This window comes from Tachypleus tridentatus, chromosome 12 (genome assembly GCF_004210375.1).
Source record: "Tachypleus tridentatus isolate NWPU-2018 chromosome 12, ASM421037v1, whole genome shotgun sequence".
NCBI classification, from domain to species: domain Eukaryota; kingdom Metazoa; phylum Arthropoda; class Merostomata; order Xiphosura; family Limulidae; genus Tachypleus; species Tachypleus tridentatus.
Window position 1 is genome coordinate 93,453,053 of NC_134836.1, and position 60,055 is coordinate 93,513,107.

A 60,055-nucleotide genomic window follows, 5' to 3' on the forward strand; every position below is an offset into this window, starting at 1 on the left:
ATAAGAAGACACACACATACAACACGGCCTGGTATGGCCAGGTGGTTAAGGCACTCGACTCGTAATTCGAGGGTCGCAGATTCGAATTCCCGTCACATCAAACATTCTCGCCCTTTCAGCCGTGGGAGCGTTATAATGTGATGGTCAATCCAACTGTTCGTTGGTAAAAGAGTAGCCCAAGAGTCATTTGAAGGTGGTAATGACTATCTGCCTTCCCTCTAGTCTTACACTGCTAAATTAGAGATGGGTAGCGCAGATAGCCCTTGAGTAACTTTGCGCGAAATTCAAAACAAATCAAACCATATACAACACAGAACATTAAATAGGAACTATTAATCTACTCTGAGAAGTTAAAGTCGATTGAACTGAACACCAGAGTTTCATATATGGAGTTTACAATTTTTTCGGCGCGCTTTGTATGCCACAGAAGCGTGTGTTTTTATTGTAAGGGCAGTAAAGGCTCTATTTTGCATACCCTTATCTAAATGAACTGATCTGCATTACGTCACGTCCACAACTGACAACAAAAGGACGTGTAAGGCGTATGACAAGTCGAGGGCACTAAGCGATGCTAAATATTTCTAAGTGGAATTTTTCGATAATTCAAGTATATTAAAAGGAATTGGTATATATTTAATATGATAATATTTATTACAAACTGTTTTGAAAAGACCCGCACTAACGACACCACTGGCACAGCGACACGTCTTCGGACGTACAAAGGTAAAAATGGGTTTCAATACCCATGAGAAAAGCATAGCTGATTGAATTGTGTTTTAATTTTATGAAACCAGATTAAATACTTTAGATTTTCGTGATGTAACGCTTGACTTATTTGGTTTGGTCAACATCATAATGTTTCGATACCTGTGGTGAGAAAAGCACAGATAGTCCATTGTATAGCTTTGTTCTTAATTGTGAACAAACTTACTAACATTTAATATTAAGATTTTAGGAATAAAGAAACTAAAGTTCACTCCTTACATTGGAAGAACTCTGAAAAAAGTAAAGTATTTGTGAAATCGGTTACAGAAAACTTACCGTGTAACTGTGGGCTTGTAAGTGGAACAGCTTTATTGTTTTAAAACTCTAAAACAGCAAGCAGTACGAAAATACATTCTGACCTGTTTTGTAATATTTGTTTGAACTTATCAATACAAATTATAAAAGAAGAATTTCAGTTACAGTATTCAGTGAAACAAGAGGAAATCCTCAATAGTCACACCTGTAATTAGATCTGCAATCACTCAAGAGATGAAGCTCTGTTTGTTTTGAATTTCACGTAAAGCTACATTAAGGCTATCTGCGCTAGCCGTCAATATTTTTTTTTAATTGTGAAATACTAGAGGGAAGGCAGATAGTAATCACAATCCACATTTGGCCTACTCTTTTACCAAAAATAATGGGATTTACCACCACATTATAACGCCTCCACGGCTTAAAGAGCGAGTATGGTTGGTGGGATGCGGATTCGAGCTCACGATCCTCATATTATAAGTCGAGCTCCTCTAACTCTTTGGCCATGTCGGGCCGAGATGGCGCTACGAGAAAAAAGTTTATACTTGAAAAAAATAAACTCGGAGTCATTACGTGAGCCACTACGCTGCGGCTAAAATCAAGACACTGAATGAGATTAGCCATCTGGTGGTTCAGTGTTAAGTGTTAAAGCTGATAACGTTAAAATCAGGTTTCGATATTTGCAGTAGGCAGAACAAAGATAGCTTACTTTGTGCTTAACAAGAAAAATAAAGGAACAATAAATAAGATTAATATAGATACATTGAAATACCTATCTCGGCAGTAAAAACGAAGGGGCGTATTATAATTTCATACAACGATCGTTATAATGTGTATAATTTACAGGACCGTAAGTAAAATGTTTCAAAGAAGGTTTCTAATTTGTGAGATCAAAAGCCATATATATACATATTGTATAAAGTACATTTAGCACACAAAACTTGTTAATGTTATGGGTAGCTGAGGGCATGTGACTATTTGAAGCTAAACATTTCTAATGCTTCATTGGAAGAATTTACACTATGTATAAAACGTTAAACACAGTAAACAGCTGAGCCATAACTCTATAATCACAATTAATTAACATTACCAAAAAAGGGGGCTCATCGAACCTCCTTAAAACCCTCAAGATACGTGAGTAATATAATTATGCAGATAGTTTATTGTACGTGGTCTAACACGAACAACTAAGTTCCTCGATGCGACAGCGGTAAATTTGCAGACTCACAATACTAAAATCTGGAGTTCGATTCTCTCGACGGGCAATACAGATAAGCCAATGGGGCTGTGAAACAAATGAACTATCAAATGTTATCCCTGATTCCTCTGACAAATTAGAAAATGTTATGGCGGGTTGGATATTTCATGAATCACATTTATGACCCCCCTCAGTGGCACATCGACATGTCTCCGGACTTACAACGTTAAAAACCTGGTTTCGATACCCGTGGTGGGCAGAGGACAGACAGCCCACTGTGTAGCTTTGTGCCTAATTCAAAACAACAACACATTTCTGGGAACTATATTTTAAAATGAAGCTTCAAGAAACTTCAAACAAGCCTAATGTTTCATATTCCTGTCTATACTATACATGTGAGTTCATAAATAAATCAATAGTCAACATGTAATTTTATATAGCGTTTTACAAGCTTGTCTTGATAATCTTCAAAAAATGTGTTTTCAGTGAAAAGGGAAATTTAAAGAGCAACATTTTACATATGTAGTTATTTCATCAAGAGACTGCAAACAAATATTAGATAATTATAGGCCTTTAACCACATGTAGACGTAAGACGGTTCAGACCAAGCAAAACAGCGAATGCAATAATAATGTTCTTAACCACCACAGCTAAAACAATAACAAACGACCGAAATCATTATTATTGAGGAAATGATAGAGAACAGATATCGCGAGTTTGGCTCAAGCTCGAAAAGTTCTGGCTTACCTCCGTAATTGACTGTGTTACACAATTTCTTTGGACGATGAAAAAATTCAGGGGAATTAGTAATCTGTGAGGATAGAAATTTTTTCAAAATAATTCAAAACTGAAAATGGGAAGAACTTGCGATTCTGTTTGATAATTAAACGATTTAACCTATTAAGCTGTCGTTTATCAAGCACCCGTGACTTCGACTTTTCACTCAGACACCAATGACGGAACTTGATATATCTTTTGAAATACGCTAATTGGCTTTCAAACTCAGAATTCGATTAATCTCTTGTAACTGCAAAATGCCGACATTAATTGTTTTGGACATTGCAAAGTTAAAAATGGCAGATCTTCGATTGCAACGTGTAACTAGAAGTGCAATTAGTAAAGCACGCGACGTTGATCATATTCGATCCTCAAAATGTGTCCATATGTCCGTCGTTATTAATGGATACGGACTATTTTTGGAAGGGCAATGAGAAATAATAATCTACATGTGCGATCAAGTTTCTTCGGAAATAGATCATTTTAAACTGAGCTTAAGAGCAAAAAGAGTGTAAAAAATCGGTCCCCAGTGTTAACAGACAGCTGTGACCATGACTTTGACCCTCCAAAAACTAATTACTTTTAAGTTGGACAATAGTCCAAGTGGATACCTACTTACGCCAAAACCAATTCAGTCTTTTTCGATAAATCTTGCTGCCAAACACACACACACACACACGGTGATGAACGTAACAAGACTATATTTTCAGATGGGAGAGTATTTTTTATAGTTTGTCATTTCTTTGAAAGAGCATTGGCGCTTCATACTATATAAAAGTATTAATTTAATTAATTGTAAATGGTGCAAAGCTCAGTTCCAATACGAGGTTTCCTATTATTGTTCATTTGTTAATCATTCTTCTCTACTTGCTGTGAAGAATTTATCTCGAACTTATAAACACCGACCGTACTGATAAAAGAGTTACCTGATAGAAAAATGGCTGTATAGTTATTCCTTGAGAAGAGATGTTTGATAAACAAAAAACTCACCATCTTCTCTTCCTGATGAAACACCTTCCAAAAATAACAGAGAAATATTTGGACTCATTACTGTATGTACATTATTTTGTAAACTTTCTAATTTAAACAATCTAATAAACGTACGTCATATGTTTTATATTAAAGATAAATCATACATTACTTGCCTGTTTGAATCGAAAATACTAAATCTTTGTTGTTGTCTTTTAAGAAGGCTCGGCATGGCCAAATGAAGTACTGAACTACGAAAATATGCACCTTAAGCACTGAATTCATTAATGTGTTCTAAGTGTATCACAATACTGAGAAGTAAGTACTAAACCCATTTGACCTCGCATGACGAGGTGGCCATGGCGCTCGACTCGTAATCTGATGGTCGCAAGTTCGAATTTCCGTCACACCAAACATGCTCGCCCTTCCAGCCGTAGGGGCGTTATAAAGTGACAGTCAATCCCACTATTCGTTGATAAAAAGAGTAGTGCTAGAGTTGGCGGAAGGTGGTGATTACTAGCTGTCTTCCTTCTAGTCTTTCCTTGTTAAATTATGGACGGCTAACGTAGGTAGCCCTCCTATAACTTTGCGCGAAATTGAAAAACAAACAAACAATCATTAAAAAAAAGAAAAACTTCGAGGACATCAAGAATTGCCCCCCGCTAGTACAGCTGTAAGTCTGTCTACGTATTTACAACACTAAAATCAGGGGTTCGATTCCCCTCGGTGGACTCAGTAGATGGCCCGATGTGGCTTTGTTATAAAAACACACACACACATATCAGGAATTAATTATTAAATTATCTTAAGCCGCTAACAAAAAATACTTAAAATTTCTTAGTTTGTATGCGACAGTTACAACCAGCAAATAAAATCTTAGCTAAGTTTGGTTTGAATTTCGCGCAAAGCTACTCGAGGGCTATCTGCGCTAGCCGTCCCTAATTTAGCAGTGTAAGACAGGAGAAAAGGCAGCTAGTCATCACCATCCACCGCCAACTCTTGGGCTACTCTTTTACCAACGAATAGTGGGATTGACCGTCACATTATAATGCATCCACGGCTAAAAGGGCGAGCATGTTTGGTGTGACAGGGATTCGAACCCGCGACCCTCGTATCTCCAAATAGTACAAGAGCTAATTTGTTTTCCTTTTGCATCTTATCTGAAACCTAAAGGTTTAAAGTTGGTAGGGAAACAGCTGGTGAAGTACCCCGCTGGTATAGCAACAAGTCTACAGATTTACAACACTAAAATCATTGGTTCTATTCCCCTCGGTGAACTCCGCATTAGCACGATATGGCTTTACTGTAAGAAAACACATATTTTTTGAATAAAAAAAATCTGTTTTCTTCGTTAGTGTATGAAGGCAAATTCAATATAGCTAATTTATGTAACGAGAAATCGCTAATATTTTTTCGAATATTTATTAAATATGATTTATGCAATTCAAATAATATTTTCCCAATTATATATTTTCCTACCATAACCGTGTTAATTATTTTAAGAAGCTGCCTCTACTGCATTCTTCTCTTGGACTCTAAATAACTAAACATAAGTCAAAGTAAGTCCAAATAACTAAACATAAGTCTAAGTCCTTCTTATTTAAAAAGAAAATTCTTTAAACATTTAATACTTTTGTGATGAAAAGGGCCAATAAACATTTTTTGAGTAATTATAAAAAATTGTTGCTGTAATTATTAAAAATCAATATTTTAGTGCTTAAAACAAAAAAGAGCATTATAATTATTTGACTAATTATATTTCAAAAACGTTTTGACAGCTTGAAGAAATACGGTTTAGGTTGTTAGCAAATATTTACTATCCGTTCCTATACCATTAGTGCAATAACTAAATGAAGTAGAAAAAGAGAAGGTGTAATAATGTTTACTACTAAGAAACTGGATTCACAATGGAATTAGGAAAACTGGATATATTTTGAATATCTGGACAAACATGCGTATTTTAAGCAAAGTAACACAAAATTCATCCATTGTTATCATCAATCAATACAAAGACAAATACTCAATAATATTTATGATCTATTATAATAATGATACAGAGAGTATTCAAGACAAAATATGGGAAAAAGGAAAAAGAAATTTCCTTAGATTATTAAATTATAAGCGTGAGAAATAATGCACGACTGCGTTAATTGGATAAAGAATAGTTAATAACTGCTTATGTTTTCCTTCATTGTGTTGCAAAAAAAAAAATGTGCTAAAAACTTTGGTTTTATTTACTTTCTGGCGTCTTGATGAAACTTTTGTTGCTGGCTAACTTTAATAAGAAACGTTTTCGACAGTAACCTAAGTTTATTGTGTCACTTCTTTTTAGAATCGTCTTTAATCTGTACACAGTGTTTTCTGATGGATTACCAAATGGCTGTGATAAACGACCAAAGAGAAGTGCGATATTGGTTATCTGTCCAACTGACCCAAATTGTGGAAAATAAATACACTGTTTTGTAGTAAGTTATATGGATCTGTTTTTGAATGAATATGTCAAGATCGCATTTTTTTATTCTAAAGAAAGCAGTAACTTACTTTCACGTGTTGAGTTAGTGAAATAAATAAATTTTACTGGTTAGAAATCTTTTGACTAAACAACATATAAACTCATTAAGATTGATTAATAGAACATCCTAAAATTATCCTTAAATATACGACTAAACGTCTTCCTGTCCTTAACTACCAGAGAAAAAACAAACTGCAAATACTTTAATATACAAATAAGATAATATGGAAGTTGATTGTTTGTTTTGGAATTTCGCACAAAGTTACTCGAGGGCTATCTGCGCTAGCCGTCCCGAATTTAGCAGTGTAAGACTAGAGGCAGCCAGTCTTGGACTACTCTTTTATCAACGACTAGTGGAATAGATTTAACATTATAACGTCCCCACGGCTAAAAGGGCGAGCATGTTTAGCGCGACGCGGGCGCGAATCCTCGACCCTCGGATTACGAGTCGCACGCCTTACGCACTCGGCCATGCCAGGCCTTGAAGGTGATACTTTCATAACATAAATTAACTTACGCTATGGTGTGTACTTATAATGTCATATTCGTAGGTTAAAAAACCAACTATTCTGTTCTATGCTCCTGTTTCCTGCAAAATAAGACTTTATGGTCAGTTCTTTTAAAAAAGAGTTATTCCTAGCATAAAAAACAACTCAGAAGTATGAATGATTAACTACCTTGCATTATTATCTCTCTGGATTGAAAAAAAAGCAAATTCTTCCAGACTTGTTCATGCCAATGACAGGTAGAGGGCATTTCAAGGCATCTATAGAAAAGTTAATTGAGTTTTTTTTTTTTTCTGTTTTGAACACAAAAATGCAATTGTCTGCCTGTCGATAGAAAGAAGAGTATTTAACTCACTTAATGATGAAAAAGTTACAGAACTTTGGAACTTTTTTAAAGTAAAATATCAAAAATCTACATCTTTTAAATTTTATTTAAATATATATAATAGCTTATCAATTCGTAACTGAAATGTAATGAGTTCAATATTCAGTGGTTGTATTAACCATGAATCCTTAAATAAAATGTTGACTCACATTCGTTCTTCCATGTTGAATACTCTTACTCGTTAAATAAAATTTAAAATACTCAAAACTGAATCGAATAAAAAGAGTATATGAGAAATGTAAAGGAATATCAAATTAACTTTTGAGAAGTACAACCATTATAGTTTTACAAGAGGAACGGAGTTAACTATAAGTTTTGGAGTTATTTGTTTTTTGTGATTTCGCAAAGACGTTAGTAAGTGTTATAGGTATAAGTTATAAGTTTTTAAACAACTAAGCTAGGTTGAGTTTTTATTGGTATCGGAATAGAATGATGATAAATAATAGTCTTTATATCTCGTCACTACAGCAACGCATGCATAATATTCGTCAAGCAGACTTGAAGTTTAGTTTGTTTTGAATTTCGCGCAAAGCTACACGAGGACTATCTGCGCTAGCCGTCCCTAATTTAGCAGTGTAAGACTAGAGGGAAGGCAGCTACTCATTACCACCCAGCGCCAACTCTTGGGTTACTCTTTTACCAACGACTAGTGGAATTAGCCAGGACATTATATCGCCCCCACGGCTGAAAGGGAGAGTATGTTTAGTGTGATGGGAATTCGAACCCACGACCTTTAGATTACGAGTCGAGTGCCTTCACAACCTGACCATATCGGGCCATATGTCTGTACACTCTTCGTAATGTTTGTGATACATTTATACAAAAAATAATAAAATAAACAGAGCTTTTTAACTTATGGAAGCGAACATGTAGTTTAAGGATATAATAGTCAGGTTTCTCCGGTAATTTATTTCGCAAATTCTAGCATCGTTTGTGACACAAAGCTTTAAAGGTAAGAATATGTGACGATCGCCGTATTGAAGGATCCGAGTTTCATTTACTTGAAAATGAAATTAAAAGTGCCACTTCTAAATAGTGACTGTGGCATACCAACCATATTCACAACACCTTTATATCTACTTATGCTGATAAATAGCGCATGCTCGCTATTAAAGAACATTCAGCGCGTTTTATTTTTTATTGACAAGACTAGCTTATCACTTAGTCATCTGTATATTTATAATTGTTTACTTAATGGCGTGTTATCTTCAGAGATGTGTATTTATATGTTGACCAATAGTGTTTTGAAACATGTTTAGGTATATGTCGTAACTCTCACGTATCATTTAGAATGTACAAAGTGAACCATTTAAAAAATCTGAAAATGCCATCGTCAAATATATCACTTACCAATTTTCACAAACAAATATTGCAGAAAGAAAAATATTTACAAGATGAATTTTCAAATTCGCGATCATTCGTAACTTCATAAGAAAAGCAAAAGAAATATATGACTTATTCCTTGTTAATCATGTTCTTTGTTTCTACAGTGAATGGCTTACTCACACATATGACATATTTTTACACAACGCAACTGTTGGAGTTATAACTAGCATTTAGTAAAGTGTATACAACTTCCCAGCTTGAAACTTGAAGGATACAGTATATATTTAATCCACAACCAAACTGATCTTCGAACTGAGATTTGGGAATTTCCTGTTCCTGAAAGAGAAACATTTGTCATTCTTCTCTTTGGCTTTCTCTCAAATTTACCAACTTTAAGAAAAATTCGAATGTAAGGAAATACGTTGCACTAAACTCTGAGTAGTATAAATTAAAGTCAACATCGTAATAAAACGGAAAGTGGAAATTATCTTCCGAGCCACATCTCTAAGAAAAAAAATATCCTTCGATTACAAGGAATTTTCCGCTTCAAGAAGTTTCCGAAAAACTATCACCGTTATGTGGGTATAACAACTAATTCTAGTGTATTGTTGAAGTATTAATAAGTTCCAGTGTTTTATTGCTTAGTGTGTCACAACGGTGAAATATAAATTTGTACTCATATCCTTTATTGAAGGAATCCTTATGCAAAATATTTCAAAATAGAAAGTCGTTTTCATACGACTTATCTAAAGCAAAACTTATATATGCTAGAAATGTTCACAATTATTTATAAGACGTATTTTAGGGAAGCGAAATTTATAGATTTAGATATAAATATTCCGTTTATTTATACTTCAGCTTTAGTCAATTATAAGTCGTTTATTAGTTTAAAGGCAGCCCGTTTAAGACACTATATAAGTGACAAATGCAAAGTAATTTTATGCACAAAGCATTAAGGTGGGGCAAAAGTTTGAATACAGTTGGTATAGTATGGTTTAAACCAATAAAATTGTTTTTGTTTGTTTTTGAATTTCGCGCAAAGCTACTCAAGAACAATCTGCGCTAGCCGTCATTAATTTAGCAGTGTAAAACTATAGGGAAGGTAGCTAGTCATAACCATCCTACGCCAACTCTTTGGCTACTCTTTTACCAACGAATAGTGGAATTGACCGTAACCTTATAACGCCCCTACGGCTGAAAGGACAAGCCATTTAATAGGTAGGGCTTAGCATGGCCAGGTGGTTAAAGTACTCGACTCGTAATCTGAGGATCGCAGGTTCGAATCCCCATCACACTAAACATACTCTTCCTTCCAGCCATGGGGTCGTTATAATGTGACGCTCAATACCACTATTCATTGGTAAAAGAGTAGTCCAAGAGTTGGTGGTGGGTGGTGATGACTAGCTGCCTTCCTTCTAGTCTTACACTGCAAAATTAGAGACGGCTAGTGCAGGTAGCTCTCAAGTAGCTTTGCGCGAAATTGAAAAACAAACCAAACCAATTAACTATTTGAAAAATGAAACACCCGTATGGTCAACTGTACCTTATCCAATACATCTGAAAAAAATATCTGAAAACGTATAGGGCAATGCATAAGGATATAAAATTATGAAATAAGAGAACTATAAAGAACAATAAGGTTCATTAAAATAAACTACAAATAATGAGATTAGCGCATTTTGTAATTGTTTACGTCTGGAGCAAATGAAACGTTCACTCCTTATATTAAGGGGCACACATGCTTACTCTACATTTAAAAATATGGGGAGCTATAATTTTATTTCTAATCTTCCCTTATCTCAAGGCTTGTAGAGTTTTATATAATGCTTTATGTAAAGAGTTTAGTATTTCAAATCATCACGTCTATAAATACATACTTTGTGGTTAGAAGTACATTAACTTCAACGTGGGTTTAAACGTATTTTATTTGTTGACATTCACGAACAGTAGTTATAACCTTACAAGTGTCATAACTGATAGCACTGAATGTAAGTACTATCACAGATTTAGATCTAGCTGTGATAACCGATGACAGTGAACCTTATTTATCATAACTGATCAACTGCCTAAAAGGCCCAGCATGACAAGGTGTTAAAGGCGCTCGACTCGTAATCTGAGAGCAGCGAGTTCGAATCCCCGTCACGCCAAACATGCTTACTTTTTCATCCGTCGGGGCATTATAATGTTACAGTCAATCCCACTATTTGTTGATAAAACAGTTGACGGTAGATGGTGATGACTAACTGCCTCCTCTAGTCTGTCACTGCTAAATTAGGGACGGCTAGCACAGATAGCTCTCGTGTAGCTTTACGTGAAATTCAAACCAAACCCAATGTGTGGCTTCGTTCCAAGACAAACTAATTTGTTGATTCAAATAAGTTTAAAAATAAAACTAAACCTGAGCTAAATATCATTTAAAGCGCACTATTATTTTCATATACCAGCTGCAGCAGATAATTCTGGACTACCTTATATTACTTACACACTCAAGTGGACTTTCAAATAAACTTTAAAGTTATATATATATGTATGCATATGTTTAATATCATAATTTCATATAAAATGTGGCCCGGCATGGCCAGGTGGTTATGGCACTCGACTCGTAATCCGAGGATTGTGGGTTTGAATCCCCGTCACACCAAACATGTTCGCTTTTGCAGCCGTAGGGGCATTATAATGTGTTGGTCAATTCCACTATTCGTTGGTAAAAGAGTAGTCCAAAAGTTGACAGTGGGTGGTGATGACTAGCTGCCTTCCCTCTAGTCTCACTGCTAAATTAGGAATGGCTAGCGCAGATAGCTCTCGTGTAGCTTTGCGCGAAAACCAACAAACAATCCTACAAAAAGGTGAATGATAAACATTTAAATATTTTGTTTTGATATAACTATATTCGAGCTAAGAATACCATTACGTCGAAATATGAAGTAGAAGTACTTTCTTAGTACTTCCCTGAAACTATTTTGTTTCAAGAGTAAATAAAAACAAAATTAAGCGTAACAGATATTTCCAGTTCTTGCTTTGGTAGTTCCTATGTCATGCTGTGTTGAAGCCTACATAGTGCATAATTCTTCTCATGATTCATGGTATGCACACATTTTACTGATATAACAACAATACAAAGTGTAACGTTAAATGACCCTTAAGTGATGCCATTTTAGTGTCTTCTGACTGACTGACAAATAACACACTATAGTATAATGGTGAGAATGGTTAAAACAGGTAACCTCACAGACAGCCGTTGGTTTCCTTTCGGGAAAATGACAAAATAAGTAGTTAATGGAAACAGAATAATTCGTTCGTTTCAATGTTTATAGTGTATAATAACTTGTTTGTTGATTTTAACGAAAATTTACTCGAGGACCTATCTGAGCTAGCCGTTCATAGTTTTTAAGTGATAGTCTAGAGGGAAGACAGCAGTTGACATCTCCCGTCGTCTGCCTGTCATGACATGATGGTTAAGACGCTTGTCTCGCAATCTATAAATTGCGGGTTTAAACTCCTGGCACTGAACATACTCGTCTTTTGAGCCGTGAGGGTATTATTATGTTACTATGAATCCTATTAAGTGTAATTCAACAGTTGGAGGTGTGCGGTATTGACTAGTCGCCCTTCTTCTAATCTATGACTACTAAATTAAGGACGGCTAGCGCTGATAGCCATTAAACAGCTTTTCGAGACATTCAGTACAAACCAATCCCCAGTTAATGTGTCAACCAGCTGCGTTGTGTGTAGAAGAGCAAGTGTAATTACATATTTACAATTGGATATTCCTTATGGATACGTAAATTATTTATATGTTATTTAAATTGGTGGGCTTCCTCTGTAATTACAGTAACGACAAGTGATGTATAGGAATGAATTAATTTAACGTTGGAACAATAAATTTCTCACACGACATTAGTTAACTCATTGAGCACGTAAATAAATGTCAGTAACTCCTATTCTAAAAAAACAAAAACTTATCAAACCTAACCGCCAACTTGTTTTTTGCTTGTTTAATCGTTAAGCTATAGCATGGGCTATCTGCATTGTGCCCATCAGGGTTATCGAGCACTGATTTTGAGGTAAGTTCCTTAGTGTATTGCTGAATTGTTTTACCTTTAAAATCAAGCTTGTATAGGTTTCCTTTTATAACCTTAAGAAATGCACACACTCACAGACAAACGGTTCCAGTGGTATTAAATATTTATTTCTTCAAAGAAAACAAAATCATTTGTAATTGGTGTAATTCTAACATTCAACATATCCGACTACATCCTCACTACCTGTACGAATCAGTTTTCACGAACTTTGACATATGTAAATACCATATGATACAAGATCCAGGGAGAAGTTTTTAATCACACGTCTCATCCACTTATGTAAGACTCGTTTGATGTCAACATTTTCTAAAGGTTAACCGATTACTGAATATGTGTACAATTTGTTTAGTTCTTTGAAGTTAAGCACAAAACTACACAATGGTCTTTCTGTGCTCTGCCCACACCAAGTATCGAAACCAGGTTTCTAGCGTAAGTCCGCAGACATGTCGTTGTGCCACACACACATGTATATATATATATATGAAGAAGTGTTTGAGAGAAGGGAGGAAAATGCTATAATTCTGAATCATTTATTCCGATTATGTTCTAAAGTATTAATTATGTCAAGAATAGCTACGAAATTTCAACTTTAACGTAATTCACTGTTTTAGAATATTTTCAACACTCTATTCTAATACTGAACTTATGTTTTCTTAAAGCTTTAGGACTTGCAGATGTTTTTAACTCGTGTTTGACTCATCATGTATGTTACTGATTCTACTTTTCTTGCCACTTTGATCAATGTACCCTATTACTTTGAAACTGCCTTTTGTCCTTCTACAAATAACATTCAAAACACGTACATAAAAGAAATTGGTAGGATTTGCTCCGTAATGTTTTTTTTTTTTTTTCCTTTAGGTCTATATTTTCACTCTTTAAGTTACTCAATACTTGCGATGCCATGGAAACTATATTTTAGAAACGAACAGTTAAACCACTGGAATCATCTCTGTGACAATCTTTCTTTGTTTTTATGAAATATGGTGTCTTAGAATAACTATTTTCGAAAAGAAATGTTGAATGTTATGGCTTGGTTTATGCACAAAACGAGAAACTGTTTATTTTCTGATACAGTCATGTAAGGCCTAGAAGAAGATCAAATTTTTACGGAATGGCTACAATTCTTTTCTCCTCACATCCAATCTCCTAACGTGTAATCCTATCGATTTATAAGGCGCGAAATATATTGCTAAAATTCATCGAATACGATCTTGTGGTTTTGCTATCTTTTTTAAGCCACTTGAAAATTCTTAAAACAGTGCGAACATATAATGCTTCAAAGAAAGACACCAACTTTTCGTCCTATTGATCGATTTTTTGGTCAGAGTTAAAAGTAAAAACTAGCAGTCTGTTTAAATAGATAACAATAACAGAAAACTCGTTTGGTTTACTTAAATCACCGAAGCCTGTGCTTAATTGGAGAAGAACCGTTGTGTTCAAGATCTTTGATACTCAGTTACTTATTACTAATTGAAATAAATTGGTTTTCTTGTGACTCACTTCTAGTTTACTCAAAACCGTTTCTAGGTTTTTACTGAGGGCTGGTTTTTGTTAACGTGTGATGCAACTTTTTATATTTTTAAATTTGTCAGTTCCTTATGCGTTAAATTGTTCGATGCGTTTTTAATCAGTGTTCTGTCCAGTGTCGTCAGTGTTTTCTACTTGGGTAATAAAAATAACAATGTGTTTAATAAGAATAGTAAAAAAAATTTCCCTATCCGTTAATAAATGGAAACCAAATCACTTGTGTTGGTGAACAATGTTCATGGTCTTCTCTCTTACATATGAAGCTAATCGTTTACAAATATAGCATAGATTACGGTGTCACCAATGACTTAGTAGAAAACGTAACTGCTTTAATGGAAAAAAGTACTTGAGATAAATACATGCGTAAGCTAGAATAACCAACCAAAGTAGGTAACTTATCAGTATGTAAAGCCTCAGTCATAATCAATTATACAGTTATGTATAAAATTAGATTTGTTTGTCTGGTTTTACACACAGTTATACGAGGAATATCTAGGCTAAAGGTTCGTAATTTTAATTGTTTGTTTCGAATTTCGCGCAAAGCTACATGAGGGCTATCTGCGCTAGTCGTCCCTAATTGAGCAATGTAAGACTAGATGGAAAGGAGCTAGTCAAAACCAACCATCGCTAACTCTTGGGCTACTCTTTCACTAACGAATAGTGGAAATAAGTAATAGTATAACTCCCTCACGCCTGAAAGGGAGAACATGCTTGGTGTGACGGGGATTTTACCCCACGATCCTCAGATTGCGAGTTAAGCGCTCTAACAACTTGGTTATGCAGGGCCCTCATAATTTTAAACTGACGGACAATAAGAAGAGAAGTTAACTAACACCATATTTCACCAACTCTTTAGCTATTCTTGTCTGACAGAACAATGGGACTTGAACGTTATTCTTGTAATGCACCAAAGTGCAGAATGTTAATTTTGTGGTGGTAACAGGGTGCGAACCAGAAACATCAACTCGTCAGTTCAGCACGATAATCGTTCCATAAAATTAATGGTAATACATACACCTATATTTGCTTCTCATAGAAACAGAAACAAACACTTGGAAACAGTAAGTTGCTTATGAAATACGATAAGAGAGAGAAGTAGTTATATTCTACTGAAGGACAGAAAATAAAATAAACAAATACTAATAACCAGAAATATTTTTTAAAAAAGCTATATTGTATATTTTTTAACAGTCAATGGTAGAACGTAAGTTTCTGTTTGTAGATGGTGTGGTTTTTCACCATATTCGAAACTCCTAAAGCGCAAGAATAAGGTACTTGGCTGTGTAGGACATGATTTAACCTACATCAGTACACCTAGATCCATATGGACCCCGACGATGAATACTTTTTATTGACCAGTTATATTTTTATGTAATTGTCACATTATTATCCTCTGATACAAAAATAGTAAAACTTTCAATAGCATAGTTTTTGTGAAGTTGCATGTAATATACAGATTTGGAGCTCTGTGTGTTCATCAAGCATTACAGTTTATCTGCATAATGTTATGAGAAGCCAGTATTCTAACTTATCAACATCTAAATCATAGCTTCAATATTATGATAATTAAATATAGTTTAACGTGTTCTGATGAAGGTTAAGGATCAGTTTACCACTAACCACCGTCACGCTGTGGTCATGCTATTTACTTTAATATTCCTTTTTTTTTCCTCTTATCCTTGTAATAATATCTTTGGACTTCATTTCGTTCCTTAACTGTCATTGGGCCTGACATAGCCAGATGGTTATGGCACTCGACGCGTAATAAGAGATTCTCGGCCTTGAATCTCTGTCATTTCAGACATGCTCACCCTTTCAGAAGTGGAGGCATTACGATGTGACAGTCATTCCCACTATTTGTTGGTAAAAGAGTAATCCAAGACTTGGCGGTGGGTAGTGATGACTAATTGCATTCCCTCTGGTTTTACACTGCTAAATTAGAGGCAGCTAGCGCAGATATCCCTCATGTAGCTTTACGTGAGATCCAGAAACAAATGAACTTGGACTTAACTGATATCCAATAATTATATATTTTTTTCGATCGTCGATATTTACACTACGCCAAATAGTCTACGCTTTCACCCTCATCTGACGGGGCAAGACGTCGAATATCTTCATAAATTTACCTTTCCTGTACGCAAATGTACATTCCTTTGGGTGCTTGATAGCACCTTCTCCTCAGAAGTGTCTCTTAATACTAATTTTTTGAGCAAATGATGCGTCATCATGATCAAACTCACATCTGCTACATTTATAACCCATCGGATTTTGTACTTTAATTTTACAAATTAAAGGTTAGAGATACCTAAAGAAAGACTTTTCTCAAAATACTGTATGAACAGCAATATATCTTAATATATATGTGTGTGTGTATGATTAACAAATTTTTATCTTCGTCGCTTTAATGCCTACAACACACTTCTCTGTTTCTATCTCGACAAAAAAAAAATATTCAGAGATTCTGGCTCTTTTTTTCCAGCTGTTCCTCTTATATTTTACCAAATGTCTGAGAATGGTGACTGTTCCATAGATGACACATACCTGCACGTGTAAGAACAGTTACCGTTAGATGATGATTAATTAACTGGCATATGTTATTATTAATGCTGATGGTTGTTGTTTGGTTGTTGTTAAACGCAAAGCTTCACAGTAAGCTATCTGTGCTTTGCCCACCAGATATTCATTGTTGTAAGCCTGCAGACATACCGCTGAGCCTCTGATAGAGGGCTCAAATCCTAAGAAATAGTAAACTGAGGCAATATCAAATCCCACGTTAAAACACAAAGGACTGGGACCTTTTATTCAGTGTTTAACATTCACCTTTAGTATGCCTTGAACAGTATGTTTATTACTTTAGAGTTAACGGGCTGGAAGCAAATGTTGTTTTTTTTCTTAGGACAGTTGCTAACTTCCTACATGATTCCTCACATGGCATAATTTCATTTTCTTTGGTAATCGCACACTAAATGGGTTTTAAAATGGAGTATTTTGATACTCTTGGAAGTAAAAACCGAAACACACCTTATTTACAGTGTAACAGATTTCGTAATTTAAGACTTGTGATGCTATAACGTCCAGGAAAACAGTTTAGAAAAATATATATGTAAAAACGGCTTGGTTGGGTTGAGAACATTTTTATGTAGAGGAGCAAACATACGTATTTTTCTCCACAAGTGAGTTTTCTCGTCATCACTGACTATTATTTCATCAGGAAAGCAGTTTATTTGAGTTTATGCCGACTGGGAACTGAGAATCCTGGACTGTGTAAGACAGTAACATTTTCATCATCTAATGTTATGTTAGTTTTCTCTTAGAGGTGCTCTTTACTGAAAATTTACTTGTGGTACTCTACAACTATAGTTTTATTGATGGTTATCTCCTGGTACTCTACAACTATAGTTTTATTGATGGTTATCTCCTGGTACTCTACAACTATAATTTTATTGATGGTACCTCCACGTTCAACACAACTATTATTTCACTGATAGTTACATCCTGGTACTACGCAGCAATTGTTTTAATGAGGGTTACTTTCAGATTCCACACAACTATTGTTTTATTGATGGTTACCTCCCGATAGTGTAAACGTTATTGTTTTTCGCTTATTTGATAGAAGAAATGGTTCGTCTTTGGATACCAAGTCTTTCTCACTATCTTATCTTTGTCTGTAACGTTAGGACAAATCTCTAAGTTTGAAAGACTTTTTAATATTTATGGATGAAAGAGCAGAATAAGCGCCTGAATTGGACCAATTGATTATTCCAACACAACAGTTTCGAAATTATACCTTGTAAGATAACGATTTAAAATTTCTACATCATGTATTTTGGGACCATGAAACGAAACATATTTTAAAATATGTAGAGTGAAATACACGAGATTATAAATAAAAGAAACAAGAGTGAACTCTGAATAATTTGTAGAAGTTTAAGTACTTAATGTTTGTCTTTACGTCTACATTAAGAACACAATTTTTACAACAAACTAATTAATATCACTCACTTCAAGACTGCTGTATTTAACAAAATGAAGTTAAGAGATAGAAACAGTAAAGTATATAGAAGTTATGGTGTTTCCGTATAGATAATGATGTTTGATATTGTTACAGTATACATATTGATGTTGGATACTGTTACTCTACATATATCGACGTTGAATACTGTTACAATGTAGATATTGATGTTGGATACTGTTACACTACATATATTGATGTTGGATTCTGTTACAGTGTAGATATTGATGTTGGATACTGTTACAAAATAGATATTGACATTTGATACTGTTACAGTATAGATATTGATGCTGGATACTGTTAAGTATATATATTGATGCTGGATACTGTTACAGTATAGATATTGATGCTGGATACTGTTACAGTATAGATATCGATGCTGGATACTGTTACAGTGTAGATATTGACGTTGATACCGTTACACTATAGACATTCATGTTTGATATCGTTACTGTATAGATATTTATGTCGGATGCTGTTACAGTACACATATCGACGTTTCATAGTGTTACAGTTTAGATATTAATGTTGGATACTGTTACAAAATAGATATTAACATTTGATACTGTTACAAAATAGATATTGACATTTGATACTGTTACAGTATAGATATTGATGCTGGATACTGTTAAGTATAGATATTGATGCTGGATACTGTTACAGTATAGATATTGATGCTGGATACTGTTACAGTGTAGATATTGACGTTGATACCGTTACACTATAGATATTCATATTTGATATCGTTACTGTATAGATATTGATGTTGGATGCTGTTAGAATACAGATATTTATGTCGGATGCTGTTACAGTACACATATCGACGTTTCACAGTGTTACAGTTTAGATATTAATGTTGGATACTGTTACAAAATAGATATTAACATTTGATACTGTTACAAAATAGATATTGACATTTGATACTGTTACAGTATAGATATTGATGCTGGATACTGTTAAGTATAGATATTGATGCTGGATACTGTTACAGCATAGATATTGATGCTGGATACTGTTACAGTATAGATATTGATGCTGGATACTGTTACAGTGTAGATATTGACGTTGATACCGTTACACTATAGATATTCATGTTTGATATCGTTACTGTATAGATATTGATGTTGGATGCTGTTAGAATATAGATATTTATGTCGGATGCTGTTACAGTACACATATCGACGTTTCACAGTGTTACAGTTTAGATATTAATGTTGGATACTGTTACAAAATAGATATTAACATTTGATACTGTTACACTATAGATATTGATGTTGGATACCGTTACACTATAGATATTCACGTTTGATACTGTTACAGTATAGATATTAATGTCGGAGACTGTTAGAATAGAGATATTGATGTTTGATGCTGTTATAGCATAGATACTGAGGTTTGATACTGTTACAGTATGGATATTGATGTTTGATACTCTTACAGTATAGATAATAATGTTGGATACTGTTACAGTATCATTATTGATTTTCATTCTGTTACAGTATAGTTATTGATGATGGATACTGTTACAGTATAGATATTGACGTTGGATAATGTAACAGTACAGATATTGATGTTTGATACTGTAATAGTGCAGATTTAGATTTTTGATACTGTTACAGTATAGATATTGATGTTTAATACTGTTACTGTATACATATTGACATTGATACTGTGACACTGTAGATATTCATTTTGGATACTGTTACAGTACAGATATGACGTTTCTTTCTGTTACACTATATATATATAGTAATGTTTGATACAGTTACTGTATAGATATTGATGTTGGATACTGTTTCAGTATAGCTATTGCTGTTTGACACTGTTACCTATAGATATTGTTATTTTATACTGTTAGAGTAAAAATATTGGTGTTCGATACTCTTACAGTATAGGTATTTATTTTGGATACTGTTACAGTAATGATATTAATGGTTGATATAGTTACAGCAAAGATATTAAGGTTTGATACTGTTAGAGTTTAGATATTAACCATTGATACCTGTACGGTATACCTATTCATGTTGGAAACTGTAACAGTATAGATGTTGATGTTTGACACTGATAATGTATAGGTATTGATATTGGATACTGCTACACTTGAGATATTGATGTTTGATACGATTACAGTATAGACATTGATGTTGGATACTGTTTCAGTATAGCTATTGATATTTGATACTGCTAAAGCATAGATATTAATGTTGGATACTGTTACAGGATAGGTTTTACATTTCATACTATTACTGTACATATATTGATGTTGGATACTGTTACAGTATAGATATCGACGTTTCATAGTGTTAGAGTTTAGATATTAATGTTGGATACTGTCATAGTAAAAGTGTTGATGTTGTATACTGTTACAAAATAGATATTGACATTTAATACTGTTAAAGTATAGATAATGACTTTGATACTGTTACACTATAAATATTGATGTTGGATACCGTTACACTATAAATATTCATGTTTGATGTTGTCACAGAATAGATATTAATGTCGGATACTGTTAAAATATAGATATTGATGTTTGATACTGTTACAGCATAGTTATTGACGTTTGATACTGTCACAGTATAGATACTGACCTTGGATACTGATACAGTATAGATACTGATGTTGCATACTGTTACAGTATGGATATTGACGTCTGATACTTTTACTATATAGATATTGACGTTCGATACTGTTACTGTATATATATTGATGTTGGATAGTGTCACAGCATATATGTTGACGTTTTATGCTGTAACAATATAGGTATTGATGTTGGGTACTATAACAGTATAGATATATAATGTTTGATACTGTTACTGTATAGATATTGATGTTGGATACTAATCTGTAAATGTTCTTTCATTAGTAAAGATATTTTAGAATTACGTAGATCACAACTTGTCTGTACATGTTCTTTCATTAGTAGTAATGTTTAAGACATCAGTGGATCATAAGTAGTTTATAAATGTTCATTTCTTAGTAAAGAGATTTTATATTTCAGTAGATCATAACTAGTCTGCACTCGTTCTTTCATCAGTAGAGAGGTTTTACATTTCTGTAGATCAAAACTAGCCTATACATGTTCTTTCTTTAGTAGATAGATTTTCGTCTTTCATAGATCATAACTAGTTTGTACATTTTCCTTCATTAATAAAGACGTTTTAGAATTCAGTAGATCATAACTAGTCTGTACATATTCTTCCATTATTAAGAGCTTTTAGAGATCAGTAGATCATAATTAGTCTAAAAATGTTCTTTTTTTAGTAATGAGGTTTTAGACTTCAGCAGATCAGATCCAGTCTCTACTAATGAACGAACATTTAGAGACCAGTTATGATCTAAGGAAGTCTAAAACCTTTTTCGTGATGAAAAAACATGTACAGACTAGTTCTGATTTACAGAAATCTAAAACCTTTTTACTAATGAACAAACATGTGTAGACTAGTTATGATATTCTGAATTCTAAGCCCTCTCTACTAATAAAAGAACATTTATAGACTAGTTATGATCTACTGACGTCTAAAAGCTCTTAATAATGAAAGAATATGTACAGACTAGTTATAATCTACTGAAGTCTAAAACGTCTTTACTAATGAAGGAAAATGTACAGGCTGGTTATGATCTATGGAAGACGAAAATCTTCTAATGATAGCCTGTACATGTTCCTTGATTAGTAAAAACGTTTTAGACTTCAGTAGATCATAACAAGTTTGTACTTGTTCTTTCATTAGTAACGAGGTTTTAGACTTCAGTAGATCATAACAAGTTTGTACTTGTTCTTTTATTAGTAACGAGGTTTTAGACTTCAGTAGATCATAACAAGTTTGTACTTGTTCTTTCATTAGTAACGAGGTTTTAGACTTCAGTAGATCATAACAAGTTTGTACTTGTTCTTTCATTAGTAACGAGATTTTAGACTTCAGTAGATCATAACTTGTTTGTACATGTTCTTTCATTAGTAACGAGATTTTAGACTTTAGTAGATCATAACTAGTTTGTACATGTTCTTTCATTAGTAACGAGGTTTTAGACTTCAGTAAATCATAACTAGTTTGTACATGTTCTTTCATTAGTAACGAGATTTTAGACTTCAGTAGATCATAACTAGTTTGTACTTGTTCTTTCATTAGTAACGAGATTTTAGACTTCAGTAGATCATAACTAGTTTGTACATGTTCTTTCATTAGTAACGAGATTTTAGACTTTAGTAGATCATAACTAGTTTGTACATGTTCTTTCATTAGTAACGAGGTTTTAGACTTCAGTAGATCATAACTAGTTTGTACTTGTTCTTTCATTAGTAACGAGATTTTAGACTTCAGTAGATCATAACTAGTTTGTACTTGTTCTTTCATTAGTAACGAGATTTTAGACTTCAGTAGATCATAACTAGTTTGTACATGTTCTTTCATTAGTAACGAGGTTTTAGACTTCAGTAGATCATAACTAGTTTGTACATGTTCTTTCATTAGTAACGAGATTTTAGACTTCAGTAAATCATAACTAGTTTGTACATGTTCTTTCATTAGTAACGAGATTTTAGACTTCAGTAGATCATAACTAGTTTGTACTTGTTCTTTCATTAGTAACGAGATTTTAGACTTCAGTAGATCATAACTAGTTTGTACATGTTCTTTCATTAGTAACGAGATTTTAGACTTTAGTAGATCATAACTAGTTTGTACATGTTCTTTCATTAGTAACGAGGTTTTAGACTTCAGTAGATCATAACTAGTTTGTACTTGTTCTTTCATTAGTAACGAGATTTTAGACTTCAGTAGATCATAACTAGTTTGTACTTGTTCTTTCATTAGTAACGAGATTTTAGACTTCAGTAGATCATAACTAGTTTGTACATGTTCTTTCATTAGTAACGAGATTTTAGACTTTAGTAGATCATAACTAGTTTGTACATGTTCTTTCATTTGTAACGAGGTTTTAGACTTCAGTAGATCATAACTAGTTTGTACTTGTTCTTTCATTAGTAACGAGATTTTAGACTTCAGTAGATCATAACTAGTTTGTACTTGTTCTTTCATTAGTAACGAGATTTTAGACTTCAGTAGATCATAACTAGTTTGTACATGTTCTTTCATTAGTAACGAGATTTTAGACTTTAGTAGATCATAACTAGTTTGTACATGTTCTTTCATTAGTAACGAGATTTTAGACTTCGGTAGATCATAACTAGTTTGTACATGTTCTTTCATTAGTAACGAGGTTTTAGACTTCAGTAAATCATAACTAGTTTGTACATGTTCTTTCATTAGTAACGAGATTTTAGACTTTAGTAGATCATAACTAGTTTGTACATGTTCTTTCATTAGTAACGAGGTTTTAGACTTCAGTAAATCATAACTAGTTTGTACATGTTCTTTCATTAGTAACGAGATTTTAGACTTTAGTAGATCATAACTAGTTTGTACATGTTCTTTCATTAGTAACGAGGTTTTAGACTTCAGTAAATCATAACTAGTTTGTACATGTTCTTTCATTAGTAACGAGATTTTAGACTTTAGTAGATCATAACTAGTTTGTACATGTTCTTTCATTAGTAACGAGGTTTTAGACTTCAGTAAATCATAACTAGTTTGTACATGTTCTTTCATTAGTAACGAGATTTTAGACTTTAGTAGATCATAACTAGTTTGTACTTGTTCTTTCATTAGTAACGAGTTCTTTCATTTGTTTTTAGACTTCAGTAGATCATAACTAGTTTGTACATGTTCTTTCATTAGTAACGAGATTTTAGACTTTAGTAGATCATAACTAGTTTGTACATGTTCTTTCATTAGTAACGAGGTTTTAGACTTCAGTAAATCATAACTAGTTTGTACATGTTCTTTCATTAGTAACGAGATTTTAGACTTTAGTAGATCATAACTAGTTTGTACATGTTCTTTCATTAGTAACGAGGTTTTAGACTTCAGTAAATCATAACTAGTTTGTACTTGTTCTTTCATTAGTAACGAGGTTTTAGACTTCAATAGATCATAACTAGTTTGTACTTGTTCTTTCATTAGTAACGAGGTTTTAGACTTCAGTAAATCATAACTAGTTTGTACTTGTTCTTTCATTAGTAACGAGGTTTTAGACTTCAATAGATCATAACTAGTTTGTACTTGTTCTTTCATTAGTAACGAGGTTTTAGACTTCAGTAGATCATAACTAGTTTGTACATGTTCTTTCTTCACCTGAGTATTTTAATATATTTCCTTAAAGTTCTATTTGTGTTTGTAAACACCAGTGTCAAAGCTAATTCTTTATTCTCGTTAGAAACTTCCTTGACTTAATTACTTGTGTACTTTACTCACGACTCTATACTTGAATTAAATACACTTTTATTTGTAACTGGATTTAATGTCGAACTCCAAACTTGTTAGCCTTTACTGTCTCCTGATAAATTTGTAATAAGGATAAATAATGGTATTAAGGATGAGTTTTATATATGTATTATAATTATTAAACGTAGAAATGTAAATTTGTTATAAAGTTTTCTGGAGGGCTACTTGTACAAAATCATCCCTGATTCTTGAATTAATAGACTAGAGTGATCTAAGGGAATAATTATAAACTGTTCGGCACTGTAGGTCAGTTGGAATTATATTTCTATAAATATCGATTTGTTATTGATTTCTTTCAGTTTTCTCGGTGATGATCTGGCACGGGGAGAAGTCATTGTAGAGACTATCAAGGATTCCTTATGGGACTGGTGAGAAGACCGTATGAGATTTAGTTGACTCAAAAGATGATTGAGTTGTTTGATGTCAGAATTTTACGAAATAACACTTACCAATGTGAATACCAAAAAGAGATAAACATTCACGCTTGTATATATATATATATACACCAACACACACTAGAGTATTGCCTATCAAAAATGACGGGGCAAGCATTACCACCCCGACCCCATAGTACACCCAAACGTCACATTTCATACATAATTGAAATAACTAAACATTTTTAGAAAATCAAGTCTAATCAACAGGATTGTAGCAAAAGTTGTCAAGCAGTCAAATGTTAGTAAATTCTTTTGTGATTCAATCACCATTAAGATTTTCATGACATGCTTGTTGGTATTTTTCTTAATAAGTATAAACTAAGTATTAAGTATTTTAACAAACTATGATGTAATTTGATTTTATTGTTCCTGAAAATGTTTCTAAAAGCTTTATTTTACAAAATTGATACTTTAGTTAAGTATGTAGTCCAGCAACAAACTGGTTATTTTATGAGGATAAGATCTGGACTTAGTGGCAGCTATTCAATTCACTGAAGAACGTCTGAACTTTTATTATTTACCTAATAAACTTAACATTTCTTTGAAGATTGTTATAGACTCATTGTTATCTTGAAGTTCATCCCAAAAGACTAATTTCCAGAGGATACAACATGATGAATTAACAAGTATAATCTCTATAATGACCGAATATTCTATCAGTTGCAAGAATAGGGTCTACAGTATATAAAGGTTTTGAATTCCAAACATTTATAAAGCGTATTGCATCCTGTACTGTTTACATAAGACACTCTTTCTGGAATATTTTATTGACTCTTTGGCGAATATATACACAATGGTAGGAACCTAATATAGATTTGTCTGTCCTTAAGCATCCATTCCATTGTTCCAAACACTAAACCTTATTTCGTAATAATAGAGTCTGTTTGCACAATAAAGACGCCTTTGCTGCTAACGTTCTCTACTATACTTTTTGACACTTCACCAATAGGTGGCTTGTTAACGTCATCAGCAAGGTTTCTCACAGTTTCCTTCAATTTACAAGGAAATTAACTTTTAGGTGTATAACATCTTTTTCTCTTTCTTGATCCCTGTCTTCATTTGATGCTAAAGGATTGAGATTCGTTGTATCTGTTCAATTTGTACACCACAATACTTGGCGAACAAGCAAAATCTCTTGTAAATTTTAAACACTTTAGAGTCATGTAAATATTTTAATCGCTTTTCTGTTGTTTTTTTTTTAATTTCACGATGGAGAATCGAAACTGCAACTCCCGTGTTACCAGCCGAGCATCCACTAACCATCGTGGCCATGTCGGGGGATATTTTACTCTGTCCTAAGATGTTAATTCTCTCTATTTGGTATCTTAATAATAATATCTCAAGGTAATAACTGCACTGGATTATTTTTATGAAAACAGCTATCACTTGCATGTCTAGACAAAAAACTTAAGATGTTAAAATCTGAAACTTTTTGCCAGTGATGACTGATGCAAAATTACAGTAAATCGAAAATGTGAATGTTGTACCACTTTGAAATTGAATTAGACAATTTAAACAAGTTTAAATATTATGCTGCTGTAAATTATTTTATGTAAATTGAATACAGAATATATTAAAGGTGTTGATATAAATAAGGATATTAACAATTTCCTATTTCGATTCTACTTCCATCACTTTAAATTAGAATTGTTTGATTTGAACGGTAGAACGACCCAGATCTATAGAAAAAATGTGGTTTTCTGTTAGAAATGTATAGTTCTGTATATTCCTTGAAAGTTAGTATTAAATGATGAACCAAATCTATATTTCGAAACAATAATACAGACAGTCTAATAGGAGTTTAGGTAACCTGTAGCTCCTTATCTTCTTTAATTTCAGACTCGACATGAGGTATTCTCTCCTGGAGGATGTGTTGGTGACTAACAAGGTTGTCAAAATCACTGTTCAAATTTCATCTTACTGCAACTAAAGTTCAGGTATCCATTTCCAAAGTAAGCAAAGTATGGATGTGCTTTACAACAAACTAAATCATTTCATGGCTTTGGATAAAAACAGTAAAGATGGAGAATTCGACCATCTGTTTAAAACAACAACAGAACAACAAAAACCCGATCATAATCTTTCTTTAGTAGATAAGTTTTGATCTCTTTTATTTTGTTTGTTGGTTTTAGCACAAAGCAACACAATCAGTTTTCTGTATTATTTACGACAGAAGGAAGTGTTGCAGTAAAAACTATCATTAGACTTTCATACAAATGCTCTTTATGATTATTACTACTAAACGTATAATTGTATACCAGCCTTTAATTACCAGATCAATATTTATAATATTACATTAACTAGAATGCATTATTAATAACGACAAGTTGAAAATATGGTTCACTAATGATCATCTTCTATGTACGTTCTAATCTGTATATTATTAGGAATGGTACACTGAATATTATGCCTTATGTCAGGTTTCAGTAACCACTTTCACTAGTATCACTGGCCCCAATTTTATTTTGATGGATAAGAACACTCAGATTCAGGACAATGTCTCACCTCCATGAATACTGAGTCTCACTTTAAAACAAACTAACTCTTGATGTTGCATACTCATTCGTAAATACAAAGTTTTGCACACACAAAAAATGTCTTCGTTACAAACACATCAGATTTCACTTGTGTAAACTCTTAAACTTTCTAAATAAATTTAAACATTAATGAAGTTTAAATTTGCAGGTCTTGTAATATTCACAGAGTTAACTACTCATCATTACTAAATGGTATTAAGTATCCAAGACTTTCGTGGATTTTTCCTTTATTTATATTTAACGTTAGTGAGGAAGAGAGAACTTCACAACTAGTTCACCACAACAACTATGATGGTATAGTTCCATGTTGTTGATATATTTAAGTTATTTCAGGTTGTTAATTATGAGTACAGGGATACATCAAGTACTGTACATTATCTAATATTATCCACATTACAATAGATCGACTTTTAAAATGAGAAACGTTCTTTGATTTGTTTTATTTTTACTCCCTTTAAACATTTTAAAACATAAACATTTATTTGATATTGACAGATTTATTTACGTTCTTCTATTTATACTGTTATTTCATAAAACACATTCATAATTAGGACTGGGCCCAGCATGGCCAAGCGTGTTAAGGCGTGCGACTCGTAATCTGAAGGTCGCGAGTTCGCATCCCCGTCGCGCCAAACATGCTCGCCCTTTCAGCCGTGGGGGGCGTTATAATGTGACGGTCAATCCCACTATTCGTTGGTAAAAGAGTAGCCCAAGAGTTGGCGGTGGGTGATGATGACTAGCTGCTTTCCCTCTAGTCTTACACTACTAAATTAAGGAGGGCTAGTACAGATAGCCCTCGAGTAGCTTTGTACGAAATTCAAAAACAAACAATTATCAGCACTGATTTTTATTACTTAGTTTATTTGTAATTAATAGTTCGATTTTTGTATTTAGTACACTTATAATACTTTATTTCTCTTTAAACAGGTTTTTTATTGTCGATGTTATTGTACTCGTGTTTCGTTATCAATATTATTTTTTATAAATATAAAACAAAGTTATAAGGTATATATATTATACGAAAAGTGTTTCATGTATTGATTTTAACTGAATAAAAATCAGACAATATTGAATTATTTTTTTTAAATTGTCTTTTAATCTTCCTCGCAACTTAAGGGTAAACATGACATTTTCTGAAATTCGAATGTTCGACAACTTTTTATTAGTATGCTATCCACCAGTTTACAAATTAGGGGAGACAAAACTAATTCATAAACGCCATATTCTACTTTCACAACAATCGGCAACAGCAAGAATTTCATAACAAACTTCTAAATATTTTCGTATTAAACCCCCAGGGGCTCAGCGGTATGTCTGTGGACCTACAACACTGAAAACCGGGTTTCGATACAGGTGGTGGTGGGCAGAACACAGTTAGCTCATTATGTACGTTTGTGCTTAATTCAAAACAACAACAATCTTCGTATTATTTTCCCAATCATTTCAGGTTTTTAAAGTTACAGTGAATAATTATTTGTTAACAAAATGTTTGCATTTTCCTAATGAATTATTTTACTGTAAATGAAAGACAGTTTTCTATTTGTGAAATGATTAGAACGTTTTTCAGTGATTTTACGCACCTCAGTCATTTTAAGGACCTCAGAAGACACTGTCACTAAATTCCATTAAATACATTTAAATTGTTCGATACATCGCAAAAATATGAGTCGATGGAAGATAAACATAGAACGATTCTAAAATTGTCTCGGTGAATGCGCATTTGAAACACAACAATGAAAAACAACAAAAACTCCTCTTTATAAAGTATTTCGAAACTTTCTCATAGTGTAAGTACTTTGTAGGACAAAAATTGTATGAAGTGAGTTCAGTAGAAAGCTTAATTTATAAAAATTCGTTTAATTAAATTAAAACAAAGAAATATAATTTATTTAAATATCGTTAATTACACAGACTTTAAGAAAGGGGTAAATCAGTTTATTTCGCATAACACAAATAACATACAGTTTAAATCGAAAGAATTTAGTTTTAAGTCAATTAAAAATCAACTTTCACATAATTTTAGTGTACGTATGTGTGTATTTTTTATAGCAAATCCTCATTGGGCTATCTCTTGAGTTCACCAAGGGGAATCGAACTCTTGATTTTAGCGCTGTAAATCCTTACCGCTAGTACAGCGGTAAACAAACTATTTAATTATGACAAAAGCAATAACGTTTATCTTAACTATTCCAAAGAAAGGTTTACAATTGCACTACCTTAATGTTAAATCCTCGCCTTAACATGTGTGTTTACTTTACGATTCCTTTTTGTTACTATAACTTATATATTCAGCAACCGAAGTAGTGAAAATCCGTATAAAATACAAAAAAATCGATTTGTTATAGCAATTTAACAATGGGACCCCATAATGATAAAAAAACCTCAGAAGTAGATAAAAAAGCATGGAATCGGAGGCCCTTTCATGTGCGGGCCCTCGGGCAATTGCTCAGTTTGTCCAGTAGGTAGGCCTGCCTATGCATTGGTTGAATAATTTTCCAGTAACAAGGTATATCAAGAGTAGTTATGATACAAGTACAGTAAAACTGGCATGTTATTAAAGAAACGAAAATCGTTAATAGTGCACGAAGCACACGATTAATTATATTACATTATTTGTTTAGGGTTTGTTTCATTAACCCTAATGTTTAAATTATAATATGTATATATATAACCTAAAAACAAGCCGTGCAGCAATATAATTACTATAATAAGCTCGCTAAGTTAAATTATAGTCTCAAAATGTATCATTAGCTCAGGCCATTTCATTTAACTTCATAAGAATTGAACAATGTAACTGAAAAGTCCAGCACTGTCAGGAACAAATAACATACATTGAATATATTTTAGGAAAATTAATAGTGATAAAATTATGTAAGCAAAATCAAAAGGAAAGACTGCGTTAAAAACAGCTAATCAGTGTTAATTTTCTATAAGTATATATATATATATATAATATCTGTACTATTACTGTCTTGTTTTTACTATACGTACATTTTATATTAAAATCTATTTTGCATTGTTAGTTTAGCACATAGATTGAGCACTAACCTAAATGACTTGATATACTAACTGCTGTGGCACCATACGTTTCTATATCGCTGCAGTAAATGTAAATTAAGATTTGATCGTTTCAAACAAAATTGTCCAAGGTCTGACAATTTGTCCAATAAATTAAGTTGCATACATTCGAAATCAATCTTGTTGATGAAATCGGGTTTCTTTAAATTGTTTCTCTTCAAATTATCATATACTGTTTCTGTGTTATTAAATTTTAATATATTAAATAACACATTTTAAAGATTTTCCTGCCTGAAAAACACCAACTTCAGAGAGTTGTTCTAGACCAGACATGGCCAGGTGGTTAAGGAACTTGACTTGTACTCCGAAGGTCGTGGGTTTGAATCCCCGTTACATCAAACATGCTCACCCTTTCAGCTGTGGGAACGTTATAATTTGATAATTAATCCCACTATTCCTTGGTAAAAGAGTAGCCCAAGAGTTGGTTGTGAGGGGAGATGACTAATTGCCTTCCCTCTGGTCTTAAACTGCAAAATTAGGGACGACTAGCGCAGATAGTCCTCGTGTATTTTCGCGCGAAATTTAAAACAAACTTGTAACTAGGTATAGTTTCGAATTAGAGCACAAATAAAACAAGATAAAGGGAATAATTTCTGCTCAGAATTAAATGATAAAACTGACACAGGAAAATTCTGGACACATCTTAGACGACTGACCAACGACAATTCAGCGGCAAAGAAATATCCTCCACTTGAACACAATAATAAAGAGAAAGTCGAAGCTTTCAAAGACCAACTACAGAACACATTTAAAACACATACTGATCCAGATATGAATACTTATTTTTACATCAAAGTCACAAATTATATACTAAACTATAAAGAACAATTTAAACCAACTTTCCCGACATGTATATTTGAGAAAAACACAAACTACGAAGACACGAACCTAACTAAAAAAATATTCATACATGAACTTCTTAAAGCAATAAAAACACAAAAAGCAAATCGGCAGGTGAAGATGAGATACAAGTCATCCTTATGAAAAGGGCACTTTGAAATTGTTTAACCACCTAAAAACACTTTTTAAATTATCACTATCCTCAGGATACTACCAGTTTCTTGGAAGCATGCTAATATATTAATGTTCCATAAGGAAGGAAATCCAGTAAATAAACCTAATAACTACTGACCAATCAGCCTGTCCAGCTGTGTAGGCAAAATTCTTGAGAGAATAATCAGTAACAGACTCTCCACATTCTTGGAGATAACATCAAAATTACTAGAAGAACAAAATGGATTCAGGAAATTTAGACAAACAACCGACCGCATGTCAGACTAACTGAAGAGATAATAGATAGCTTTAACAAAAAACAATGCACTGTCGCTTGATTTCTTGACGTTGAGAAAGCATTTGATACCATATGACACAATGGTCTACGGTTCTGTATGAATGAAATGGGACTACTGCGTGGAATTATTCGCTGATTATTTATCTTTTTGGAAAATAGAAAATGTAGAGGGAACCTTTTCTGAGTACTTTACTCCAGAAGCTGGTGTACCACAAGGAGGGGTGGTAAGCCCTATACTGTTCATCATGTATGTAAACAATTTGCCATTTAAGGATCCTAATCATGGATTCTCTTCACAGTTCGCTGATGATGTGGCAGTCTGGAAAAGTGCCATAACACCAACAATAGCAGCCACAAAGATACAACCACAACTAAATAGAATAAGCAAATACAGTAAAAAATGTAGAACAAAAATAAATACAGCAAAAACACAACTTGTCTTTACAAAGCTAACAAAATACAAAAAACAAAAACTACAGCCTGAAATATATATGAGTGGAACACTACTTCAGACTGTCACATAGGCAAAGTTTCAAGGTCTAACCTATAACTCAATATTAACATTGATTAATCATGTAAATGAAATAAAAAATAAAGTCGGACGAAGAACCAACTATGTTAGGAGTGTAACTGACAAGAATAGTGGAGCATCAACAGACAATATACTAAAAATCTACAAAACATACATTATACCAGTAATCGGCTATGCAGCTCCAGCATGGATAACTGTAAGTGACAAAAGAATTTAAACCAAACTACAAACAATCCAAACCACACTTCTCACAACAGCATACAGAGTTCCTAGAGCAACATCATCTAAGTTCGTACACAAATATTTAAACATACCAACCATACCAGATAGACTCCTACATAGTGTACAATGACGTATTTTGATAAAAACTGGATGAAAAATTAATTATTATGCGAACTAGGCCTCATACATGATGAAGATGGTCCTAAACACGTCTACCCGATCAACATATATTTTGAACATAAAAATAAATAAATGAAAAAAATATATATATAGAGAGAGAGGGTGAAAAAAAAAAAAAAGGCTACCATCAAACTTGACTGATAGGGCAAAAGAATATCTGTAAATGTATACCAGTACATGGACATTGCACTGAAAAGGGTCGGAGCAATTTAGCCCGCTCTGACCCTAAAGGAACCTGACCCTCCAGAGTATATATATATATGATACCCAAAACCAGAGAGAGAGAGAGTTTCGAATCGATAGAACTAGGTAATTTTCATGAGGAACTTCACTTTTGATAATTACTGAGATGAATCTAATTATAAATCGTAATATAAAGTAAACATCCAAATTTTTAGATGAAGCTCATGCATCCTGTGCCCTTTGGTAGCGACGCCCTGGGTGTTTAAAGTGAAATCTCGTATTGGGTCGTAAAAAGTAGTGTAGTTACAATTATTAACATTCTAATTGTTACTAGTATTAAATCCATTACTAAGTTAGCAAGCAAGCTTCTACTGCCTGGGCGTTATTTACCATAAAGTTTCTAAATATATAATTAAAGATAACGCTTGATATTATACTTTTGTTTCTTATAAATGCAAGCACATTGTTTTTGTGGTTTTTTAAATTTCGCTACACGAGGGATATCTGCGCCAGCCGTCCATAATTTAGTAATATAAAACTAGAGGGAAAGCAACTAGTCATTACCACCCAACGTCAACTCTTGGGCTACTCTTTTACCAATGAATAGTGAGATTGACCGTCAAATATGACGGTTATAATAATAACGTATTCACGGTGTGACGGAGGTTCAAACCCTCGACCCTCCAGTTTCTTAACCTCCTGGCCGTGCCAGGCCTTATTGAAGAGAATGAATAAATATAGTTATGAATACTTATATATTTATATTAAAAGTTACACAGTGTGCGTATGAAACACGATTGGTATCATCATAATTGTGTTTATTTGTAAATTGAGCACAAAGCTACACAATAAGCCAACTGTGCTCTGCCCACCACTGGTACCGAAACATGGTTGCTAGCATGGTAAGTCCGCAAATATAATGCTATGCTGGGGGAGGGGCGTTATCTTTATAGTTCTTCAAAAGTATCAGGTGGGCATTTACTGAGCTACACATAGTCAAGTATCATACCAAAATCATAATTTTTCCACTTAAGTAATTGTCTAAGCAGTATCTACTCATATATTTGTTTTCAATTGTCCCCCCATTAGGGACTTACAACGCAAAAATCTGGTGTTCGATTTCCCGTATTGAGCAGAGCGTAGATAGTCTGATACGCAGTTTTGTGCTAAAACAAACACTAAATATCGTTTTCATCTTCAGACTTCATTGTGAACAATTTTAGAGAGAAAGAAAGCTACCATTTAATTTAGATACAATTCCAGTGTTGTATAACAATCTCATTACTCTCTGTATTGATAACTATAACACATGAAGGGTTCGACAAGTTAATAGAGCAACTAATATACTGCTCAAAAAATTAAAGGAACAGGTACATATTTCAGTATATTTTTGTCATAACTAAATTTATGTATGAAAAACATATCCGTTCGTCTACAAGTGTATGTTTTACGCTTGCGACTGACGTTTGAAGCAACTCAAACGAAACTCACCTCACTCAAAGAGAATACAACTCAAGGTACCCGATATAAGGCTGTTACGTGAAACCATGCATTTCTCATCAATTTTTGAAACAAACACCAACATAGATCTTTTGCAGCTCGTCTTGTCAGTATGTATGTATGTACCCAAGCAGTCAGGCGCCATCCGACAGAGAGCGAGGTGGTCAGGACGGTCCAAATGCTGGAGGATGGCTGGACCCAAAAAAAGGTGGCACAGCGCATCGGTGTGTCACCAAGCGTTATCAATCGACTTTGGCGACGCTACCAGGAGACGAGGTCAAAGCTGTCATCGTTGCCAACAGCCAGAGAGGACCGCTACATTGCGATTACCGCTCTGCGGGACAGGTTAGCTACGGTTTGGTCAGTGCAAAATGACCTTCAGCATTTCACTGGAAGCTGTTTGTCGAACCAAACGGTTCACAATCGTCTGCATGAAGGACGTCTAAGAGTCGGACGGTCTGCAAGAGGTGTTATTCTGACAGCACGACACCGTGCAGCCAGACTGGAGTTTGCTCGCCAGCACCAGGACTAGGAACTTCGTCAATGAGCCATCGTGCTGTGGACAGACAAGAGCAGATTCACTGCGTCTTGTGATGATGGACGTGAGAGAGTGTGGAGATGCCAAGGAGCGCGATTTTCCGCCAGTAACTATGTGGAATTCGACGCTTATGGAGGAGGTTCCGTAATGGTCTGGGTAGGCATATGCTTGGGTGGCCGCAATGATTAATTCACACTCGGCAGGGTTTCATTTTCATGCAGGTTAACGCGCGCGCGAGCCCATATCGCCAGACTGTCTATGGACTTCCTTGACGAGGAAGGATTAGAGACTTTTGAGTAACCCGCCAGATCTCCAGATTTAAATCCGATTGAACATTGTTGGGATATGTTGTCAAGGCGTGTTAGTGAACACCAGCACTTTCCTCAGAATGTACAGGAACTCCAACAAATCCTGGTAGACGAATTGGCTGCCATACCCCAAGATAGACTGATTCGAAGTGTGCCAAATCGGTGTCAGGAGTGTGCCACTGCCCATAGAAGTCACACTAGATTTTGAATGTTTCAAACATTTCTTGAACAAACGCATGTAGACTATTTGAAGTACTGTTTCATGTGGGATATCGGTTTTAGTGATATTGGTCATTTAAAAAAAAATATTTCTACATGTGTTACCATTCATCACACATTAAAAAAATTATACAGATGGAACTGAAATGAGGCAAATTACCTAAAAAAATAAAAATACTTTCACACTTGAAACACGAAGATAAATTATATAAGAAAACCTATTTGTTCCTATAATTTTGCCTTTAATTTTAACGAATAGTGGGATTGACCGTCACATTATAACACCCTCACGGCTGGGAAGGCGAGCATGTTTGGTGCGACCGGGATTCGAACCCGCGACCCTCGGAGTAGGAGTCGAACGCCTTAACATACTTGTTCATGCCGGGCCTTGTCAAGCATTAGAATCATGATAGTGTTTTTGTCTCTAAACTTTTATTTACGACAAATAAGTAAAAACTTCTTTAGGTCTCATGGTTCTCTAGAAAACACCATTACCATTTCTATAACCATTCCAATCCTTTAAAGCCTAGCATGGCCAAGTGGTTAGGGCGCTTGACTCATAATCTGAGAGTCGCAAGTTCGAATCTCTATCACAACAAATAAGCTTATCCTTTCAACCGTGGAGGCGTTATAAAGTAATGATCAATCCCACTATTCGTTGGTAAAAGAGTAGCCCAAGAGTTGGCGGAGGGTGGTGATGACTAACTGCCGTCCCTCTAGTCTTACACTGCTAAATTAGGGACGGCTAACGCAGATAGTCCTCGTGTAGATTTGTGCGAAATTCATAACAAACAAATGATCCTTGGGTGATACTGATGTCTTGGGAGACTAAATTCAGAGACTTAAAATCAAGCTATATATATGAGTAATACTTATCAGTTTTATTTAATAGTCAGTGTGTGTGTTTTCTTATAGCAAAGTCACAACGGGTTATTTGCTGCGCCCACTGAGGAAAATCGAACCTCTGATTTTAGGATTGCAAATCCGTAGACTGTAGCAGCGAGGAACTAATAGTCAATGAGCAACAGAGTATAATGATTATTTTTGGTTTTTTGAACAGATCAAAGGCGTAAGAAAGTTTATTTTTCTTACTTATCAGGCTAACACAACTGAAACGTTTTTTTTCAAATAAAAACATCTTATTAACAACCAAGACAATGTTGTATCAAAAATACGAATATACCTTTTAACATTATAGTGATATTGTATGGTAGTGACTGTATTCAGTGTTATTGATAAACGTTTTACTGGTTACTTTTTATGATTCAATGTTAGAAATAAAAATCTAATAAGAGTAAACAAAACATTTCATTTTATTCGAAGTCGGCATCCAAATGCAGTAAGTAGTTGAATTATATCATAATGAATTGCTGAGAGATGATATTGTGTGTATTATAACACTCGAACAACTCCACTGTACGTGAATGTCTGCTTCCTAGGCTGCGTTTAATCAAAGCAAATGCGCCAGAAGTCCGTTAAGACGGAACGAGGAAACTTGACATATATGCAGTTCAGTGAAGTTCCCATGACTTCAATGCACCAGGAAACTTGTTTCGTGAAAAGAACCACTTCCCTAGAGTTCTGTCTGGAAGCCGGAGAACATACGTTTCGTAATTTTTTGCGAACTTCAAATAATGTTTGTGATCTTATTATCGGTACCAGGAGATTACCCTGCTTTATTGTAACACTTCTTTTTAACAGAATGTTCCTCTTCATAATTATAACTGAAGACTGCGATTGTAAAATCCATTGCTTTCCAAGCGTTCTGCTGTCTAGGTTGTGGGTTTCCAGTCAAGGGTCTCGTCTTCGAAATGCTGTGTTATTTCGCTTAACGCCGTACAATAATGTTGATGTATGAATATTTCTTTTCGGAAAGATTTTCTATATACATATAGTTAGTTATACGTTCATCCATGGTTGCATGGCATTGTTGAAAATTGAAGAAAATTTTCTGTGAATCAACTAAATATGTATACTTTAATGTGTCGCCCGTGGCGCCACGGCTGGAATCTGTGGTGACAGGACATTACACTTCAAACATCTTTTAAATAAAGTGCGATGAGCTCTTTCTATAGGATGAATGGTTTTTATATTGACGAAGGCATAAACATTCATAATCCGTACATATCGCCAGGTGTTAAAGCACTCGACTCGTAATCTGAGGGTCGCAGGTTCGAATCCCCGTCGCACGAAACGTGGTCGCTCCTTCAGCCGTGAGGGCGTTATAAAGTGACGGTCAATCCCACTGTTCGTTGGTAAAAGAGTTAGTGGTGGGTGGTGAGGACTAGCTGCCTTTCCTCTAGTCTTACACTGCTAAATTAGGGACGGCTAGCGCAGATAGCCCTCGTGTAGCTTTGCGCGAAGCTCAAAAGAAACTAAACCAATCGACATTTCTTACTTGAAGCAAGAATAGAAACCTTTCAAACAAATATGTTCTGGTGCCTAAAGATGAAATAGCATATGCATAAGCCAAACATAAATGTTTAAAAACTCACGATTATTAAAAAACAACAAAAACGATTACTTAATACACAGTTCTAGAAACAAAACAGTTTACAGTCTGAAAAGTACAATGAAACACCAATAACTTACTGTACAGGATTAAAATGAGTAAAAAACACAACAATGAGACAGGAAAGCAGCCAACTACACTTTACATGTTTTGACGTGTTTCAATGCGTCATTCTCAGGAGTTGTCATGCTTTACAAAATATAGCCCTTATTTATGCAATAGCCAGAAGACCAATTTACTTATTAAATAGTTTCATGGCATCCGCTGACAACACCTAACTTTCATTATCTGGGAACTGATAATGTGATATTATGAGTAATGCATTTTAACGAAAGATAGTTTTGATTATTTTGAACTTTTGACCTAGAATGGCCTTTGCATATATACATGCCTATGATACACTGATGAAAAGCTAGAAATTAAGTTTCGTTATTGTATATATGTCTATTTATGTGTTATTAAAGGTTAGAATTAATTAACTTGAAAAATATATAGTAACAGTTGTCTCAGTCAAGAAGATGAAAAGGAAGTATTCTTAAGTCTTACTAATGTATCAGTTTTTTTCCCTTTGACGGTTTATTAAAATTTTACTATGATGAGAGTAACAGTTCATATATATATAAATGTATCAAAATGATTCAATACATGAGTGCATATCAATATCTTGTTTTACAATTGTTCATCATCCTAAGATATTCCATGACATTAACCAAGACTGGGATGAGTTATAACGATTTTTGTCTTGTTCAGTAAAGACGAAGAGAATTTAGGCTCAACTAATACTGCTAGATACTGATTACAATTTTAGAGGTAGGGTTCTCTCGGAATAGTCATCACCCCGCTAGTACAGTGGTAAGTCTACGGATTTACAACGCTAAAATCAGGGGTTTGATTCCTTTCGATGGACTCAGCAGGTAACCTGATGTGGCTTTCCTATAAGAAAATACACACACACATTTGGAATGAGAATAAATATATTATTTGTTTATTGCTAAATAGGTGTTGAAATCTACGCGCTTTGAAAAATAACTGTGTCTGAGTCTTTTAGAGAGTAAGCATTATCGCTTCATCAACCTAGACCCGGTATGGCCAGGTGGGTTAAGACGTGCGACTCGTAATCTGAGGGTCGCGGGTTCACATCCCCGTCGCCCCAAACCTGCTCGCCCTTATAGCCGCGAGGGTATTATAATGTTACGATCAATCTCCCTATTCGTTCATAAAAGAGTAGCCCAAGAGTTGCTGGTGGGTGGTGATGCCTAACTGCCTCTAGTCTTATACTGCTAAATTAGGGACGGCTAACACATATAGCCCTCCTCTAGCTTTGCGCGAAAATTCAAAACAAACAAACAAATGAAACACGATATGTTATCATTAAAGTGTTATTACCCCAAAATTTCAGTTTTAAAGTGATATAAACTTTACAGTAAACAGTGCGAAAACAACAGCCCAGTGGTCAGCATGTCATATTTGAATTTGTGGTACGCTAACTATTAAAAAAATAGTGCTCCTTATTTTGGGTAGTCGGTGATTTGTAAAAGTAATGGCCAAAAGTATTGGATCTGACAAGAATAACCCAAGAGTTAGTGATGGTTGGTGTTGGCGAGCTGACTTTCCTCAAGTTTATTTCTTCAAAGTAATTAACGGTTGGGGCAGATAGCTCTTGTGTAGTTTTACACGAAATTTAACAAAGAAACGGCTAAAAAATTATATTTAAACCACAACAGTGTGTGTTTTCATATAGCAAAGCCACATCAAGCTATCTGCTAAGTCCACTGAGGGGAATCGAACCCCCTAATTTTAGCGTTGTAAATCCATAGACTTTCCGCTGTACTGCTGAAACTGTTGTAGCTTGGCAGCACATTTGGTTACCAAAATAATTTTAGTAAATATTTTACTGACGATTATAAAACATCCACTTACACATGCTATTATTGTCTTTAGTTTTCGTTTACCCCTTCAGAAAAACAGAGAGAAAGAGAAAAATCACAACAATAAATAACATGCACGCATATACTATTGAGTTGAATATGACGTATTTTTGTTATCTCAATAAGTCTTTTTAGTAGCTATGTAACGAAAAAACAAGTAAAAATAAGGTGAGTTTTCATATTCGCAAAACAATTCCTCACACATTCAAAGTTTTAAATGATGCTTCTAAAATCGTGCGATAGGACGATTAACGACAAAGGAATATTTTTAACAGTTTTTCTTTCATCGTCTTCTAACAAAATATTATTATAAACACTTGGATAAAATATTTAAAATAAGGTCATTTTCCCCAGTAACTATTAGGAATTTGACGTTTTGTAGAGGGAAAAGTCTGCTGGCCAAAATGGCTAAGTTGGCATGTTCCAGAGTGAGAGGAATGCCAAGATATAGATGGCGCTACAGGAAGAATACCTATAGCCATTGGTGTTACTTCTACGTCACTGTTCCCTTCTTCCTGTGGTTTCATTTGACTTGAATAGAATTCCCAAAGCCTGGTGATAATGATTGTGGCCATGGCGCTCCCGTGGTTTTGTTCAATCAGTCGAAGTACAAAAACACCATCCCAGCCGAGGTAATTAGATGATATCTTCCTAGCCGTTCTGGAAACCTCACTCATAGTGACCAGTCTTGTTCTCCACAGACATAATCTGATAAAGGCAAGTCGATTACAAGGAAGACTTCTCCATATCCATACTATAAGACTAACCGCATTGAGCGGAAGAAGAATGGCTAAATAAAACCAGATGACAGAATATATCTTTTCGTTAAAAACATTGATAGGCAGAACACATCTGCAGACGTAGGTCTGGAGGGCACCCTGCATGGCCGCTCGGACTTGACATAAAGTCTGCAAAGGGAATCGAGGGGAATTCCACCAGTCTCCGCTCGCTGCCAAGTGGCGTAAAATTTCAAACCCGTATTGAATGTAACCTTTACCCAAAAAGGCGCTGAGAAGTAGAAACTGAACGCCCACATTGGCTAAGTAAAAAATCTTCACTAACATATATAACAAAGCCAAGTAACGACTTGGTCCTGCGACACAACGACACCCTATTAAAGGAAAGCGACACAGAAGATCCGTACACCATCCTGCGTTCTTGGTTACAAGAGTGTTGAATTGGTCAACAAATTCATTCAAGAGAGAATCCCGTTGTTGACATCCTGGTGGCAGGGATGCAATATCAGAAGCTTGCTTCAGAAGACGGCGCAACTTGATGCCTGCGTTGTGTGCGCAGGCGCTCCAAATAATAAAAGGCAAATGAAAACAAATACCCTGCACCATTAAAATAACAGTGGACCACTGATAGTAGCTTACATAAATTCGCCGTAACCTCTTCCTCTGTACAGTGTACACGTCGAAACCACTATAATTTATTTCTTCGGAATCAAAGTGCTTCGCTGAGCCAAATGTTTCTTCATCCTTGTCAACTGTGACCAAGAAGTAAGTTGAAGCTGTCCAACAATAGCTATTAACGTAACGGGCTTGGGCATCTGTGAAGTAAGTGGGGCTGAAACATTGTATGGGATCTCCAATATACTGTTTGGTAAAGATGGGAAGTGCAAGAAACAGAAAAACCAGCAAGGTGTACTTCCGGTTCAGTTTGTCTATGCCATCGTCGATAGGCACGTGAAGGCCCCCGATCAGGTCGTGGAGGCGGAAGAAGTAGGACATCTCTCCCTGAGCCTGTCGGGGGCGGCGTGATAGAAGTGTCAAGATGGTGGGAGAAAGAGTTGCTGAAGATACTGTTAAATTGTAATGGGGTATTTTGATACCTGAGAAGTGATAATAACGTCGAGTTGAGTAACGTTTTTATCTTTTCGTGCGATTAGAGAGAATCCACTTCAATATTGGATGTTACGAAAATCGAAAGTTAATTTGGTTTATTGAGTAAATCAGTGCAGCTTTATCTTCAGATGGTGAGAACAGATGCTTAAGAATGGATCCAGGGAAACATTGCCAACAAAAAGAGTCTGGCCTGCAAAGAAAAGTCAAAATTAAATTAAAAACTAATAACGAAACGAACCATGTTTTTTGTCTTTAATACACTCAATGTCTACAAAATTAGCTCCCTAGTGGTACAGCGGTATTTCTGCGGATTTATACTTATAGAAATCGATTTTTCATACCCGTAGTGGGCAGAGTACAGATAGCCCATTGTGTAGCTTTGTGTTTAATAATAAACAACAACAGCCTACATTAAGGATCACAATATGAATTCTTTGTCAAAAAATCTTTCGTTGTAACGTCATAAAAATTCAAAATTTTGAGAAAAACAAATAATAATAAAGACACAGAGGCGTTATATGATTAGAGGATGGTTGAAAAATGTTTTAATTACTGGTCCAATGCGCCAACCAAAAATTCCTTCATATTTACCAACGTGAGCTTAAAAAAACTCTATCATTACAAAACTTTGACAATGATCTAGAAAATACATTGGCGTAGATCTTAAAAGAACATAATCATACGATTAATAGTACGGATTTATTTTTATTTTTCTAAATGACAAGGTGACGCAATTGTTCACCAATCCAAAGACTGAAAACACTTTTTTCAATGTGTAAAACGTGCAAGTACGGAACATGACTCTGTGTCTGGACATGATAACGTTGTTGTTTGTTTATTTCGTACCTCAGGGAGAGAACCAACCAGCTAAGCTAACAGTAAATGCAGTGTTTGTTTTCTGTTTAATAAAGAAAACTTTCTGTTCTCATTGGTACAGCCAACTACATTACCATATAGGAACTTTGCAACGAAAACTGCACAGAATCTCTGGGGAAGCTAATAGGGTCCTGAAGCTTGGAATGTATTGTAATGCAAGCGTAAGTTAATTAGAAGCGTGTATTTGTGTGTGTGTTTTCATGTAGGAAAGCCACATGGGCTATATACTGAGTCCACCGACAGGAATCGAACTCCTGATTTCAGCGTTGTAAATCCGAAGACTTACCTGTGTACCAGCGGCGTATGTTAACAAGCAAAGTGAACATAAACCAGATTCTCTATCGAGTGGAGTAGACACTCGTTTCTCTATTATTATATCATTTATCAGTAATTATCTTCTAATCAAGCATTGTTCAATCTCGATAAGTTTTTAAGTAACGAAGAATACAATAATTAGTCACATGTTGCATGCAAAAATTATTTTTAATTTCTAAACTGTGTATTTTACTATAATCAGCCCTAATTAAGATTGAAGTATGAATATATATATGTATATTTCCACTAGAAATCACGTTCTAACAGCAGGCGCGAGTTTATCATGATGTTATAATAAATATTCAAATATAAAAGCTACGGCTATACAAAGGAATAAATAATAGTTACTAGGAGAAGAGAAACAGAAGAAGAGAACACAGAAAACGTCAGTGGGTAAAATTCAAAACGAAGGAAAAACAAAGAATGAAAGTAAAAAAGAAATATGTGTATGCGCCTTCTTACAGCAAAGCCACCTCAGACTCTCTGCTGAGTCCACTGACTGGAAGCGAACAGTTGATTATAGCGTTTAAGTCTGTAGACTTACCGCTGTACCAGTGGTTGACAAGAAAATACGAAGCGGAAAAGTTTAAAAACAATAACTATTCTCAGTGGAAAGAAAAGTCATGAAAACAGTCTAATATCAATCAGTTTGAAGCAGTTCATCCAGTAGAGTCGACTGTGAAAAACAGATTAGCCAAGAACTGTTTGTTGATTCTGATGATATTATGCAAAATACATACGGGTGACGAGATTATAATGAAACACTTCCAATACAGAAGCTGTCAGGAAGAACGTCTTAAACTACCAATACAACGTACCACGGTTTGGCATGTATTGGGTGATATTTATCTTTCTTCTTTAGTGGATCTTGAATAAATACGTGTAAATATTCTGGTGACACAAGTAAAATAACATATCTTTAATGCGCGTGGCTTCAGAGTGAAAACACACGGTTTTGATATTATTTGTTTTTAGATAAGCGAAGAGCTACGTGTGCTGTGCCCGTCGTGAGTATCGAAACTCCACGTTTAGTTTCATAAATCTTCAGACGTACCACTGAGCCACTGGTGGGGCCCGCTTTTGATATTAATATGTCATTTCGTGCAATGATTATATTTTAAAATATCACTATTTACCATGTTTTATTTTACAATCTCAAATCTTCGGTTTTGTTGCATATTCAAAATATTTCCTTTTTTGCATATCGAAATTTTAGTATGCATACCTACAAACAAATACATATGTTTATACGAGTAAAGTAACTTTATATCAATAAATTTAGATAAAATGAACATTGTCAGTTATGAAATCTATAGTTATAGTAATCTAGATCATTTTATCGAAATGTAATAAATAATTCCTGGATTGTACAATACAAATGAATATAATTTATTACTCTTTTACTTTGTCTAACATAAATCGATACATCTTATATCATTGTAAATGAGCCCATTATATTAACTATGCAAAGGATTAAAACGTTAAATTAAGAAATGTTACTGTACATCATGAAAGAAAAAGATACTGAGGTATATGAACGTTCATATACTAGAATTTTGAGCACTACATTGTTACTATACGCTTCATAATAACTTAAACCCATACTGACGTAAATTAAAATTAACATGGTTCCAAACGTTTATATAGCATGGTTAAACATTAAAATTCTGAGACGAATTATATTAAGTTCCACACGTTTATATAACATGGTTAAACATTAAAATTCTCAAACGAATGTATATTAAATTCCAAACATTTATATAACATGGTTAAACATTTAAATTATCAGACGAATTATATTAAGTTCCAAACGTTTATATAACATGGTTAAACATTAAAATTCTGAGAGGAATTATATTAAGTTCCAAACGTTTATATAACGTGGTTAAACATTAAAATTCTCAGACGAATGTATATTAAATTCCAAACATTTATATAACACGGTTAAACATTAAAATTCTCAGACGAATGTATATTAAATTCCAAACATTTATATAACATGGTTAAACATTTAAATTCCGAAAGTTTATGTTAAGATATTAACAGCGAATTTCATTTATAGTAGCAATGCCTATAAAGTATCTTTTACTTTTTTTCCTAAAGGGTATATTTTTTGCATGTATAAAAATACTTAGGTAGTTAATTTCACTGCCTTAAATGATGAACAAGATTAAGCAGACGATATTATACACAATTCTCGTTTCATAAAAAATGTGTATTTGCAGCTGACGTATGTCATAAACGTCTATGTGCTTGAAAAATTCTCATTACATTTAGCTAGTTTTGAGTCAACATATTTTTTTATGTTAAATCATATTTACGTTTAAACTACTATATGTAAATTAGAAAATAAGATATTATTTTTAAATCACTTTAAGTGTTAAAATATACATTTTATTATGAATTCTTAATTAAAATTTATTACAAATATCTCTTGGGTATTCTTCTCAACAGATTCTTTGTTGTGTTTTGCAGTTTTCATTGATAATGAACGTAAATTTATTACATTAGTTTAATGACTTCTTGTGTATTAAAATATACAGGAAATATTATCATTTATATTATTTTGATTTGATTCTGACTGGTTTGTAACAAATGGCATTGAAATTATTGTTGATAAAGCTTTATTTGTTTGTTTGTTGTTAAGTCCAAAGATACATAATGGCTTATCTGTGTTGCACCCACCATTAGAATCGAAACCTGGTTTTTAGCGCTATACGGCTTCAGACTGTAGGGTTGTTGATAAGGAAATCGGTCAATTTTACCGTAAATTATTTAGTTGTATAATGAGAATTACACAACTTGATTATAATTATCGGAAACCACGTTATCTTAAGTCAAATACTATAACTGATACACGCGATAAAAAGCAAATTGTAGAACACAGTAACAAGAGTCAGATTGTTTCAAAGACAAATTATTCTAAGAAAAACTGTTATCATTAATTAAATTTACTTAACCAAAAAAAAAAACGAAAAGCAAAAACGATTACCATTTTGTATTTTTCGTAATTTAATACTCGTGTCCTTGATGTTAGTTTAATAGTTAAGATAATAACTAAATGGAGAGATACACAATGAAAAGCATTTTTAGTTCAGGCCAACATGTGGATTCTAAAATATTTACTCTACATGCTTCTACGTATTTTATAAGATTCTAACATAAAGGGAGAAAGATGGTATTTCACAGTCTATTAATGAAATGTAACGCACTACGATTTTAAATAATAGCTGAAACTCAAGGGTGAGACAAGAGCCAGAATATTATTTACTGCTATACGTAGTGTGCTTAAATCATGCAAAGTTTCAAAGTTCGGTTTAATGTTTTTTTTAACGTTTTAAGCAGGATTGATGGGTGTAATAGATAGCTTCTTACAAAACACTTCTGTAACACCCATTCTGCATTGTTATAAAAGATAAATTTCTGATGATATTCACAAGAATATGTTGAAACATAAATTTGGAAGAATTATTACAAAGATGTTTGTTTTTTGTTTGGACAGAAAGAAAACATACTGACATCGAGAAAAATAACGAACATCGATACCTGTTTTATCAGATCTATAAACTGAACTACAATAACGTATTTTCACGAGAAATAGCAGGTTTTATGGTTTTAATGATTTCTATATCGACACTAGTATATTATTTATAAATATAAATATAACACTTTCTAATTTAAAATGTTTTTTTTAGATTCCAAATATAGGTAATTTGGTAAATAGCTATAAATAAAATCCGACGTTAAAATTGTTATGTATTATTATTTATTTAGGACGAGCCTACAATTTATTATGTTACGTATTACGATTTCAAATGCTTACATTGCTAAAATTAGGGACGGCTAGCACAGATAGTCGTCGTGTAGCATTCGGCGAAATAAAAAAGAACAACAACAAAATAAACGTATATGAAGTTTTAAACTTTTTATTTCTATATGTGGGTTTATAGGAAAGCTAAAATAAACTCTTTATTTGCTTTATATTATAGCCTAATTAAATATGGACATGTCACAAGTTGCAAGTGTAATGTTTCATTGCACTTTACTAGCTATGTAGATTTGGATTAACACAACTTTGCAGCCTGTATCAAATCTATTTGGTTTAGAAGAGCTCATCACGTCGTGAAACGTGAAATGCAATTAAATGGACTTGATTAAATCACTTTTTATCTTGGCTACTGTGAGTTACCCCAAGCAGAAATCAAGGTTAATTAAAGTGGTGTTTAGATATAATATATTCAGGCTCACATAATGAAAAGTTGATTAAGAAAGGTTCTGCAGGTACTCTAGTCGTTTTTTTCTATAGAAACAAATCAGATGAACCAAGTACTACGGTTTGTTCAAGTTTAAGCTTGAAACAAAATTTGCTTTATTCTAAAATGCAGCTCTCTAATGACCTCTAGTTCTAACATGTTTCCCTATCGGTATTTTTCTTCTTTTGCCATTTAGTCGAGATATCTGACTTCGTATGAACTGTTTAGATACTGTTCTATGAAAGCGACAGATACGTTCAACCAAAAATGTCTTATAATAGTTTAGTTTGCTGCAGGCCGAACATAATGTTCAATTTGATAAAGATAAACGGAAAGGAAGGAAGAACTTACAGTACAGTAGCAACGTTTTTTTTCCTCTTCCGTTGCATCATCGGATGTAATTCTCTCTCTCTCGCTTACAATAACTTTAGAAGCTGCTGTACTTTGCTGGTGTTCATTTTATTAGATTCAATACCTATTCCTGTATTAGATAGTGATGCTTGTATGATACAAACCATTCTACCGCGATCTTACATCGGTTGATGTTATTTGTTTGTTTTCAATTTTGCGCAAAGCTACACGAGGGCTATTTGCGCTAGCCATTCTTAATTTAGCAGTTTAAGGCTAGAGAGAAGACAGCTAGTCATCACCACCCACCACCAACTCTTGGGCTACTATTTTACCAACGAATAGTGGGATTGACTCTCACGTTCTAACGCCCCACGATTGAAAAGGCAAGCATATGTGGTGCAACGGGGATTCGAACCCACGACCTTGAGGTTACAATTCGAGCGTCTTAACCAGCTGGCCATGATGGGTCTACGGTTGATGTTGTTGCTATGTGATTTATTCATTTCAAGACTTTTTGTCATAACGTATTTAGCCCTCTGTTTGGATAGAAATAATAGTCCATCTGACAAACGCAAGTATCAAACCTCGATTTTTAGCGTTATAAGCCCCAGACTTACGCTAAGTCTGTGGGGTGGGCATTAACGAAAGTCACTTTACCTTTAAGGTCAAAGAGAAAAATGATGCCAGAAAATAGAATTTAATTCTTTACCGTTATAAAAGTAAACACATTTAGCTTGAAATATGTTAAAACTTTTTCCTGTGACAAGTATTAATTAAAAATTGAGAGAAATTATTCTAAAAATATACAAACACTTGTGTTAAGAAAAGGAATTGTTAAAACATGTCATTAAATTTAGTAATACAAATCTTTGTTTAGATATTTAGAACGCTCTGTTCGAAATTTGGAGGGTGGCAGATTCGATTCCACTTTACACCAAACATGTTCGCCCTTTCAGCCGCGGTGGCGTTATAATGTACAGTCAATCTCACTGTTTGTTGGTAAAATAATATCCCAAAGTTGGCGGTAAGTGGTGATGACTACCTGCCTTCCTTATAGTCTTTCACTGCTAAGTTATGGACGGCGAAATTCAAAAACAAACAAACAAACAAACAAACAAATTCTCTGCGTTAAACAACATATTCTCCCTTAATTTACTTTATCATTTTTCTGAAAATAATTGTAGAACATTAAAGTACAATATTATATTTAACTTATCCTTTCTTATCTGAATCTTAGTTAAAGACAAATAATATAATAAATATGCCATCTCGCTTTAGTATAAACAGCAACATAAACTTAGAAGCAGGCAACTCTTTGAGCTCAACTGAATCATGCAGTTACTCAACTTGCGTTGGAATCATCAAGTGTGTTATGATGTATCGTTGTTTCATTTAGAACATAGTTTAATTCCCACCATCTTACTCTAAAACAAACATTTTCTTTAGTACTAATTGCATAATACCAATATACGAATCGTATGTATTTTGTTATATCACATCATTGTAAATTCGAAGACTTATTGTTGTTTCACTAGGGGACAAATCGTTTAGTTTCTACTCTAGAACAACTTTTGATTGTTTAGTAGCTGATACCTTATCGCATTCATTCAGTCATTCGATTTTTTTTTATTTCATGTGAAAGTCGTATAGGTTTATCATTTTGTCCTCGTAACCATTTATTCTTCTGTTAGAAGCTACATTTTTAACAGTAAACGTTGTAATTGTAGTGTAGTTTCAACATAACGTAACACTTTCATTTTGCATCAAATGAATATGGTGTATGACCTACCTTACGTCTTGAAGGTGAGTTTTAATTTCTCCTTTTCTCAGGGCGAGCGAGATTTTGTTACAAGCAGTTTAGAGTACAGCAGTAAGTCTACGGAGTTACAACGCTAAAATCAGGGGTTCGATTCCACTCGGTGGGCTCAGCAGATAGCCCGATGTGGCTTTGCTATAAGAAAAAACACAAACATACACATACAAGTAGTTAAGTAAATAGGGTAGTAGGTATATATATGTATATTCTAATAAAAAAACCAAGCCTAAACAAAAATCAAAAACGCTACACAAATCAAAAGAATTTCCAGGGTACAGGCTATAACATGGATATAAATTGTACTTCAGATTTTGGAGGTGAATACAGAAATAGGACCAACATTGCGGTTGGGATACACTGTCTATCAGTCTTAACCTCCGTTCGCCAGTTTTACATGACAAATTCATAAATAATAATCAAATAATAAAATAAATAAAAATTTACATTTTAAGATTAAAAATACTTTTGTGCATCAGAAATTTTTCAAATTTCACATGCAAAACAATTATTATGTTCATATATTTTTACCAAATGTTTCTTTGGTAAACCATTATATTTTATGTTCTTTTCACTTACAAATCTCTTGTGGGTTCAGTAAATTTGACCAATCTCGTAACATTCGTATACAATTACTAAATTAATATAAATTATGCCATTTTCAGTATAGAATGACTACAGATTACAAAACGAAAACATAAGTGTTCAGACTAAATAGCTTAAATCTCACAATATTATATATTTATGTATATTTATTATTTTTTATAATATTGACCTTTCAGCCGAGTGTGGCTAACAATACATAAGTTAGAATGAGGAGACACACGTGCACTCATGTTACCGTATCGAATAATATAAAACTGACTAATTTTTACAGAGTAACCTATCTTGGTTATTTTTAGTGAACTAGTACTTGGTAAAACACAGCCTTATATCATTTATTATAAATTGTATATGTGTATAGATTATTGCTATTTACAAACAAGTTCTTAAAGCTATTTTTCTTAAGACATAAAACAGTAAATAAAGTGCACAATTATCTTTTTCAGTTACATTCTTTGTTAACATTACTGTTTGTCTTAGCTTGATGAGCCTTAAGAAATTTCGTATATGAAGAATGTGAAACGAAATAATTCTTTTAGGTTTTATGTATACATATGAATAAAGAAAAATCATAAATGACTTCATTAATAGCATGGAATTCCATTATAATTCATCAAGTTTAAAAACTAATCTGCATTTGTATCTGAAAATACGAAATCCCAGACAGACTAACACTAGTTTTATCAGTTCAAAGGCTTGTCTTAAAAGAAAGAGAAGATGCAGTTATAATTCGAAATTGTTGAGAAAATCACAAAGTGGACATTCTGAGCTTCCAATTAGTTATTCACATGTCATATAGAGAAGTAGGTATATATATATATATTCTAATAAAAAACAAGCCTAAACAAAAATCAAAAACGCTACACAAATAAAAAGAATTCCCAGGGTACAGACTATAATATTGATATAAATTGTACTCTAGGTTTAGGAGGCGAATACAGAAGTAGGACCCACATTGCGGTTGGGATACACTGTCTATCAGTCTTAACCTCCGTTCGCCAGTTTCACATGACAAATTCATAAATAATAATCAAATAAATAGAAATTAGGAGAGGGAGATGTGGGTACTTAAGTCCACAACGTTCGACATGTATATCATCCTTCACTGTCTGGAGACAGTTGTGGGAAGATGAATGTTCTCCAAAGTAAAGAAGAAGAAAAAAATAAGTAATAATAATAATGGATTACAGTATACTAGTTAGTTGAGATAACTGGTCAGGATCCTTCATACCAGTATAATTTATCTACTTGGCTATTAATTAATGCCTTACCAACGTTAGAGGCTGAAATGCCAACTTCAGGAGGTAGGTTTATCTAACTCAACCCTCAAGTGGTAGTACCTTATTATTATTAGTAGTAGTTCAATAAAATTTTAAATGCAAGTCAACAAGCACGATGACATGTCTGTTAACCTGTGATTCGTCTGGAAAGGAATAGTAGGATTGACTGTCACATAATAATGCTCCCGCAGCAGAATGGGCGAGCATGTTGGACGGAATGGGGTACTATTGCGAGTCAAGCGCACTAATCACCTGGTCACTAAAGAAAGAAACAATTCGTCTGTTTTCTTTGTACATATTAAAACATTTTAAAGTTAAAAACTCATAATTGCCTTTTTAAAGACTTTCTTTTGTAGACCATTGAAAATCATTTGTGCATATTCCCCTAATAGTTTTAAACTTTTCTTACTGATACATTCATTTGGAATAGTAAAGCTCAACATATAAGATATTTAAGAGAACAGTAATAATTTTTACTTTTAGATTAAAGAAGAAAGTTTGAATTAAACACAATTTTACACAATAGGCTATCTGCGCTATGACCACTATGGGTGTTGAAACCCAGTTTTTAGCGATGTGAGTCCGCTGTGCTACTGGGAGGCTAAGATTTAAAACAAACACGGTTAACGTATAGTGTATTGAAAATCGAAAATAATTATGCGTAATTAAAATGCTTCTATCAAAAGTGGCTTTTGAGAATTTCTTCAAAGTTTTATAAAGATAAAATAAAACAAAATAATGATATATTGCGTCCATTTGTAATAAACTTGTGAAGGAGGGATTACATTATTAGGTAACCATTTCACTTTCAAGAAAAAATTCATTGTAAATGAGATAGATTATCAGTTCATGATTTCTTCTCGCTGGTTAAACTACAAGACCTAACAAAGACACAAACGTTTTGTCACTTTGATAAATTAGATCTTTAGAAGCAGTATCATGAATTATTATTCTTAAAGAAAGATCATAACGATAACCAAAGGCAGTAAAGTATTTGATAAGCAGCAGTAGATTGGATGGAAAATGGCTATGGGCAATTATAAAGAATGTCTGAAATATTGGCCCCAGTGAGTTGGTTGGTGGATGTCAGCCTTAGATAAAATTACTTCTTGTTATCGTGTTGGTTTGTCCAGTTAAAAATGCAACACTCTATCTCAGAACCGCTGGTACGGGTATTAACACTTTTACTGATAAGCAGAAAACAACGTTTCGACCTTCTTAGGTCATCTTCAGGTTAACAAAGAGAGAGTTTGCAACTGACCGTTGCCGGGCACATGTCTTAGAGAGGAGAGTATAAACGTGTATGGGATTGTAGGGGGCGTTGCAATTAAATGTTGGGTTATTAATTAATATAGGTATAAAGGTGTTCCTTTATATTGGTTTAATTTTAATTTTAGTTGTTGTATTCGTAGGGCTTCTTTGATTTTGCGTTTGTTCACATTTGTTTCCTAACTTAGTATCTGGCTGTTTTCTATTCTGTTAGTACCCATACCAGACGTTTTGAGAGGCTGTTTTCTATTCTGTTAATACCCATACCAGCCGTTTTGAGAGGCTGTTTTCTATTCTGTTAATACCCATACCAGACGTTTTGAGATACGTTTTTATTTCAAATGGATTTTTCGTCACCAAGAAAAAAATGCAACATTATCTTAATTGTGATAGAAAACAAAGGCGAACACAAGATACCAATTGATCCATGCACATTCACAGTTTGAGACTGCTACAGTGTTATTTGTTTAGTCGACTCGGTAAATGCTGAAGTAAATGCACTACTAAATATTATTGTTTAATGGATTATTTGAAAAATGACAGGTAATTATATTTTTCAGGTGAAGGAAGATAAAAACAACAAACAATATGTAACTGAAATCAGTTATCACACTTATTGTTACAGTCTTTGCTAAAACAAGTTGCCATATATTTACCGACCCGGCATGGTCAGGTGGTTAAGGCGCTCGACTCGTAATCCGAGGATCGCGGGTTCGAATCCCCATCACACCAAACATACTCGCCCTTTCAGCCGTGGGGGCGTTAAAATGTGATGGTCAATTATGGGTGAAAGAGTAGACCAAGAGTTGGCTGTGGGTAGTGATGACTAGCTGCCATCCCTCTGGTCTTACAGTGCTTAATTAGGGACGGTTAGCGCAAAATTAAAAAAAGAAACAAATATTTAGATGTATGTTCAAGTTTTGTATTCATACTAGCATAACGTGTCGAATTCGACAAAACACACAGAATTGTGGTATTTCACTTTATTCGCATTCTTGTCTAACCACACAAAACAGAATTTTTAGCCACTAAGATATGCTCTCTATAATACCTTTTTTAGAACTAAAAACCGTTCCCAGCAGTGTCGATACTGTCAGTACTTAACGCACCTCCAAAGGTTTTAATTAATTATCCTTGTGTACGCACCATTTAACATCAGAATGACTATAACACTTCTATTTTAAACTTTTGAATTAGTCGTTCATGCTTTTACACTTGTATAAAATTTTCAGAACTCAAAAAAGCGTTGAATTTATAAACAATTCTATTCAAAATTCAAATATAAGCAAAACGTTCAAGCATGCTTATCACTGTACTTCTTTAAAATATAAATGTAACAGTCTCCTTTCATCTCCACCACCATCACTGACACAGCGGTATGCTTGCGGACTTACAATCCTAGCAACTGTGTTTCGATACTCGTGGTGGGCAGAGTACAAATATCCCATTGTGTAGATTTGTACCTAACTGCACACAAACGAACAATAAATGTAACATATTTTATTCGCGTGAAAGAACGAAATGATATTTAAGAAATTTGTTTTTAATCATGTACAATCTGCAGCATAACATGGGAAATTATGATTTAAAAATTAGGCTGTGGAAGGGATTTGTCTTGTTAAATTTTAACAGCATATACACACCGAAATTAAAATACGTCCATGAAAGTTACTCTTAGTAGTTCTTATACCTATACATTTAATAGTTATTTGCGTACTTGTTTTTCTTCCTCATATGCTCCCCTGGTGAGACAGCGGTAAGCTTTCAGATTTACAACTTTAAATTCCAGGATTCGTTTCCTCGCTGTGGACATAGAAGATAGCTCAATGTGGCTTTACTAGAGAACGAAACAGAATATTCTTTATATTTTTACGCAATGGACGGACAGATATCCGTTTTCCCAAATGATATCTTTCTGCTAGCAGAACGTGTCGAAATACGACAAAACATATATTGAGTTGCGGTATTTCAAGCCCCGTTAAAATTAAGGACTGTTTAATTCATATTAGGAAAGGAATACCAAGAAGCAGAAACCAGAACCAGACATTACTAAACAGGAATGTAGTGTACTGAATCGTTTAAGACGGGACAACACAATCAAAATTGTACCAGCGGACAAAGGAAACAGTACAGTGCCCCTAAGCCATTACGACATCAATTTCAAGCCCAGACAAACACCGATATGAAAAGACCACCAACAACCCTACAGAAAGTACTGAGAGCCTCATCAGTAGAACGTTGAACAAACTTGATATATAAAAGTCAATCAACAAGAATCAACCAAGAACTTAAGGACAAATGACAGCTTTCAACTTCAATTTTAGGGACTGTCTAAGATACACATAACCAGTATACTTTTAAAATCTATCATCAGTGCTATCAACGTATTTTGCCACCAACTGGCTTATCTTCCTAGTACATGTACTATTTTCATTACGGTGGAATACCGAACATCAGATTCACAATTACAGATATTTCACAGAACAACTAAAACAATTGTACAGCAGATCCAAGGATATTCTTGTCAGTTTTGACGTCACAGACCTGTTTATCAAGGTTCTGACCTCAAAAGTCCTTTGGCTAACCAAACAATGATGCTGGATGACAACTCTTAACATAGAGGACTGACGTGAGGATAAACGTCATCATCAAACCAAGGACTAGTTGCCTACAGTCAACTTACTTTCAATACAGCGAACAAAAATATGGTCTAGCTGTGGAATAACCATTCCCTCCAGTGCTAGCAAACATTTTTAGGGAAAACCTTAAAGAAAAAGTCCTCTCGTCTACAGATATAAAACCTTAAAAACAGATATCAAATCTCCATTCTATAGACAAAATAATCTACTTTACCATAGATATAGAGAAACAAAACAGCCTCAGGTTTTTGGAGATACTCATCAGTAGACAGAAAAAGAATATTATTACGACTGTATATAGAAAACCTGCTCACATCAATACATACCTACACATCTTCTCCCATCATCCGACTTCGGCAAAAATCCATAAAATCCAATGTCTAAACAATAGAGCTGAAAACATCTGCGATAAAACATCCATCAAAACAGTACGTCAAATCCCCATAAAGTGTTTTAAGCAGAACAATTATACCTCCACCTTCATCAACAATTCTGTAAAAAAGACCACAACAGAAAGAAATATAGAGAATAATATTTCCATTACTTAGGATCTCTACGTACAAAACTTAAGTAAAAAAAATCAAACGTATATTCGAGAAGTTTAACACAGACCCATTCTTGTCGAAACTGAACAGAAATCCACAAACGAAAGATACAAAAACAGAGACTCTGGCCTAGAAATCACCAATCATCATTGGTTGAATTTACACTCAGCTGATCCACCAGTCGAGGCCAGAAACAAACAACCAGTCAAAACATACACATCTTAATTCTGTTGGATACACAAATGTATCGATGCCTTACTATCAACACCGAGTATTCACTAATTTCTTATTCTATTACTTACGTTTGAAGCGATAACATTAACATAAACCCACTTCAGTGGTTGAACTTAAGTTCTTTCAATGAAACAACTAATTCCGTTAACCTATTTGGATAACAAACCTTTCACGAGTGGGGTGAAAAGAAACAAATGTTTTTGGATACTCCTGGTTATCTTTCAGGTTTCAAAACTCTTTTTGAGGGTTGGAAAATTTCACATCAAATTCCCATCAAGGATGACATGACATGACAAATGACCTGGAGGAAAAAGGCGGAAATTTTCTAAACTTCGTCCCATGTACTCGAGTTGTTTCTTTGGCACTTTTCGTCCACTTCACAGATAACCTAATGTAAACGCTCTGCTTTATTTACCAAAGAGTGACTGTAAGATTTTTTTATATATTTTAAACCAGTTTTTTAATTAAGGACTTACTTGTGTTGTTTTATAAAGTACATTAACATATTAAAGTCCAAAATTGCTCTTTGGGGTGTAAGAGCATTTTTAAGGGTAGGATGAGACAGTAGTTTTATATATAATAAATTAACAGTGAAATGGATTGTTCAAACAGTTTTAACGACCGGAAGTTGGATTTTTCACTACAGTACGTGTGTGTCTTCTTAAAGCAGAGCCACATCGGGTTATCTGCTGCGTCCACCGAAAAGAATCGAACCCTTGATTTCAGTGTTTTAAATCCGTAAACTTACCGTTGTCCTAGCAGGGGACTAAAAGTCAATGAGCAACAGAGAATGATGATTATTTTAGGTTGTTGAACAGATCAAAGGCATAAGAAAGTTTACTTTTCTTACTTTTCAGGCTAACACGACTGAAACGTTTTTCTTTCAAATAAAAACATGTTAATAATAACCGAGATATTGCTGTATCAAAAATACCAAGATGCCGTTTAACATTACAGTGATATTGTATGATAGTGACTGTATTCACTATTACTGATAAACGTTTCACTAGTTACTTTTTGCGATTCATTGCTAGAAATAAAAATCTAGTGGCAATAAATAAAACGTTTCATTTTATTCGAAGCCAGCATACAAATACTAGAGAAATATCTCTCTTATTTCATAATATCTTCTTACTATAATACTAAAACACGTCCATAGAAACATTATTTGTTCACTTTTAGGTCAATGTCATTACTTTGGTTTTACAAAAATGTGATCTCACTTTTACGTTATTGAAGATAATGTACATTAAATGTAATAAAAGGTGTACATGAAATAAAACTGCCTTGTTCATGTTATAACAATGAGGGAAATATATTAGAAACATGCTTTATTCATTAAATTATGTATTATTTTCTAAATATCCATTGTATGTGATTCGCCATGTTTTACTCAATAAGAAGAGAAACTAGAACTATTTCTCCATCTGGTCCCAAAACCACATTTTCCGATACACAAATATAACAACGTATCAACCGAGTTGAATATCTGTAGCCGTTGCTACATTACGAATATCCATATTAATCTCCACATAAATACTATCGACTGTGCAGTATTCGTGAGAAAAAAAAATAGTAAAGAATCCTAGCGGATAAAAGCAGTAGCAGCAAGTATAAGAGAAGATACAATTAAGTCACCCGTCACGTGATGTTAGATTCACTAGATTTTACTCACAAAAGAAGTGCCTTCCTTAATGTATTGATTTCTTTCCTCCACAGGATCGACCAGATGCGGTCCAAAAAGGATGGAACCGGCACATCCAAACAAAAGCATCTCTTTTTATCCAGCATATGGTCGAAGGAAACTTCAGTTTGAAATAATTTACCAGCGTAATCACTAACGAAATGCCAGCTATCAGAGGATAAGTGTGCACTTTCTGTCATTAATTGTAAAACATGTTGCTGAGGCCTAATCAGTGCAATACTTCTCTGTGTTTCAAATTACCTGAAATAAGCCCACATGAATAGCGTTAACATTTCAGAGAATTTAAGTTGATTAAATCATGTAACGATAGTTCGGTCTAAGTTTCAGGAACCTTCTCCATTCCTTCTTTAACAGTCTAATTATCTCAGTTGAGTAACTTTACCATTGACTTTATTCACTTTCAACTACCTATTTTACATACATTCCAACTTTAATTCTAGTTAAATCAGTAGGGGGTTTTGTGTTCTAACTATGATTTAATAGATGCTTTGAAAGTCATGTAAGGGGATTAATGAAGGCGTAATCAAGACAACGAAATAATCATATAAAAACTGATTCTCATTCTCGTGTTAAGATCGCGGAGTAGTTTTACAAATTATACTTTTTTTCTTTAGACAAATGAGCTTTCGATTTTTAGCAATTCACTGAATTAACTAAACTAGTTATACTTTCGTTTAAGGGTTTATTAGCTGTGGCCTACATTATTGAACTATGCAATGTTTACAGTAGCCAACAAAAAAGAAATTAACCCTATTTGATGAAAAATGATTTTGAAAATAAATTGCTAATACTGTTTTTTATTTATATTTGTACGTTAAAATAGGGTGTATTGTCTTTGACTAAATCTTTAGATATATTATATATATCATTTTATATATTAATTTTCTTTTGTTTTTGACATAAAATATGTTGACAAATTCTTTCGTTAATGTTACTAGAAACTTCATATTATTCCATTCATGACATATTTGAAAAGCATAATCATTGAGGCAGTAAAATTGTCTGATAGTTATTTAAGGCTCATGACGTAGGTTAACAAACAATTTTAACTGAATTATGATGCTGAACTTTTCATCAAGTTAAACTCTTATTTTATGCAAGCTTTAAGGCGTATGTTGAAGATTCTGTATCGAAAATATTTTTACCAACCCATTTCTATAAGAAAAATTATTTAGGTAACTAGAGACAACTGTACGAGATATTTGTTTTTGCAAATTTCCCCTGGGACAGCGTTAAGCCTAAGAACTCACAACGCTAAAATTCGCCGTTCGATTCCCCGCGATGGTTTCGTTTGTTTATTTTTAATTTTGCGCAAAGCTACACGAGGGCTATCTGCGCTAGCCGTCCATAATATTGCAGAAGACTAGAGGGAAAGAAGCTAGTCATCACCACCCACCGCCGACTACTGAGCTACTCTTTTACCAACAAATGGTGGGATTGTCCGTCACATTATAACGTACTCGCGCCTGAAAGGGCGAGAATGTTTGGTGTGACGGAGATTCGAACCCGCGACCCTCAGATTACGAGTCAAGTGCTCAGTAATGGACACAGCAGGTAACCTAATATGGCTTTCAGCTAAAAAGATTAAACTAATATTTACAGTTAAAAGTATGAAATCTAAAGTTTCTTGCTTTTTAACTTTATCACCAAGGTGTTAGGTTATGTGTGTCTAACAACGTGAAGCCTAGCAGAATATGTATTGTTTCCATTTTCATCATCAAGCTAAAACCAGTAATTTACCATCTACAAGTAGGACAATATTGTTTTGATGAGTAAAAGTGGCTTGCTTTGATCTAAAGGTATATACTAATTGATATGTAGTTACGAAAGTTATCAATGTCTATCGTAGCAATCTACCTTGATCGTAGTTTTTGCGTATATTACTATTAGATCATAAATCTTAACACTTAACTATGAAAGTAAACTGAAAATATTTTTATCAGTAACAAATAATAGCGTATTCAAATTATTTTTATTTCTCGTTATGGTAGACGCAAAAGGTATAAGAAAAGATGTCAGTTAAGACCTGTATATATATATATCATAGTTTCAAATACCGGATTTTTTTATTATACGTTAGCAGGTTATATAGGTGGTTTTATTGAAAGGCTTTTCCGATAGTGGTGCACCTTGAAAGATGATTTTAACTTCTGGAATTAAATTCAGAATTTAAAGTTTGATTGTAAAGTTTATTGTGTTATTTTT

General features: G+C 33.9%; 1 protein-coding gene across 1 annotated transcript; it reads right to left on the minus strand.

Moving 5' to 3' along the window:
* Positions 1–40,294: 40,294 nt before the first annotated feature.
* On the minus strand, positions 40,295–49,677 carry LOC143235532 (innexin unc-9-like). Its single transcript, XM_076473768.1, has 2 exons — positions 49,552–49,677; positions 40,295–42,157 (listed from the first exon to the last, which is right to left on the minus strand). Exon 2 carries the CDS (start codon positions 41,851–41,853, stop codon positions 40,462–40,464), a length of 1,392 nt encoding a protein of 463 aa, XP_076329883.1. The 5' UTR covers positions 41,854–42,157; positions 49,552–49,677; the 3' UTR covers positions 40,295–40,461.
* Positions 49,678–60,055: the final 10,378 nt, after the last annotated feature.

What these genes read in the sequence shown, in the direction of transcription:
- LOC143235532 (XM_076473768.1), bottom strand. Translation starts at nt 41,853, where the DNA reads ATGTCCTACTTCTTCCGCCTCCACGACCTGATCGGGGGCCTTCACGTG.